This window comes from Lithobates pipiens, unplaced genomic scaffold (assembly GCF_037356315.1).
Source record: "Lithobates pipiens isolate NorthernLeopardFrog02 unplaced genomic scaffold, aLitPip1_a1.2 Scaffold_28, whole genome shotgun sequence".
Classification (NCBI taxonomy): domain Eukaryota; kingdom Metazoa; phylum Chordata; class Amphibia; order Anura; family Ranidae; genus Lithobates; species Lithobates pipiens.
This window is the reverse complement of record NW_027507789.1, coordinates 206,021,058-206,093,146: the sequence shown is the minus strand read 5'-3', so window position 1 is coordinate 206,093,146 and position 72,089 is coordinate 206,021,058. Positions and strand designations below refer to the sequence as shown.

The 72,089-nt window shown below is 45.0% G+C and overlaps 2 protein-coding genes across 2 annotated transcripts in view; both read left to right on the top strand.

Annotated features, from left to right (window-relative positions):
- LRRC47 (leucine rich repeat containing 47) overlaps window positions 1–24,067 on the top strand; it is a 31,230-nt gene extending 7,163 nt beyond the window's left edge. The window contains exons 3-7 of the mRNA XM_077460364.1: window positions 735–851; window positions 12,289–12,404; window positions 16,312–16,414; window positions 18,981–19,070; window positions 23,527–24,067. Coding sequence (XP_077316490.1) covers window positions 735–851; window positions 12,289–12,404; window positions 16,312–16,414; window positions 18,981–19,070; window positions 23,527–23,754 — 654 coding nt within the window. The 3' untranslated portion in view covers window positions 23,755–24,067. The remainder of the gene's footprint in view (window positions 1–734; window positions 852–12,288; window positions 12,405–16,311; window positions 16,415–18,980; window positions 19,071–23,526) is intronic.
- A 6,704-nt stretch (window positions 24,068–30,771) lies between these two features.
- PTK6 (protein tyrosine kinase 6) lies at window positions 30,772–62,455 on the top strand. Its single transcript, XM_077460363.1, has 8 exons — window positions 30,772–31,219; window positions 39,222–39,343; window positions 42,767–42,930; window positions 51,611–51,782; window positions 55,434–55,592; window positions 57,458–57,639; window positions 58,589–58,742; window positions 60,445–62,455. Exons 1-8 carry the CDS (start codon window positions 30,984–30,986, stop codon window positions 60,690–60,692), a joined length of 1,437 nt encoding a protein of 478 aa, XP_077316489.1. The 5' UTR covers window positions 30,772–30,983; the 3' UTR covers window positions 60,693–62,455.
- Window positions 62,456–72,089: the final 9,634 nt, after the last annotated feature.

Sequence of the window (72,089 nt, the reverse complement as noted above, 5' to 3'; positions counted from 1 at the left end):
TAAGACCTCTACAAAAAACCCCAGCATGCTTAGGGAGATGCTCCATCCTGGAACCAGTTTTGTGTGTATAGACTGGGGAGTGTGACACCTGTTCTGTGCGGTGAGTTAACGCCTGTGTGGCAAACCTCTACAACAGGGACAGGGACTGGGGCAGCACAAGGCTGCTCTCAGTTGTTAGACAGGGAATATAAGTGTGTAGTTAGAGGTCAAGCTGACCAGGATTTATTTTCATGTTTTATTTTTGTTTGGCTGTTATATGGATCACTGCATGTAGCATAAATAAACCGCATCTTTTGTTTTTTGCACCTACAACGCTGTCTGCTGTGCCTGATTTTGTGTTGTGAACCCATCCAGGGGGGTCACACACACCCGCTGCCGAGCTAACCCCTCACTATATATATATATATATATATCACAGATCGCTGTATAAGTGTGAATGGTCCCAAAAATGTGTCAAAAGTGTCCAATATATCCCCTGCAATATCACAGTCGCAATAAAAAATGCAGATCGCCGCCATTACTAGTAAAAAAAAAAAAAAATAATAATATTAAAAAATGCCATAAATCTATCCCCTATTTTGTAGACGCTATAACTTTTGTGCAAACCAATCAATATACGCAGAGGAAAACATTTGTTTAAAGAAAAATTTGGATATTTATTATAGCAAAAACTAAACTTCTCATGTTTTCGGTTATTTTTGGTTACATTGTTACAATGATGATTTCCTTTTCAGACCAAACTTCATGACGAGATGTGTGATAAGAGGACGCTGGCAACGATTGCCACCCATGACCTGCAGCTGGTGAAGGGGCCCCTTCTGTACGATGCCAGATCCCCCAAGGAGTTCAAGGTGAGCCGTGACTGTATTACACTCTTTCACAGGTATGCTGTCTCTACTTCTGGGAGCCTCAGCCGCCAGTATTTGTGCCATCGCCCGGGCTCCCTCCTCCTTCCCCCGCCGCTGAGCCAGTACGAGAGAGGAGCGGAGCCTCGCGCATGCGCAGTAGGGTTCCTGGTGTGAAGCCATAAGGCTACACTGCCGGGTTCCCTTACCTGCAATGGTGTCGGCAGCACCCGACAGCTGATGGAAACATCACCTGCGGTGCCGACATCGCTGGCCCCTCCCAGGACAGGTAAGTGTCCTATTGTTAAGTCAGCAGCTGCAGTATGTGCACAGTATGTACAGCTGCTGGCTTCTAATTTTTGCAGTGGTGGGCGGATCTCCGCTTTAAAGGAGAAGTACATGGAAAGCTCTTTTGGTTGTACTTCTTCTGTGGATCACAGGGGTGAAGTTCATTCTGCACTCCTGTGACCCGTTTTCAGAGCTGGTCAGCGCGGGTAAGGTCGTGACAATGAAGACGGGATCCGCCCACATGCCTTGACCATTACCCCGCCTCTCAACAAGCCAAACCCACTTACTCCGCCACCTCCAACTCTCCGCTCACCCCCCTCACTTGTAAACATTGAAGTCTTCTGTATGTACATAGACTGCTTTCCTCCCCGCGACACACAGATCCCTGCCTGGCACTCATGGCGGGTACAAGGGAGATGCAGTGTGATGCCTGGGTGCACAGATGCCAACCAATGATCTCCCTGCAAGTGAGAGGGAGATGTATACAGAAGTGGGGGGCTGGGGATGTATGCTTAGGTTGGGCAGGGTGGGGATGAGGTGTGTGTGTGTGTGTGTGTGTGTGTGTGTGTGTGTGTGTGTGTGTGCACGCGCGGGGGGGGGGGTGGCAGGGGAATCTGTACAGAAGCAGGAGGATGAGAGCTGGGGGGGAAATGTGGTGGTGGGGTGTTGGAGGAGAGCGGTGTACGAAGAGCGCTGGGCACTGCACCAAGATGTTTAGTCCTCGCTGGAAATCCTTGTATTGAGATTCTGGTCCACATGATCCTCAGGCTGGTGCTGCTAATACTGAACAGGGATCAGCCAGAGCTTGGGCCCCAGCACTCTGAGCCCTCTAGTTGCCTTGGACCCAGGAGGGACAGGTGCCGTGTTCAGCCTCTGCTGCAGGCAGCAGCCAAAGTCTATGGTAGGCTGCAGCTGGACAGAGCTAGATGATAGGTGTCGTGTTTAGGGAAGACCTACCTTACATGCATTCATCCCTGAACAGGACCACTCGGTAGTATAGCGTTCAGGCTGGGTCGGGATGTTGCACCACTCCCTCTTGGATGCACTAGAATGCCTGGGGGGGGGGGGGGGGACACCCTGAACCTAGACGGCCCGGTGTGCCAGGGGCCTAAAGTCTCCATTGTCTGCTGGTTGGACATTTTTATTGGCAAGTACCAATACTGATACTTTGCCATTTGCATCCATGCAAAATGAATGGGTGCAAATTGCACTGCAAAGAATTGCATACTATTTGAACAGTAATGCGTTGTGATTCCCCACACGGCTCCTGTGTGAATCCAGGGCTTGTCATAGTGAGTTCAGCCTGAGTTCACACAGGAGCTGTGCGGGAAACTGCATGCGATTCTTTGCAGTGCATTTTGTGCCTGTTCATTTTTATATGGATGAAAAACGCCCCGCAAAGTATCAGTTTTTGGGTATTGGGAGCATTTTTCACAAATATCGGTGCATCCCTAGTTTTCTACCATATTCAATAAACTGGACTGTGGTATTTTACCGGGTGTAAAAAAAAAAAAAAAAAAGGATGTTTCCAACCCACAAGATGACCGACCGACCTCAGTGCACAGCGACGTTGCATGATTATAGCGCCACCCAATGCATATTGTCATAAAGACTTCATCAGGGGTGCGGTCTCAAACGTGTACGAAGTCTTACATTTTAGTAGGGGGCGGAAATGTGTCAATCAATGGGTATGTGTTCCAATAACGCTCCTGTGGTCAGAACCGGAAGCAACGCCAGACGGTTCTGACCGAGCTGCAATATATGTATGACGTTTTTAGGTTTACATCCACGTTGCATATACAGTATCTGACAAAAGTAAGTACACCCCTCACATTTTTGTAAATATTTTATCTTTTTATGTGACAACACTGAAGAAATGACACATTTTGCTACAATGTAAAGTAGTGAGTGTACAGCTTGTATAACAGTGAGTACACCCCTAAGTGAAAATGTCCAAATTGGGGCCCAAAAGACCAGTCTCTGAAGGGAGGGGATCATGCTCTGCTTCAGTATGTCACAGTACATGTTGGCATTCATGGTTCCCTCAATGATCTGTAGCTCCCCAGTGCCACCAGCACTCATACAGCCCCAGACCATGACACTCCCACCACCATGCTTGACTGTAGGCAAGACACACTTGTCTTTGTACTCCTCACCTGGTTGCCGCTTGACATCTGAATCAAGTAAGTTTTTTTTTTATCTTGGTCTCATCAGACCAAAGGACATGATTCCAGTAATCCATGTCCTTAGTCTGCTTTTCCTTAGGAAACTGCGGGCTTTCTTGTGCATCATCTTAAGAGGATTGCAGACCAATTTGTTTTTTGTTTTTTTTGTTGTTTTTTATATATTCTTTAAACTTCAAGGAGGTCACAGAGTCAAATTACACACATCTTCATAGTTACATACAAACATTCATCGGTTCTCAGCCCATCTTATTCTCTACCAAAAATACTGTTTCCCTAGTTTAAATAACTGAGAACCCTTTCTTATTTATCTCTGCTGTTAATAAATATTCCACTTTCCCTCCTTTTATTTTTTTTCCCCCCTACCCTCCCCCCCTCCAAAAAAAAAAAAAGAGAGAAAAAAAAACACCCATCCTGCCTCCCACGAATACAATTTACTTAATCCCACTACATGGTGGTTTCCTTATCTTTCCCTGTTCCCCAGCAGTTTCTTTCCCTCTTCTGAAGAGAGAAAAGCATTCCATACCGCCCATATCCTGGCATACTGCTCACTTCTGTCCTGGGCCGAGTATATTAAATCTTCCACAGCCCCCACCTTCCTCACTTTATTTAACCACATTGCTATTGTTGGTGGTTTAGAATCTTTCCAAGAACGGGCAATACATCCCTTGGCCTCATTAACCATGTGACACAGTACTGAGCTCTTATATTTTCTTATTGGGATATGTGAGAGGTGCAACAGAAAAAAAGCCGGGTCATCCAGTATTCGATATTCTGTAAATTTTTGCATAATTTTTTGCACGTCTCTCCAATACTGTTTGATCCTGGGACAGGTCCAGAAAATATGTAATAAAGTCCCCCGTCCCCCGTTGCACCTCCAACATTGATCTGAAGCTCCAGGGGAGAACCTCTGGAGCTTCGATGGGGTATAGTACCACCTCGTCAACAACTTGTAATTTAATTCCTGAATTCCAGTGCAGATTGATGTGTTTAACGAGAGGTAAATCATCCTCTGACGTTGATCTGATAAGAATGTCCTGTCCAAGTCCCTTTCCCACTTTACAAAGCATGGCATCTCATAATTATCTGGGGGGGCTATAAGCATTGTATATATCTTTGATATCGTTCGAGACAGAGGTTCCTTCTCTTCACAGTATATTTCAAATCTAGTTAGATCTCGTTTATAGTTTATTGCTGGACCTAGTGACTCAAAAAAGTGCCGAAGCTGCATTGCCTACCACACCTTCACTTCGAATTGGCCCCCCTGTTGAGTCAATATGGTCACTGTTGGCCAAGAGTTAGATTGCAGAAAATGTGATACCTGCATATACCCCTTTTCCCGCAAGCTCTCAAAGTCCCTCCTCTCCATTCCTGGTTTAAAACTGGGGTTACCTAGCACCGGAACTAATGGGGAATGTGCTGACGAGAATTTAGGGTTCTGACTAATTCTAAACCCTATTTGCAATGTTGGGCCTATAAGAGGATGTTTTTTCATGGATTCCGGTAGTTTTGTATAGCACCAAATCGCTCTTCGGAGAGGTACTATACACATTTCTTGCTCTAATTCTATCCATATCTTAAATTCTGTATGCCGGCACCAGTCGATAATCCTCCCAATATGAACTGCCTTATAATATTTAAGTAAATCTGGTACTGCTAAGCCTCCGTCTCTTTTTAGCATGGTCATCCGGCTTCTACTGATCCTCGGTCGCTTACCTGCCCAGATAAATTTCGTAAACACTGTGTCTATTTTACGGAAGAAAGCAGGTGGGATTTCTATCGGTAGGGCCTGTAATATATACAGAAATTTTGGCAAAATACTCATTTTAATGGAGTTGCAACGACCAAACCATGAATGCCGTCCCTGTTGCCATTTCTCTAACAATGTTCTAACTGCCTTAAGGAGCGGGGGAAAGTTCATCTTAAAAGTCTCCTCTATCTTTACTGGGATCTGTGTGCCCAGGTATTTTAAGGCCGTCCCTACCCATTTAAATTTAAAATTGGGTTGTAACACTTGTTGTTTTTCCCGGGGAAGAGCTACCCCCATTGCCTCTGACTTTGAATAATTGATTTTAAAATTTGCTAATGCTCCATACTCTTCTATTTCCTTCATTAAATTTGGCAGTGAGATATGTGGACTGACCAGTGAAAACAGCAGATCATCTGCATAAGCAGAGATTTTATAGATCCGATCTCCAACTTGTAGACCTCTAATATCTGGATTTAGCCTAATTTTATTCAGTAACGGTTCTATCGAAAGGGCAAACAGCATAGGAGAAAGTGGGCACCCTTGCCGTGTTCCATTTGAGATTTTAATCGGCTCTGAGAGTACCCCATTGACTTTAACCAGAGCTTGCGGGGAGGAGTATATTCCAGATATCCACCTTATCATATGCTCACCTAGTCCCATATGCCTCAGTACTTCAAACATAAACCCCCAGTTCACCCTATCAAATGCTTTTTCTGCATCTGTACTTAAAAAAATAGAGGGTGTTCTAGTTTGATTGGCATAGTGGACCAGGTTGAGTACCTTAACCGTGTTGTCTCTCGCCTCCCTAGTAGGGATAAACCCTACTTGATCTCGATGTACCAGTTGGTTTAATAATGGTTGGAGGCGAGAGGACAACAGTTTGGTAAAAAGCTTCAAATCACAGTTTAGCAATGAGATAGGCCGGTAACTCCCACAATCCGCGGGATCCTTCCCTTCCTTTGGAATTACCGAGATGTGCGCTCTAAGTGCATCCTGGGGGAGGGCCGCGGCTTGGCCGATCGCATTAAAGGCCTTTAACATATGCGTACCTAAGATTGGGAGGAAACTCTTATAATACTGGATTGAAAATCCATCCGGCCCCGGTGCTTTCCCCTGTTTAACTGTTTTCATTACTACATTTAATTCCTCTATCGTTATAGGGGCTTCCAGTCTACTACGTTCCGTGGAAGAGAGCCTACATAGGCCTGCTGCTGATAAATACTCCTCCATTTTAGCCTGGGGTACTCGGGGTAGTGACAAATTGTATAACGAAGAGTACTATTCTCCAAATCTCTTAGCTATCTCACTGGGTCGGGAAATCAGACGTCCATTTTCCCCTTTAATATGAGGGACATAAACCATCTTCCCCTTTTCTTTAAGTTTCCCTGCTAATGCTTTGCTACACTTATCCCCTAGTTCATACGTTATTTTCCTGCCAAACTGGATTGCCGCCTTCGCTTTACATCGGAGATCGGTCAGCTGTCTCCTCAGATGTGCCAACTCATTTCCTATAGATATAGTTTGTATATTCTTGTGGAGAGTCTCCAACTTCTGAATTTCGTCTGCTAGTTTTACCATCTGTTCTTCTCGTATTTTTTTTTTTAATCGAGAGCCATGTTTAATCAGCACTCCTCTCATTACTGCCTTATGCGCCTCCCAAATCATGCCCGGGTCGCTCCCCGGGGTGTCGTATATCTGGAAGTACACTTCCATTTCTTTCCCTACATCTTCCCGTATTTCGGGAATCTGCAACAAACTTTCATTTAGCCGCCATTGACGCCCCTTGGATAGAGCCGGGCCCGACATGGATATCTGTAGTGTCACTGGTGCGTGGTCTGACCAAGTTATATTTCCTATCTCTACTTTCTGTACTGATGGCAATAAGTAATGGGGTATCAGAAAGAGATCAATGCGGGAGTAAAGTTGATGCGGGTTTGAGAAGAATGTATAATCTCTCTCTCCTTCATGTAACAACCTCCATACATGCACCAAATGCATCTCTTGCAGCTTCCGCACTATCTTCCCCCTGACTCCCTTAGGGACTGATGAGACTCCCGATGATGTATCTTCCTTAGGGTTTAGTGGTATATTAAAATCTCCACCTAAAATCACTTTCCCTTCTGCAAATTCCATTAATTTAGTCAGAGTTTTACTTATAAAGTTATCTTGATGTACATTTGGTGCATATACAGTGGCTAATGTAACGTTTGCCCCCCCTATTTGTCCCTTTATAAAAAGGAAGCGTCCATCTACATCTTTCCGCATATCCAGAAGAGCCCAGGGTACCCGGTTCGAAATTAAGATGGACACTCCCTTAGACTTCGATACTTGATTATGTACATGGTATGCACAGGGGAAGAATCTATTCTGGAGATACGGAAGGTCGCTCTTTTTAAAGTGTGTTTCTTGTATGAACGCCACGTCCGTACTGGATCGTTTTAATTCATTAAGGAGTATTTTCCGTTTCTCCGGTATATTCAATCCTTTTGCATTTATGGAAGTTACCCTTATCCCCTCCATCTTTCAGAGGGATATAGAAAGGCAGTAGTGGGCAGAAGGAAAAAAAAAAAAAAAACCCCAATCTTTTCTAATCTAAGTCTAACCCCCCTCCTATCAACCCCTAAGGGAGGCACCCCGCTCTGAACCTCCAATTATACGGTTCGCGTGGGTGCAGACCTATTTAGGGGGTTGGCTTGAATCGGCCAGAGTGCTCTACTCCTATACCCTCCCTCCAGTCTCCCCCTTTCTCAACCTTTACTTTCTTCAACTGCACAACACATTTTATTTCCATATTGGGAGTGATTCTCCTCTTTTACTATCGTAGTCTCCCTCTCTCTTCTCCATCTTTCCTCCTCCTCTCTCTTCTATTCCTCTAATCTTTCCCCCCCCCCCCCCCTTCCCCCCCCTTCCCCTCCCTTCCCCTCCCTTCCCCTCCCTTCCCCTCCCTTCCCCTCCCTTCCCCTCCCTTCCCCTCCCTTCCCCTCCCTTCCCCTCCCTTCCCCTCCCTTCCCCTCCCTTCCCCTCCCTTCCCCTCCCTTCCCCTCCCTTCCCCTCCCTTCCCCTCCCTTCCCCCTCCTTCTCGTTCCTGGGCCTCCCTCTATCCTCTCATACTCTTTTTTTTTTATCTTTTCCCCTGTCCCTTCTATATTTTCTCTTCCCTTGGCTTCTATTTCCTCTCTCTCCACCGCCCCTCCTCTCCCCCCCCCCCCCCCCCCCCCCAAAACCCCCCTCCATCCTTTCCTTCCTTTCCTTCTCCTTTCCCTTTTTTTTCCCCTTTTCTTTTTTCCCCTAGAATTTTACTTCTTTCTTACTGCTTCCCTTTCTTTAACTTCACTCCTCTTATTACCTCTAACTCCTATTCCTTCTATTCAATTACTCCGCAGGTCCTCCCGTCCTATGAACCTACCAAACTCACCCTTACAGTGACAACGTGAATTGGAGTGCCCTTACCCCTCACCCCCTCCCCCCCTTCGCTATCTTCTACTTTACTTCTCCCCCCCCCCCCTCCTCTTTACCCCACCTCCCGCTATTTCTCTTACTCACCGCTATCCTCCTACTTTACTAAGTGCCCGTGTGGGTTTCCTTTTTTTTTTTTTCCCCCCCCCCCCTCTTTCCCCTTCCTTCTTCCCTTCCCCCTCCCTTCTTCCCTTTCCCCTCCCTCTTCCTCCTATCCTATTTGTGTTGTTACCTTATCCTTTCTTGTGTTTCATTTTCACTTTCATATTTTCATAGACAGTATAATGACTAAATACCCAAACCCCCAAAAAAAATAAAAAATAAAAAAAAAGAGGGAGTTTTTAGATCCCTCTGCGGTATGATGGAATTGAGTGGTGAAGTTTTCTGAAGGGGTTTATCTCATTCATCGATCAACTTATTGCCTATTTCCAGTTTTTGAAGTTTATTGAAGAAGAGCTTTTTTTTTTTTTTTGGGGGGGGGGGCAACTGGGGAGGGGAAGGACCATCATTCCCTACTTCACTCATTTACCGAGGGATTTAAACCTTTTTTTCCTTGTTTTTTTCTTGCCTTATACATATTAATATTATATTTCCTTCCCCCCTTTTTCCCCTTTTCCCCTTTTCTTCCCTTTCCCTCCCCCCCCTTATAGACTTTTATACATTTATACCCCCCTCAATCTAGGTCCCCCCCTGCCTAGAAAAAAGAGGGGGACCAACCCCCGTTAGTGCCAATATTCCCATTATTACTCCCAATGCTACCCAGATGTATTCTCGTGCATTCTCATAAAAAAGCTGTGACCAAAAAAAAAAAAAGTAAATAATTAAATGAAATTATATATTTCCCCCCCCCTATTAACTCCCTTAGAGAGGAGTGGGCGGATAGCACCCCATTTTTTTTTTTTCTTTGGGTGTTCCCGCCGAACTTCTCTTTCTTCTCTAAACACCAAAAAAAAAAAAAAAAAAAGAGAAAAAAGATTAATCAAATAGAAAAACATTTTCCCTTTCTTTACCCCTTCAAACTAAAATCAAAACCAAATGTGCAACTACATCACTCTCTCAATAACCGCACAGTAGTCTCCGTGTTTCTAAAAAAAAAAAATTAATTCTCAACCACTATCTTCCCATCCTCCCCCAACCCTCCCCCCCCCCACCCTCTCCCTCTCCTCCTGAAAAAAAAAGGACCCTCTACTAGTTTTCATTCAAGGGACAAGGAGGAGACCCCAAAAAAAAAAGGAAAAGGGGGGAGGGAAATCAAAACATTTCTTCTAATAATAATAATAAAAAAAAAAATTAAAAAAAAGGGGGCCAAACAGGGGTAGATATTTTTCAAGAGAGTCCAGAAAAGATGGTCCCTAGCAGAGTCTCACCCCACCTCCCCCCCATTGATCCGCTGAAAAATTTCTCCTTCTCTGGGGGTTTAAGTCCATCCCCCCTCGAAAGGTCTTTACTTTTCAGGGGTCCTGTTATTGATTGGAGCCAGTTCGGTACCTCTAAGGCTTCTGTTCCTAGAAAGGAAAACAAATCCGGGAGTTCTGCCGGGTGTCGCAGATTAAAAGTCGTCGCATCTTTTCTTACAGTCAACGCTATAGGGTATCCCCACTTATAGGCCCCTCCTATATGTTTAATTCTGTCCAAGAGTGGGCGCATCATTGCCCTTCGCTGCAGAGTAGCCCGGGATAAGTCAGGCAGTACTTTCACCTTTACTCCATCATATTCTATATCACCTGCCTCCCATGCTTTGCGACTTATTAACTCTTTCTGGGAAAAACGATAGAATCTGCATATAACATCTCTGGGTCTATTTACATTTATTGACGGGGGTCCTAGGGCTCTGTGCACTCTCTCAAACTCCCAATCCTGGGGGAGAGCAAGAGCTTGCAATTGTTGGCAGATAGCTTGTACCGTAAGCTGCAATGCATCCCGTCCTACTGTCTCAGGGATCCCCCTGAATCTCAGATTCTGACGGCGGCTGCGGTCTTCCATTTCCTCTATTTGCAACTGCATATTAGAAACATATAAAACTTGTAAAGTCTGTACCTGTTCCAGCTGATGAACACGCTTCTCCAGGGATACCCTGTGGTCTTCCTCCCTTAGGAGCCTTTCTGATAGATGCTGCACTTCGGTTTGAACCAACTTCATCTCCCGTCTAAGTGTATCCTCAAACCTAGTCACCATTGTTTCAATATCTGCACGTGTGGGGAGCGCTTGAAACAGCGCTCTAAATTCTGGATTTCCCATAGATAGCTGTACATTTCCCTGGTATTCCTGGGGGTTTTCACTCTCCTCCATTACCTCCTCTCTCTGTAGTCCCCGCATCTTACCCATCTGAAGCTGGGGCATAGATCTTCTTCGTTCCTGCATCTCGCTTGTCTCTCTTCCGGCGGGCTCCGATGCACGCTCACTCGGCTTGTCTCCACCTCCCGTTGGGTCACGTGGTCCCGCCGGTTGTTTCCTGGATACCGCCGCTCTCGTATGGGGGAAGAAGCGTTCTATCTCCGGCTGTTCCCCCGGTTTTTGTGCCCCCTTCTCCTTCTTCCTCATCCCCAGGTAGGCGCTTACTCTATATCACGCTGCTTGGAGAGGGGGGATCAGTAGCCTGTGTCCGTAGCATCACACTGCACACTCTGTACCGTACTGCTTAGAGAGAGAGTAGAGAGGACTAAGCACGCTGTGTCCGTAGCATCGCTGAGAGACCGGGTGGAGGGCAGGAGCTTGTACGAGCGTGTGTCTCCTACTCCGCCATCATCAAGCCACACCCCCCCTGCAGACCAATTTGATGCAGCGTGCGGCGTATGGTCTGAGCACTCATCTATCATCTATTTCCCAAAGACAACCTCTGGATATGACGCTTGGCACGTGACCTCAACTTCTTTGGTCAACCATGGCATCTTTATGTAGAGCAACAATTCTTTTTTTCAGATCCTCAGAGAGTTCTTTGCCATGAGGTGCCATGTTGAACTTCCAGTGACCAGTATGAGAGTGAGAGTGATAACACCGAATTTAACACACCTGCTCCCCATTCACACCTGAGACCTTGTAACACGAATGAGTCACATGACACCAGGGAGGGAAAATGGCTAATTGGGCCCAATTCGGCATTTTCACCTAGGGGTGTACTCACTTTTGTTGCTGGCGGTTTAGACATTAATGGCTGTGTGTTGAGTTATTTTGAGGGGACAGCAAATTTACTGTTTTACAAGCTGTGCACTTACTACTTTGTAGCAAAGTGTAATGTAATGAAGTGTCTTCTGTGTTCCCCGGTGGGATTCCTCCTCTCTCCCTGCTTTTGTCGAGTGTCCTCGGAGCGCTGGGTTTGGCATCGGCCTTCAGCACACAAGTCATGCGGAACCGGCAGTAGCCGATGTTTTTTTATCTGCTAAGGTGTCAGGATAATCCTCCATTTTTCCACTGCTAACCCTCCACACCGCAGGTTAGTATCTAACAAGCCGAGCGAAAACGCAACACATCCCTCCGGCTGCTCCCCATCCCCCGCACACACGTACTCGGCTCTACCGCCAGCAGTAACGGAGAAAGGAATCCTAATATGGCGGCCGGAGGGGATGGTACACATGCCACTATAAATAAGTACAAATGTATAATGTGAAAATAAAATCGCTAGGTGTAAGGATTCTAGGTCAGGATCAAGGCTAGACTCAATGGTCATGCTCAGTGTATGTATGTTGTCGTCCCCCCCCCCCCCCCCCCCCCCAAATTGGGATCAGAGATTTTCATATACACTGATGCCGGGTTTCTTCTTGTTTTGTAGATCGTTCCGCTGAATCGGAAGGAAATAAACGCCAAGGAGTTGGTGCGTCAGCTGCAATTCGAGGCAGAAGAACAGAGGAAGCAGAAGAAACGCCAAAACGTCTCCGGACTGCACAAGTCAGTATTCCAAAATGAGTCCTTCTGTAAAGTGCACCTGTCATATTGCATGCTGGGGAAGGGCTGTAAAGTGCACCTGTCATATTGCATGCTGGGGAGGGCTGTAAAGTGCACCTGTCGTATTGCAACTGACCATGTACAGTAAATGGAGTGTGGAGGCTGGGCGTCAACTTCCATGGTGGTTGAGAGTTCTATGCTAAGAGCGCAGTTGTTGCATGCTCCCAGGTAGGGCTTGGGGAAAAAAATCTATTTAAATCTTGAATCAAGTTGAGAGGTAAAATCGATTTAAAAATTTCAGAAAATCTTATTTTATTTTTTTTCTCTCACCAGGACCGTCACGGTGTCAGTGACTGACACCGTGCCGCTCCTGAGGAGCTGCGGGCAGGAGCTTTTAGGTGAGGCCACATCTTGGGTCTAGTCTGCGAGGCCGAAGCCGCGCCCTTGCCTGAACTCCTGCCCGCAGCTCCTCAGGACCGGCACGGTGGCTATAAAAAAAAAAAAAAAAATCGCTTTTTTTTATTTTTAGAAAATCGCCCAGCTCTACTCCCAGCACAGTTACAGTATGATGATCATACAATGGGGAGGCGATGCAGGGTATGCCGTATGAATGGATGAGGTGTGTACAGAGCAGGTTACATAATCCTCTTGTCTTCTGATGGAAGGTTATAGGAGAACGGGGGACTCTGTATTGTGTGCCACCAACTCTTCTCACATGTATTGTACATCCCGGATTACATAACATTTCTTATACCTGTGCTGAGAGCATACAGATCATATACCTGACACTGGATTACCCCTTCCCCGCCATACATTGTTACCAGCAAAACACATGCTGATCCCTTATTCGTGTGCAGCCCGGACTCTGCTGGCCGCTCTGGGTTGGATGGACTCCATAGTCTCAGCACCCAACCCAGTTATCAATCATAACTGAGAAACTTTCACAGGGTCAGTCCATTGTTTGATGTGTATTCACTGAAGCCTGCAGAGCATTGCACCCTCCATCAATGCGTCCTGGGTGTAATGTACAGGTTCTAGCAATGTGTCGTCATCCCCCCCCCCAACCAATCCTCAGGTCTGTATGGAGACACGGTCCTGCTGTTATGGGGCGGGAGGGGATGTTGGGGGAGAAGGGATCCCCAGAGCACTCTGCATGGAAGGCTGGACATGTTGTATTTTCTATTTGAGTAATACCGTACACTGTAGACGGTGAGTGGAGCTACACATAGCCGTGCTAAGTTTAAAATGATAGAAATTTTGATAAAGATGCCCCTCCAATGATTTACAGTATCTCACAAAAGTGAGTACACCCCTCACATTTTTGTAAATATTTTATTCCATCTTTTCATGTGACAACACTGAAGAAATGACACTTGTCTACAATGTAAAGTAGTGAGTGTACAGCTTGTATAACAGTGTAAATTTGCCGTCCCCTCAAAATAACTCAACACACAGCTATTAATGTCTAAACCGCTGGCAACAAAAGTGAGTACACCCCTAAGTGAAAACGTCCAAACTGGGCCCAAAGTGTTAATATTTTGTGTGGCCCCCATTATTTTCCAGCACTGCCTTAACTTTCTTGGGCATGGAGATCACCAGAGCTTCACAGGTCACCACTGGAGTCCTCTTCCCCTCCTCCATGATGACATCACAGAGCTGGTGGATGTAAGAGACCTTGTGCTCCTCCATCTTATGTTTGAGGATGTCCCACAGATGATCAATAAGGTTTAGGTCTGGAGACATGCTTGGCCAGTCCATCACCTTTACCCTCAGCTTCTTTAGCAAGGCAGTGGTCATCTTGGAGCCAGGCTCTGAAGGGAGGGGATCATGCTCTGCTTCAGTATGTCACAGTACATGTTGGCATTCATGGTCCCCTCAATGATCTGTAGCTCCCCAGTGCCGGCGGCACTCATGCAGCCCCAGACCATGACACTCCCACCACCATGCTTGACTGTAGGCAAGACACACTTGTCTTTGTATTCCTCACCTGGTTGCCACCACACATGCCTGACACCATCTGAACCATTAAGTTTATCTTGGTCTCATCAGACCACAGGACATGAATCCAGTAATCCATGTCCTTAGTCTGCTTGTCTTCAGCAAACTGTTTGTGGGCTTTCTTGTGCATCATCTTCAGAAGAGGCTTCATTCTGGGATGACAGCCATGCAGACCAATTTGATGTAGTGTGCCGCGTATGGTCTGGGCACTGACAGGCTGACCCTCCACCCCCTACAACCTTTGCAGCAATGCTGGCAGGACTCGTACGTCTATTTTCCAAAGACAACCTCTAGATATGACGGTGAGCACGTGCACTCAACTTCTTTGGTTGACCATGGCGAGGCCTGTTCTGAGTGGACCCTGTCCTGTTAAACAGCTGTATGATCTTGGCCACCGTGCTGCAGCTCAGTTTCAGGGTCTTGACAGTCTTCTTATAGTCTAGGTCGTCTTTATGTAGAGCAACAATACTTTTTTCAGATCCTCAGTTCTTTGCCATGAGGTGTCATGTTGAACTTCCAGTGAGACCAGTATGAGAGAGAGTGATAACGCCCAATTTTTTTTCACACCAAATTTAACACACTTGAGACCTTGTAACACAAGTCACATGACACCGGGGAGGGAAAATGGCTAATTGAGCCCAATTTAGACATTGTCACTTAGAGGTGTACTCACTTTTGTTTCCAGCGGTTTAGACATTAATGGCTGTGTGTTGAGTTATTTTGAGGGGACGGCAAATTTACACTGTTATACAAGCTGTACACTCACTACTTTACATTGTAGACAAAGTGTAATTTCTTCAGTGTTGTCACATGAAAAAAGATAGAATAAAATACTTACAAAAATGTGAGGGGTGTACTCACTCTTGTGAGATACTGTATATAATGGTCTTTTTTTTTTTTTCTTTTTTTTTATGGTGTATGAGACCATGCTTCACGTGATGCCCTAAATATGGATGTAACATGAAAAAACTATGGTCAAAAAAGTTGGACTTTTTACAGGGTCAGTTCATCCAGAAGTGATACTTAAAGCAGACCTTTGCCCCATTTTCCTAGGGTCCCCTCTCCTGCTTGTTCTTAGATAAGGGGGGGGGGTTATTGGGTTTTGGGGATGCTGTATGCAAGGAAATGTCACTAGGGTGTCTGCCAAAACTGCACATGTCTGTACATTAGGGGTGCAATGGATCGTCAGCGATCTGTGATCCAAGCGGGTCAGTCTGTTCGGATCGCGTGGCTTTGGAAAGACCGCGGCTTCGGCCTAGCTCCGGAGCGGCGGCAATCTTGGTATACCCGGCGGCCACTGTCTCGTCAGGAAGTGACGTTTCGTCGCCGCTGTCTTGCTACACATCACACTCCTGCACAGTAATGATGGTGAGAAGGGGGCAAGCGGACATCTTGTTACACCCACCGGAGTTTTAGATTTCACAGTTATTTTCAACACAAAAACTTAGCTTATATGCTTAAATACAGTATTTGTAAATCCGACTGACTGTTTAGATGTTAAATTTTAAAAGCAGCAGCAAACCCGATCCGTGTGTTTTTTGATCCGTTACACCCCTACTGTACATGTGTGGGGGGGGGGGGGGGGATCCAGCACACTGTGGGGCTCTACCGGGTCCCATATTCCTATTACACCTGGAAAAGACACCCCCCCCCCCGTGTGCCTGTACATGTGCCAGATAGTGCTGCCAGAGAAGAGCAGAATAACGCTGGACTCAGTGTCATCATTGTCAGGGTGGAGTTAAGTTCTAGGTGGAGCATTGTAGGATAAATCTGTTCAGTGAGATGGAGGAAGTGATTTAGTTTAGTGATATTGCTCCCCTCTTCATTACTGATTTATGTATCCATAACTGCCTTTTTTTTTTTTTTTTTTCTGTGATAGTATTTAATAATTCACAAAAATTCAATTTCACAGATATCTTCATTTGTTAGACGGCAAAGAAAACTATCCCTGTTTGGTGGATGCAGAAAATGCGGTTATATCTTTCCCACCAATCACCAATAGCGACAAGACTAAGGTGAGTTACCTGAACCTATAGGAGGAAATGGGAGGAGGAAAGAGGAGATGGGGTGTAGAAAGGTGTTTTTATAGAGACTTTGTTACTCCATCCCAAACATGATCAGTAGGGATGAGGTCAGGGCTCTGTGCTGGACACTGGTGTTCCTCCACACCAAACTGGTCACACCATGTCTTTGTACACGGTGGGGGGGGCAGTCATGTATTTATGGAGGGGGGGGTCGTGGTGTCTGTGGTGGTGTGTTTGTTTTTTTTTGTTTTTGTTTTTTTGAGAAAATACGTGATCAGAGCCCACCCAGTTGTGTGACAATAGTGAATGAATATTCACTTTTTTCACACTGAATCATCTTCTGGCCAATTGGGAAGCAGGTCGTGAGACCTGTTTCCCGATTGCCCAAAATGACAAGCGATCCTATTAGACCACGGCAAGGAGGAGGGAGGAAACGCGGAGGCTGCTGGAGGAGATGAGGGGGGGGGTGGTTGCGCTGCCTGGGGGTAAGTGTGGGTTTCATCGACCATGGGGGCGGGTGGGCTGTTGACCCGACCTGAACGGCCTGAAATATACCACCAGCTGCCACTGGTCTTCTCCAGACTGTTGCTACAAGGTTGGAAGAGCACAATTGTCTCCAGTGTCTTTGTATGTTGGAGGATTACCAGGACCCTTCACTAGAGATACCTAGACTCTCTAATCTGGAGGGGTGTCAACATCCTTTGGCCCATATAGTGTATTAGTGTGAAATGACCGCATTACTAATATTGTTTGAGTTTTTAATCATAAGCCTCCAAGGACAGCACTGATGAATGAGAAGACCCGAATCACATTGCCATTCCAATTCATCCCAAAGGTGTTCAGTAGAGTTGATGTTGGGGCTCCCGAGTTCCTCCTCTCTTCTGGGAAGACTTTCTGAAAAATGTTGGCGGGTATCTGTGGGAATTTGTGAGGTCAGGCACTGATGTTGGCAGAGAAGACCTGGCTCACTGAGTTCCAATTTTTATCCCAAAAGTGATCAGTAAAGATGAAGTCAGGGCTCTGTGCAGGACACTTGAGTTCCTCCACAGCAGGGGTGCACAACCAGTGGCCCAGGGGCCACATGTGGCCCGCGACCTCCTGCTCTGGGATGGTGGGTTGAAAAACTTAGATTGCAGGTTGTCTACCCACCATGCCAGAGCATCAGTGTTGTGAATGAAGCCAGCGGTAGAGGAAGCAAGCAGCTGTGGAGCAGAGCTGCATAAGCCAATGCTTCCTGTATAGCACTGGCTCCTGTCATAGGTGGAGTGATACCAAATGCACTCTGCCTGGGACAGCAAAATCCCTTATTACTAAAAATCATAGCGTATATATGGACATATCTGTTCTGGGATGCTTTTAAACTGATTCGCAGGTGTAGCGCAGTGTACCTGTGGCTTACCTGCACTGAGCCATAGACTTCTCATCTTACCTGTGGGTTTGGTGTACTTTCAGAAAGAAATTCTATGGCAAAGTACAGCTAACCTGCACGCCTGAAAGCCACAGGTGCGGGTAGACCACAGACCATCAGTGTAAAAGTAGCCTTGGGCCCCTTTAACATGATCTGTCTGACCCAATCGGACCCTCCATTCACCTCTATGGAGCGGCAGATGTAAACAGACTTGTGTCCATTTACACTTGCCTCCTTCCAATACGATCTGCTAAAAAAAACGGAAAGTGGATCTGTCTCCTTCCATTTGATCAGATGAGAGGGACCGTAGAGTAGAGTGGGCTGTGTCTGTGTCTGCTTTGCATACGCAGAGTGGACGCAGAGCTGTCATCTGCTCATTGTGGCCCGCAACTGGTTACTAAGTGGCCCTCGCTCTTCAAAAGGTTGGGCACCCCTGCTCCACACCAAACTGGTCACACCGTGTCTTTATGGATCTGGCTTTGTATCTTGTTACCACGAGGTTTGAAGAGCACAGTTGTCTAAACTAGGACTACTCAACTGTTTTGGGACCAGGACCCAGTAAATAATTCCAGAACCTTCCATGCCCCAACAGTAGAGGATAAAGTTTATACTCGTACAATAAAAATATGGGGGTAGAAAACATGTATTGAAATGCTGGAAGGCTCTGGATGGTTTGTTTTTGAAGGGGGCCGGGGGAACACTGAAAAGGTGAGGCTGAGGGCTCTCAGGGGGCCTTGGATGTCACTATAGCAGATTGAGGGACACTTTGCAAGCTGGGAGACCATGCAGGAGATTAAGGGATCTTCAGCTGCCTGGAAACCCCAGGAGAGGGAAGGCTGCAGCTCAGCGGTGGACCATCCCCTGGTGGTTGAGATTCATTGGTCTACAATGTATGATGGAGTATTACCAGGACCCTTCATTGGTGACACCTTCATTGTAGGAGGAAAGAGGGGGTGTTGGTTCACATACTTTTGTCCATATAGGGTATAATAAAAATAATAGCACTATAAGAATAGTATATATATAATGTATATATGTGTGTATGTATATAGGACCCTCCCCCACTCTATCTATGGATTTGGGTTTTAGGGACCCTGACCTCCTTTAGAACACATTTGGATTACAATGACAACCGTTCTTCTTCCACAGATCACCAAATCCACCCAGGCTCTCTTGTTGGAGGTGACCAGTGGCAGCAGTCTGCAGACCTGTAAAGATGTCATGGAGGCTCTGATTGAGGTAAGTGTCTGTCTCCATTGGTTTGCTTGGACGGTTGGGGCCATTTGGACCCCACTAGATAAAGTCGGCATTGTATATACATTCCTGGAGGATTCGGTGCATCGGACTCCATATCAGAACTTTCATACTGATGGGACGTTAAGGACTGTATACAATCGGTGCAGCTGCTGTCTCGGATCCTCATTAGATATATTGATAACAGCAGGAGCTATTGGCTCCTGCTTCTGTCAATCAAATTTAGTGACATGGGAGTGGAAGGGCCGAGTCCTGCTGTCTGTGCCCAAATAAAAATTGGCTTTCCATTGGGGCGCCCGATGGAGAGGAGTGCCGGCGGGGGACCCCAGAAGAGGAGGTGAACCTTTTTAGTCCCCTTTCACAACTGTACGATTTGGCCGGAGACTTGGGACTGCAAAGTCATTTAACCCTTTGGTGGTTCCTGATGTTTACCCCTTCCCAGTCAGTGTTATTTGTATAGTGACAGTGCATATTTATAGCACTGATCACTGTATTAGTGTCACTGGTTTCCACAAAGTATCAGTGTCTGATTTGCCCACCACAATATCACAGACATGTAGCAGAATACATATTGGCCTAAATTGAAGAAATTTAGATTTTTTTTTTTTTTTTTTTTTTAATAGCAGAAAGTAAAACTTCCGGTCAGGAGTTGAACCGATGACCAGTGCTGCAAGGAGTATGTGCTAACCACCAAGCCACTAGTTTATCTTGCCAATATATCACAGGATATCTCCACTGTATTTCAGGGGCTCATAACTCCCCACCTATCAGGGCTGAGGCACAAGATAAACCGGAAAATCTATAAAATTGTTATTGTTTTATGCAATCTCGTCCCTCAGCTCTGATGAAGAGGGAGCTGTGAGCCCCCCGAAACACGTTGACTATATCATGTGACCTGTTAAGATGAACGTTCACAGAAACCTGTGGAGCTCTCATCCCTTTTATACCAGTGGTTGTCAAACCAATGAGCTATAGGGGCCCTCAGATGTGGCCCCTGACATCACATAGGGGCTGTACATTATGTTCAATATACAGTTGTGCTCATAAGTTTACACACCCTGGCAGAATTTATGATTTCTTGGCCATTTTTCAGAGAATATGAATAATAACACAAAAACTTTTCTTCCACTCATGGTTGGTGTTTGGCTGAAGCCATTTATTATCAATCAACTATATTTACTCCTTTTTAAATCATCATAACGGCTAAAGAAACTACCCAAATGACCCTGATCAAAACTTAAAGCAGAACTCTGGGATTTTCAAAAAATCCTCCATTAGTACACCCCTAAACGGATATTGCATTTGTGATGTGGTGACTTATTAAATTTTCAGGAAGTCAGTTTTGTGATTCAAAAAATGCTTCATATTTTCTGGCAGTTAGGAGAGTGATTGCATCATATATCCTATTCTCTTACTGTAATCAGACTACATTTCCCATGAGTCCTTGGGGTGGGATGTGGAAGGTGCACTAGGCTTGTACATGTAAATGTGAACTCGTCCACTTCAACATAAATCGCACCCCTCATTCTGCAGCCAGCTATGGCATGGAGGGGTGGATTGCTGGCAGGGAGGAGGAGAGAGCACACCTTCTACATGGGCGGCACAGACCGGGGGCTGTGAGACCCCTTCCGCCCACATTTTTTTCAGTGTCCTGTATTTCATCTGAGGTTATTTGTGGGTTTTTCTTTGCATCCCGAACAATTTTCCTGGCAGTTGTGGCTGAAATTCTAGTTGGTCTACCTGACCTTGGTTTGTTTCAATAGAACCCCTCATTTTCCACTTCTTGATTAGAGTTTGAACACTGCTGATTGACATTCTTAATTCCCTGGATATCTTTTTATATCCCTTTCCTGTTTTATACAGTTCAACTACCCTTTCCCACAGATCCTTTGACAATTCTTTTGCTTTCCCCATGACTCAGAATCCAGAAACTTCAGTGCAGCACTGGATGAAAGATGCAAGGGTCTGTCAGGAGTCCTGAAACTCATTGACCTTTTATACACACACACACACTAATTACACTAAGCAAACAGATCACAGGTGAGGATGGATACCTTTTTAATAGCCATTCAAACCCCTTTGTGTCAACTTGTGTGCATGTTATCAGGCCAAAATCACCAGGGTATGTAAACTTTTGACCAGGGTATTTTGGGTAGTTTCTGTTGCCATTATGATATAAAAAGAGTAAACAAAGTTGATTTATAATAATAAATGGCTTCAGCCAAACGCTAATCATGAGAGAAAGAAGTTTGTGCCATGATTCATATCCTCTGAAAAATGGCCAAGAAATCAAATTCTGCCAGGGTATGTAAACTTATGAGCACAACTGTATGTAATGCTGGAGAGGTGTGTTGGAGACTGCAGAGCTAATGGAGGAGATGAGGGTCACAGAGTGAGGACAGGATATGTTGTTGGCGGTCCATTTTTTATTTTCTCTCCTTTTTTTTCTTTATCATTTGCTTTTAAAGGTAAATAAGAGATTTGGGATCTTATTGACCCCCAGATCTCCTCATAAAGAGGACCTGTCATTCCTAATTTCTATTACATGGCATGTAATGGGAATAAAACTGATTAAAAAAAGATAAAAATAAAGGGGCAGCGTAAAAAATTTAAAAGGTGAAATAGATGATAAAAAAAAAAAGTGAAGTGCCCCATCTCCATGCTTGGATGCAGAAGCAAGCGCATATGCCGCAAACATCAGAGCGAGAGCAACAATTTTATCACTAGACCTCCTTTGTAAGGCCCCTTTCACACGGGTCGGGAGCGGCGTCGGTGGTAAAGCGCCGCTATTTTTAGCGGCGCTTTACCGTCGTTTTAGTGGCGGTATGCGGCCGCTAGCGGGCGGCTTTAACCCCCGCTAGCGGACGAAAAGGTTAAAACCGCCGGCAAAGCGCCGCTACAGCAGCGCTTTGCCAGCGGTATAGCCGCGCTGCTCCATTGATTTCGACTTCACCACTCCAAAGATGCGGCTAGCAGGACTTATTTCACCGTCCTGCTAGCGCACCGCTCCAGTGTGAAAGCCCTCCGGCCATACAGGAGCTATTTTTAGCGCTGTAGTGCCTGAAAAACTCCCCAGTGTGAAAGGGGCCTTACTCTAAACTGGTAACTTGTAAAGGCGCTTTAAGTGTCCCCTATGGAGATTTTTTAAGTACTGTATTTTGTCGCCATTCCACAAGTGTGTGCAATTTTAAAGTGTGATATGTTGGGTATCGATTTTACTCGGCGTAACCTCATCTTTTAGAATTTTTATTGTATAATATAACTTTTTTTTTTTTTTTTTCAAAAACTGCATTTGAAAAGCCGCTGGGCATATACTGTGTGTCCAAAAAAAATTGCAACAATTGCCATTTTTATTTCCATAGGGTCTGTGCTAAAAAAACATAAATGTAGAATGTTTGGGGTTTCTAAGTAATTTTCTAGCAAAAAATACAGATTTAAACTTGTAAACAAAAAATGCCAGAAAAACCGGGTCAGCAAGTGGTTAGCCTCTCCACTTTGTATAGAGAGGATAAGTCTGGAATTTGTCTTTTAAAGATTTTTTTCTTTTGGTAAAAGTTCTTTAGTTCCAGTGTTACTAAAATGTATTTTATTCTAGTATTAAAGTGGTTGTATAGCCTTTTTTGGGACTTTTACCTACAGGAAAGCCTATAATAAGGCTTACCTGTAGGTAAAAAAAAATATCTCCTAAACCTGTACGGTTTAGGAGATATTCCCCTCGCAATGTGCCGCTGACTGCAGCGGCGCATGCGCACAGGGGATTCCCGGCTGAAAGCCCGGCCCGACTACGGATGCTGCCGGGAAGAAATCTCCCGTGACGATATCGCGGCTCCGGCGCTGTGAGTGGCCCGCAGCTCCCTCGGCGTGGATCGGACCAGATGTCGGGGCCTCGTTCTAAGGTAAGTATTTCATAATGAGCTAGTATGCAGTGCATACTAGCTCATTATGCCTTTTCCTTTGCAGGTAGAAAAAATAAATAAAAAATCTGCGGGTTTACTCCTGCTTTAGGCTAGGTTCACACTATAGCGATGCGGGAACGCCGCTAATCCGCGGCGTTTTCCCGCATCGCATACCTCCCGCCGGCAGTTCACACTGCCCTATGCGGACGGCTGGGAGTGTCAATGAAATATTAATGACACCCCCAGATCCGTCCGCATATCGCAGTGCGATCTGCACACTCGCACAGGAATCGGATCGCATGGTGTGAACACCCATGCGATCCGATTCTGCTGCGGACCAAAAAAAGGGTCCCGTGCGAGTTTGCTGCGGGAGCGATGCGAATTCAGCCATACTATCTGTATGGCTGAACTCGCATCGCTACGGAGATCGGATGTGATTTGCACTGCAGTGCGGTGCGAATCACATCCGGATCTCCCCCCGCAGCAGTGTGAACCCAGCCTGAAGGATGATCATTATTTTTGTTTCTTTTTTTTCTTATACACAGAAAATGGCAGAACTCAATAAATTCACGATGGAGAACAAAGAGGAGGAAGTCGGATCGGATACAGAACATCCGGAGGACTCGGCGTCTCAGAACACGGAACCCTCGGAGCGCCCCCAGCTGGTTGTGGAACAAGTGCGCGTCATCGACATGGAGGGCAACCTGAAGGTCCTGTACCCTTCCAAGACCGACCTGAACCTCAGCGCTTCCTCCTTTGTGGTCATTCGTTAGTATAAAATGTCTTCTCGTTTCCTCCAGCAACCAATCACGTCCTTCATTTGTCAGATAAGAATGACGATTGGACACGGAGGGGTCGCTGTGAGTGAAATGAACGTGTACAGGAAACTCCGACTTTATCCGCCATTTCCATCATTTTAGCATTTCTAGAGATACACGAACACAAGGAAACCTTATTTATTTTTTATTGTCCTTTCTTTTTTTATATGTTGGATGTTTTGTTCGCCTTTTTCTTCGTGTACAGATATATGAAATATTGCCGCCATGTTAATGTGATATCAGCCAAAATAAACTGGCAGTTCAGAAATGGTGTCTGTTTTATTTTTTTTATATATTAAACAAAGGTTTTATTGAATAGAAAAACATATTACACTGCATACATGGTTTCATACATAGACATAAAATGACCATTGCATTGCGGAACTCAAAAACGATAGACAAGCAGCAGGTACACATTGCCCTAAGGGCCAGCTCTATGACTGCATATATTGCAAATGAAAGGACCTCATATTAAGAGGTACTCATCCTAATAAATATTGTAAGTTTCCATGTTTATACCACACTATCCACAGGTATCGGATTCCTGTAGTCATCGATCCCATATCTTGTTGTATTTATCGGGACAGCCTCTATTAATATATAGAATTTTTTTATACGGTAGAGTATTATTCACTTCGAGCTTCCAGTCCACCATCTTAGGGGGTGATTGTCTCATGCATTTTTTTGGCTATGATTTTCCTAGCTGAGAATAGCATCTCATGTACGAATATTTTGGTGTACTTGTCCATGGTATCCTGTAGGACACCAAGGAGGCACTGTTTTGGGTCCAACGCCAGAGGTGACCCCATGGTATCATGTAAGAATGCCACAATTTGTTTCTAGAACCCCTGTATTCTAGGACAGGCCCAAATTAAATGAAAAAAGGTGCCTGTTTCCACTCCACATAGTAAACATAGTGTGGACTGAGAACGTTTGTTCCTTGCCACTCTGAGAGGTGTAAGATATGCCCTGTGTAAAATATAGAGCTGTGAAAGGCGGTCTGACAATTTAGGGGATACTGCCTTGCATGTCTCCAACGCCTCCTCCCATTCTTCATCTGCCTCGGTCAAAGTAAACGGCGTAGCCTCCAACCCCTTTAGGATTAGTAATGGCATGAGGCAGGGGTGCCAGCTCTCCCCGCTCCTCTTTATAATTACCCTAGAGCCCCTCTTGGAGCACGTTAGGCGCAACCCGGATATCAGAGGACTAGAAACCTCGTATCATCACAAAGTGGCCGCATACGTGGATGATTTGCTATTTTATATCTCAGAGCCCCACACCTCACTGCCAATCCTTCTGTCAGAAATGCGCCAGTACGGCGGACTATCGAACTTCAAAGTGAATCTGCGAAAATCGGAAGCGCTCAATGTTTCTCTCGCTCCCAGTTTACAAAGACGTCTAGGGAGTAATTTTCCTTTTAGGTGGGCACCCCAGGCCATCCAATACCTAGGTACTAAGATGCCGGCAAACCTACATCTCATCTACCAACTTAACTTTCGGCCCCTCTTGAAAAGCTTCTCCACAGACTTGGAGAAATGGGGGAAACTGGCGGTTTCGTGGTTTGGCAGATGCAACGTGCTAAAGATGAATGTAATGCCGAGGTTGCTTTACCTTTTTCAAGCCCTACCTGTTAAGATCCCACAAATTTTCTTTAGAGCACTACGCACAACCTTCACTAAATACATATGGCAGGGCAAGCCTCCGCGACTCAGCAGATTTCTACTACAGCGACCGAAAAATAGGGGATTGGTTGGTCTCCCTGATCCAGCCCTCTACTTTACGGCAGTTCACATGAACAGAGTGGTGGATTGGTGCAAACACCAGCCCTATAAATTATGGGTCAGACTGGAGCGAGAATTGGCTCCGTTCCCCATAGAGGGGCTGCCCTGGAGTGTAGTCAACTTCTCCAGACTTTCCTTACTACACCCACTAATCGAGCCCACTTTACAGGAATTAAAAAGATATTTTAAACTGACGGATACTCCCAGCTTTACCTCGCCGCTAACTCCTATAATCGGCCACCCAAACTTCCCACCAGGTATCTCCGACAAAGTTTTTAGGCTCCAGCCGGACCAAAACCTAATCAGAGCCTCCTCCTTTTTGGATACCTCGGGGTGGACTGACCCCTCACGCATGTACCCGGAACTGGGGTCCTCCGCCCTGGGTAGATGGAGGCTGCAGCAACTCACACATTTCCTCAGATCACTTCCGGACGTGGGCAGTTTTCGGAGACAGCGCCTAGAGGCGATTCAGTTCGCATTGTGCGCTATACAAGTATTTCATTCATTCATTCACAACCGACACTGTTTTGCTTGGGAGAGGAACCCCTGTGGAAATCCTTGTCCTATTCATACAGTATCCTACTTACCCACACATCCTGCCACGACCCCCCGTATCTGAGGAAGTGGGAGGTAGATCTTAACATTACGCTTACTGAGAAGCAGAAGAATCGCGTTCTTATTTTCGCTCACAAGTCCTCTCTATGTAGTAAGTATCAGGAGATCACTTATAAAATTTTGACACGCTGGTACAGGACACCCACAGTATTGGCTGCCATATTTCCGGGTCATAGCCCACTTTGTTGGAGATGTGGCACGCAAACTGGCACCCTGCTGCATATCTTTTGGGAGTGTCCTGTCCTGACCCCTTTTTGGAGACAAGTTCTCCAGATTATCTACCAGCTCACTGATGTGGCTCTGCAGGACAATCCTGCAGCAGTGCTCTTAAATTTGACTCCCTTGTCAGGAAGGCGGTTTCACAGGTCATTGTTGAAACACCTTCTTAGTGCGGCCAGGGCTTGTGTCCCCAGTGCATGGAAACAGCAGTCTCCACCGGCAGTGTCTCAATGGTTTGCAAAGGTTGGCGATATACAGCGAATGGAACAACTCACAGCTGCTTTGCGGTACAGGGAGGAGGAGCACAACACCCGATGGACACAGTGGAACCTCTTCCGATACTCCGACGAGTACAAGACTTACTTTTGAAATTCCCTGTTTTGGGGTAAACTGGGGAATGGAGGCGCCAGCCCCGCTGGAGCACCACAACCCCCCACCCCCCCTCCTTCCCGTCCCCATGCTTTCCACAATCTTCCTCCCTTTCCCTCTCTCTCTCTTCTACCTCCTTCTCTCTATTCAACTCCTTTTTTTATCTCCCCAGTAATTTCACAAAGATGGAAAACCTCCAATTGGCTGTAGGAAGTTTGTTGTCCTTGTTCCCACTCTTCCCTCCTTGGAATCTAAGACCCATCCTAAGTGCGTTGAATAAGGTTAGCCCTAGGGAGTGGGGAATCCCCCCTCCCGGATCTACCAGCTAGCTATTTCTTGAATGGTGTTGTTGATAAATGCATATTCTACTACAATGTACTAATGTACATTACTACACTGTCTCTTTTGTTCACAAAAACTATATTATGAATACAGGTCTTTGTCTGAAGATGGGAGCAGTTGGTTGATATGTTGGTTGATATGTTGGTTATTTACTTTTTGTATATCCTGCAACCCTTAAATAATAAAAAAAAAAAAAAAAAAAAAATAAAAAAAAAAAAAGGACAGACCATATTGGCCCCATAAAGAATGAGGAAAGACATCTGGTTACAAAGGATAGGGAGACGGCGAAGGTATTGAATTTATTCTTCTCCTCAGTCTTCACGAGGGAATTGGGGGGCTTCAGTAACCAAAACTGCAGTGTTTATCCTCATGACACATCACAGGAAGCACAACCATGGTTAACAGGACAAAATTAGACTTGGGAACTTTAGCATTAATAAATCACCGGGACCAGATGGCTTGCACCCGAGGGTACTTAGGGAACTCAGTCAAGTAATTGCCAGACCATTGTTCCTAATTTTTACTGACAGTCTACTGACTGGAATGGTACCAGCTGATTGGAGAAAAGCCAATGTAGCACCAATATTTAGGCCCCTTTCACACTGGGGACGTGCTGGCATCAGTGGTAAAGCGGCGCTATTTTTAGCGCCGCTTTACCGTCGTTTTAGTGCCAGTATTCAGCCGCTATCGGGGCAGTTTTAATCTAGCGGCTGAAAAAGTGTTGAAACCGCCCGCAGAGCACCGAAAAGCAACGCTTTGCCGGCGGTATAGCCGCGCTGCCCCATTGATTTCCCATTGATTTCCCATTGATGCAGCTAGCAGGACTTTTTTCACCGTTCTGCCAGCGCACCTCTCCAGTGTGAAAGCCCTCCGGCTTTCACACTGGAGTGAAAGGGGCCGTTTTTTTTCAGGCGCTACACAGGCACTATTTTTAGCGCTGTGGCGCCCGAAAACCGCCTCAGTGTGAAAGGGCCTTAAAAAGGGCCCAAAATACATCCCTGGGAATTACAGACCAGTTAGCCTAACATCAATAGTGTGTAAACTCTTGGAGGGGATGATAAGGGACTATATACAAGATTTTAGTAATGAGAACGGTATCATTAGCAGTAATCAGCATGGATTAATGAAGAATCGTTCTTGCCAAACAAATCTATTAACCTTCTATGAGGAGTTGAGCTGCCATCTAGATAAAGGAAGGCCCGTAGACGTGGTGTATCTGTATTTTGCAAAAGCATTTGATACAGTTCCCCATAAATGTTTACTGTAAAAATGAGGTCCGTTGGCATGGACCATAGGGCGAGTACATGGATTGAAAACTGGCTACAAGGGCGAGTTTATATGGTGGTGATAAATGGGGAGTATTAGGAATGGTCAGGGGTGGGTAGTGGGGTCCCCCAGGGTTCTGTGCTGGGACCAATCCTATTTAATTTGTTTATAAACGACCTGAAGGATGGGGTAAACAGTTCAATCTCTGTATTTGCGGATGCTACTAAGATAAGCAGGGAAATAACTTCTCCACAGGATGTGGAAACCTTGCAAATAGATCTGAACAAATTAATGGGGTGGACAACTACATGGCAAATGAGGTTTAATGTAGAAAAATGTAAAATAATGCATTTGGGTGGCAAAAATATGAATGCAATCTATACACTGGGGAGAGAACCTCTGGGGGAATCTAGGATGGAAAAGGACCTGGGAGTCCTAGCAGATGATGAGCTCAGCAATGGCATGCAATGCCAAGCTGCTGCTAACAAAGCAAACAGAATATTGGCATTAAAAAGGGGATTAATTCCAGAGACAAAACGATAATTCTCCCGCTATACAAGACTCTGGTCCGGCTGCACCTGGAGTATACTGTACAGTTCTGAGCACCAGTCCTCAGGAAGGATGTACTGGAAATGGAGCGAGTGCAAACATCCAAAGTGAAGCAGTTCTGTAAGGGGGGGGGGGAGATGTAAAGGGAGGGGCCAATTTTTGTAGTGGGAAAATGTAGAAGGGGCAGAGGGAGATCTGAAGGGGGGTAGTGCTGGGGGGGGGGGAGATGTAAAGGAAGGGACAAGTGATGTAGAGGGGGCAGTGCTGTGGAGGGGGATCGGGAGGGAGGCAGTGGGAGATGTGATGTATTGGGGGGGGCAATGCTGCCGGAGGGGTGAGTGATCTGAAGCGGCAGAGCTGTGTGTGGTGGTGGGGAAGGGTGATCTAAAGTTAAGCAGATGTAAAGGGAGGGGCAAGTGCTGTGATGGGAAAATATAGAAGGGGCAGAGGGAGATCTGAAAGGGGTTAGTGCTGTTGGGGGGGGGGGTTGGGAGACATGATGTAAAGGGGCAGATGTAAGGTGGGCAGGGGCGGACTGACAACTCATGGGGCCCCTGGGCAATAGGAGATTATGGGGACCCCGGGCAATAGGAGAAGATTATGGGGCCCCCAGGCAATAGATTATGGGGACACACAGTATACACACACACACATAGACACAATATACACACACAGAATACACATACACAAACTGAAAAGGTACTGGAGAGGCAGGGCAGCTGTAATCTTGGGATTTAAAAAAAACAAACAGATTTTTACATACTGTCCCTGCTTTTATTGAGGCTGGCAACCCTGTTGGGGCCCCTTAGTGGCATGGGGCCCTCGGGCAGTGCCCGAATGCCCGAATTGTCAGTTTGCCCCTGAAGGGGGGGGCAGTCCTGGGGGTAGGGGATGAAAATTGAAGCAGTGTTGTGGGGTGTTGTGTGAAGGAGGCAGAGCTTTGGGAGGGGGAGATGTGATGTAAAGGGGGGGCAATGCTTATGGGGGGGGGCTAATTTGCAGCGAACAGTGCTGTGGCTTGGCAGATGTAAAGGGGCAGTGCTGTGAGGGAGGGAAGTGAAGGGGGAGATGTAAAGGAGGCAGCGCTGGGGGGGGGTAAATTGGGGCAGTGCTGCAGGGGGGGGGGGGGGGGGGGTTTGATTTGAAGTGGGCCAGTGTGCTGTGGACAGGGAGATGTGATGTAAAGCAGGGCAAGTGCTGTGGTGGGGGTAGGGGGATTTGAAGTGGGCCAGTGCTGTGGAGGGAGGTCTGAAGGGGGGCAGTGCTGGGGGGAAGGGGGTGATGTGATGTAAAGGGGGAGATGTAAAGGGAGGGAGATCTGGGGGGTGATTTGAAGTGGGCCAGTGCTGTGGGTGGAAGGATGCCATGTAAAGGTGTGGGGGGGGGGGGGGGGCAGTGGACACTAATGTCAAGGGGAAACTAATGTGAAGTGTGTGACTGGTGTGCGAGGGACTGAGGACACTGAGAACAAGATTGTGATATAAAATGAGGGGGGCTGTGATAGGAAGGATCTGAGACATCTGACAAACATGCGATTCGGACCTCTGCTGGAAGAAAAGTTTACTGATCGGACCTCCATGAATTTTATTTCAATACCCCTGATTTAGGGAATGACGGACCCTCACGCACAACTCCCAGGAATCTGTCATTTAGGGGATTACAGATCCCCATTCATCATAGAAGAGATCACCAAAACTCCCAATTTCCTGAAAACAAAAAAAATGTGGCATTGGATACAGTTTATTACAGAAGACGCGGATTGTATGCAGTTTGTCCTGAAGCAAGTGAGGTGAGCCGGTGACTTTCTTGCTCTCCTCCCTCCTCTCTGGAAAGGTGTAACGCTGACAAACGAGGAAGTAGAATTGCGCCGGTGGTGACCCAGATAATTACTTAAGACTGACCCAGCCGGTAAGATTTACATATTCCTGTGGCCTTCGGTCCTCCACACCCAACTTCTTCCAGGAGTCATTCCGCCGCGGGGAATTCCCGTCGGAACTTTCCCATGCAGCTGCCAGGACTCCCATTGTGACCCGAGCTTCTCATATGGACGGTTATGTGATTATGACAATGGAGGTACACAGGTATGTCAGCCTGTGGGACTTCGATAGCTCTGAAACAGAGGAACTCAGCTTCAAGGCCGGCGACCGCTTCCAAGCCGTGAAAAAGACAGGGGACTGGTGGCTGGTGGACAGGATCAACGCCATCGGTGGTAAAACCGGCGAACGGGGATATGTGCCTTTCAATTACCTAGCGGAGGAAGGGACGGTGGAGGAGAAGCAGTAAGTGCCAAGATTGGGGGTTTTAAAATAAAGGTCTGGTAGGCGAGGAGTTTTAAGGAGGGGAAAGGTAGGTGCCTGTGGAGGTCACAGTATTATAGCATTGGTTGAAACTGCATTTACTTTTGATGTATTAGCTGTGTTTGCCGAGTAATCTGCAGTATAAAAAGCAAATGTTTTCATGTTCCCTGTAGCCAGTGCTGACCTCTCCTTTACCTGGCTGTCATGGTGATCCAGCGGCTTCACGCAAGTACCCAGTTCACTCTCCTGTAGGGTTGCCACCTCATCCCTTTAAAACCGAACACATATTAATTGCACAGTTTCTGTGGCTGATTAAGGTGATAATTAAACTCACTTGGTGCCTTATCTGCATGAAATTAGCCCCAGAACCTGTGTAATTCATATGTGTTCGGGTTTAAAGGGATGAGGTGGCAACTCTACTCTCGTGCATGCTTGAAGCCAGAGACAGCCAGGCAACAAACATTGTCAGCTCAGCAATCCACGCTTCCTTATTTCTCTCTCTGTGCAGAGAGGGAGTCATTAAGCTAAATACCTGTGTGAGAAGCTTCAGGTGAGGGATCACTGCAGTGTTTTATTTTGACTGATTCCCTTTAGGCTGGGTTCACATTGCAGCGGTGACGAGAATCAAATGTGATTCGCACCGCACTGCAGTGCAAATCACATCCGATCTCTGTGTGATGCGAGTTCAGCCATACAGATAGTATGGCTGAATTTGCATCGCACCCGCCCCAAACTCGCACAGGACCCTTTTTTTGGTCCGCAGCAGAATCGGATCGCATGGGTGTCCGAGTTTGCAGATTGCACTGCGATATGCAAACTGATCTGGGGGTGTCATTAACGTTTCACTGACACTCCCAGCAGTTCGCATAGGGCAGTGTGAACTGCTGCCGGGAGGTATGCGATGCGGGAACCCGCAGCGGATTTGCGGCATTCCCACATCTCTGCAATGTGAACCCAGCCTTAAAGTGAACCTGCCACAGGGGAAGCCAGATTGCTACAGTGTAAAGCAGACTTAAACAAGTTAGGGTGGCACAGTGGTGTAGTGGTTAGCACTCTCACCTAGCAGTAAAAAGTGTTGCTGGTTCGAATCCCAACCATAACCATAACACTACCTGCCTGGAGTTTGCATGTTCTCCCTGTGCCTACGTGGGTTTCCTCCCACACTCCAACAACATGCAGGTAGGTTAATTGGCTTCAGTCCAAAATTGGCCCTAGTATAACAATGGGGACCTTGGATTGTGGGCTCCTTGAGGGTAGGGACCAATGTGAATGTACAGGAATAGAGACAATTGTAGACACTCACTCAGGTTGAACTGGATGGACTGGTGTCTTTATTCAACCTTACTAACTATGTAGCTATGTAACATAGCCATCAAGTTTCCTTAAGGCCCCTTTCACACTGGGCGGTTGCTGGCGCTAAAAATAGCGTCTGAAAAAATGGCCCCTTTCGCTCCAGTGGAGTGGTGTGCTTGCAGGACGGTGAAAAAAGTCCTGCTAGCCGCATATTAGAAGCGGTGTATTTATCGCTCCTACCCATTGCTCGGCCGCTAGCAGGGGTTAACACCGCAGCTAAAACGATGGAAAATAGCTGCGCTTTACCGCCGATGCCCACACCGCCCCAGTGTAAAAGGGGCGTTCCATGCATTCTATTTTTGCTGAGTAGGCAGCAGTGGAAATCTACTAGTTTGGATCTGTGATTCTATAACGGAGTTGGGGGCTCAGCACACCACCAATTAGGGTTCAACATTAAACCAAGTTTACATTACACTGCACTGTTAGGATAATCATGAGGGGTTCCCACCATCCCTGTGCTGAGTTCCCAGGTCTGTACACCTACTGTGCCCATTGAGGGGTTCCACCATCCCTGTGCTGAGTTCCCAGGTCTGTACACCTGCTGTGCCCATTATGAGGGGTTCCCACCATCCCTGTGCTGAGTTCCCGCGTCTATACACCTGCTGTGCCCATTATGAGGGGTTCCAGCCATCCCTGTGCTGAGTTCCCGGGTCTGTACACCTGCTGTACCCATTATGAAGGGTTCCCACCATCCCTGTGCTGAGTTCCTGGGTCTGCACACCTGCTGTGACCATTATGAGGGGTTCTCACCATCCTTGGGCTGAGTTCCTGGGTCTGCACACCTGCTGTGACCATTATGAGGGGTTCCCACCATCCCTGTGCTGAGTTCCTGGGTCTGTACACCTGCTGTGCCCATTATGAGGGGTTCCCACCATCCCTGTGCTGAGATCCCGGGTCTGTACACCTGCTGTGCCCATTGAGGGGTTCCACCATCCCTGTGCTGAGTTCCTGGGTCTGCACACCTGCTGTGCCCATTATAAGGGGTTCCCACCATCCCTGTGCTGAGTTTCAAGCAGGAGCAAGAGTAGAGTCAGGAATGATGTCAGGGAGATCTCACTGTTACATCCAAGGCATATGAGAATTAGGCTGACTCAGCAAACCCAGCTCCACCTACAACTAACATATTACATTAAGGTGGGGTGATCCTTTAAATTGTGGGCGTGCAGTCCCCATCAGTTCTGGTAAGAAGGTGTAGCAGGAAAAAAAAATCTGTGTGGTTTCTCATGGTGAATAAAGCCTGGAGGACAATTGTTGTGACTCAATAAGAAGTAATCCGACAGGTACGGGGGGGCGGAGCTGGAGAACTTAAATGACCGTGACACGCAAAGGTGACAAATAAGTCAGATAACGTCACAGAGAAAGTTCCCAGATACATACAAGAAAACAAGGAGGCACCCATTATACGGGAAAAAAAGGAAGGTCACTTGCATTGATATGTGTGCACCTGTAGGGGGAGACACCAAAGAATGTTTCCTATTACAGAGAGAGGTTTAGATAATATTTATTATTGTCATATTGTATTCTTATTGCAAATAAGATTAATAAAGAAGATGTATTAATATTAGTATCAGTAGTAGAATTATATTATATATTCTATTATTATTATTATTATTATTATTATTAATATTATTATATCTTTTTAATAATAATATACAATGTTATAGTTATTATTCGTAGTAAATAATAATGATAATAATAAAATTATTTTGATTATTAATATTATTATTATATTTATGAATAATATGATAGAAAAAAAATAATGATGATAAAAAATCATAACAATAATTATGCTATTTATTATATTAGAAATAATAAAAATTAAATATAATCATAAAATAATAATATCAAATATAATAATAAATAGTATCATTATTAGTAGTAGTAGTAAGATTGTTATCATGCAGAAGACAGCAGGGATCAGTGGGATCGCGCAGAGCGACTCACATATGCGCAGTAGGGAACCAGCCTGTGAAGCCGCAAGGATTCACTTCCTGATTCCTTTAACGAGGATGGCGGCGCCTCCACCCAAGAGCCGAGGGACAGATCGGCTTCCGGTGCCGATATCACGGGCGCCCTGGACAGGTAAGTGTCCATATTTTAAAAGTAAGGACCTCTGCTTTAATATTTCTTCTCTTATTATTCTTATAATATAATAATAAAATATAATAATATAATAATTATATATTATAAAATAATAATAATAAATCTTTTATTATCATTTTTATTATTATTACTACTAATAATAATATACTGTATATTATTTGTGTTGTTATTATTAGTAATAATAGCCATAATAATAAAACAAAATAATAAGAATAACATAAAATATTACCACGAATAATAATAATACAAATAATGCAATAAATAATATATCATTACTACTACTAATATTAATAACACATTTAATACTATAAAATAATAATACAAAATAATATCAGCAAATAATTATATAATCTATAATAGTACTACTGTACATCATTTTATCATTGTTACTACTAGTAATAATAGTATAAGATATAATGACACTGGGGTTAGGTCATGTAATCACTTGGATACAAACGCACCTCCTTGTATCTCTTGAGGACCGTGTTGGTAATGCAGCGCCGGCTCCTGAAGAGCAAGCTCTATGTGTTTTTTTTTTTCTATTTACTATTCCTAAAGTCACAGTTGGGTTTTAGGGTTAATTATGCCAAATTATGATTTCAGTACCAGTCTAGCTGGATTGCACTGGGTTCTCCTTGGCCACAGGTGTCGCTGTCACCACTGGCAAGTGTGAGAAAGCAGTCTTGCTAGGCGTATTGAGTGTCATTCTTTCTCTGAACCAACCCAGTGGGTGTGTCATCCTGCTGTGCATTCTGGGAAAGGGTATTTAAGGTACTGACATCACATGCTTCTGGGTTACGGTCCAGAAGATCTGTCTGTTTGGTCCTGGTCCTCCTGACCAGCCCCCATGGCCCGCATGAGCTGGGTTGCGGATCCACCCAATTCCGAGTCTCGGAGCTGGCTAGCCCGAGGCAAAGTAGCTGAGAGAAGGATTCAAAGGTGGTCTGATGCCGTCTCATCTGTGGAGAGGCCCAGCAACTGGAGAAGCACCCAGGCGAGGACTCCTAGGCAGAAGGCCATGCATAAGGCTGGCTTCTCAGAAGGAGCCTGGAGGCTCAGTTGAAGGACACTAAATGGATCTACGCTCATACGGTATCGCTGGAAAGGATGCAAGATACTGGTACCGTATGAGAGCTCTCTAAATTTACCCACGTCCCTCAGTTACATTCAAGTCTGTGGCAGAGACTTTGCTTTACCTAAACACTCTATCGGCTGCTAGGCCTGGTGAGAGGAGGTCTATCCGGTAGCTGTGAGATTCCAGTTATGATACGGTAATTCTCTGAATTTCTAAAGTGAGAGACTGAAAAGTACCTGAACTTCCTACCTAACCCTCTACTCTTCATTGAGAGATTGTTTTTCTCTACCTTTTCAAATAAATATTCAAACAAGTGGATCCAGTGTCAGTTTCTACAATTATTTGGGCCATCTACCTCGGGAAACCCCTAGACGTACACGAGGTCTAGAAGGTAACGGTAAGCCCAACAAAACCAGCCGCTCCTTCGGGGGTCAGTGCTACAGTAAGATCTCTGCCCCCCCCCCCCAGTTCCCGACTCTGCCCACCTCCCAGCAGTGCATTCGATCTGCTGGACAAACAGTATAGTCTATTGCAGTGTTTCTCAACTCCAGTCCTCAAGGCGCCCCAACAGGTCATGTTTTCAGGATTTCCCTCAGATGAAACGGCTGTGGTAATTACTAAGGCCCCTTTCACACTTGTGCGACCTGAACGGTATATGAATGGTACTCATTGAAAATCATGGAGTATGACTTATCATAGTTACATAGTAGGTGAGGTTGAAAAAAGACTCAAGTCCAACCTATGGTCAGTATTACATTGTATATCCCTGCATGTTGCGGTCGTTCAGGTGCTTATCTAATAGTTCCTTGAAATCGATATCAATGCTCCCCGCTGAGACCACCGCCTGTGGAAGGGAATTCCACATCCTTGCCGCTCTTACAGTAAAGAACCCTCTATGTAGTTTAAGGTTAAACCTCTTTTCTTCTAATTTTAATGAGTGGCCACAAGTCTTGTTAAACTCCCTTCCGCAAAAAAGGTTTTATCCCTATTGTGGGGTCACCAGTACGGTATTTGTATATTGAAATCATATCCCCTCTCAAGCGTCTCTTCTCCAGAGAGAATAAGTTCAGTGCTCCCAACCTTTCCTCATAACTAATATCCTCCAGACCCTTTATTAGTTTTGTTGCCCTTCTTTGTACTCCATTTCCAGTACATCCTTCCTGAGGACTGGTGCCCAGAACTGGACAGTATACTCCAGGTGAGGCCAGACCAGAGTCTTGTAGAGCGGGAGAATTATCGTTTTATCTCTGAAGTTGATCCCCTTTTTAATGCCAATATTCTGTTTACTTTGTTAGCAGCAGCTTGGCATTGCTGAGCCTATCATCCACAAGGACCCCCAGGTCCTTTTCCATCCTAGATTCCCCCAGAGGTTCTCTCCCCAGTGTATAGATTGCATTCATATTTTTGCCACCCAAATGCATTATTTTACATTTTTCTACATTGAACCTCATTTGCCATGTAGTTGCCCATCCCATTAATTTGTTCAGATCTATTTGCAAGGTTTCCACATCCTGCGGAGAAGTTATTGCCCTGCTTAGTATCATCCGCAAATACAGAGATTGAACTGTTTTTATAGGATTGGTCCCAGCACAGAACCCTGGGGGACCCCACTACACACCCCTGATCATTCCGAGTACTCCCCATTTATCACCACCCTCTGAACTCGCCCTTGTAGCCAGTTTTCAATCCATGTACTCACCCTATGGTCCATGCCAACGGACCTTACTTTATACAGTAAACTTTTATGGGGAATTGTGTCAAATGCTTTTGCAAAATCCAGATACACCACATCTATGGGCCTTCCTTTATCTAGATGGCAACTCACCTCCTCATGGAAGGTTAGTAGATTGGTTTGGCAAGAACGATTCTTCATGAATCCATGCTGATTACTGCTAATGATACTGTTCTCATTACTAAAATCTTGTATATAGTCCCTTATCATCCCTTCCAAGAGATTACATACTATTGATGTTAGGCTAACTGGTCTGTAATTCCCAGGGATGTATTTTGGGCCCTTTTTAAATATTGGTGCTACATTGGCTTTTCTCCAATCCGCTGGTACCATTCTAGTCAGTAGACTGTCAGTAACAATTAGGAACAATGGTCTGGCAATTACTTGACTAAGTTCCCTAAGTACCCTCGGGTGCAAGCCATCTGGTCCGCCGGTGATTTATTAAGTCTATTTCTAATTTTGTCCTCTGTTAACCATGGAGGTGCTTCCTGTGATGTGTCGTGAGGATAAACATTTGCAGTCCCAAGTCGCAGGACAAGTCACACAAGTGTGAAAAGGGCCCTAAGGCAGTGAAGCTGATCAAATCACTTGTACGAAATAATGGAGAGCCTGAAAACATGACCTGTTGGGGTGCCTTGAGGACTGGAATTGAGAAACACTGATTTATTTGATAGAACAGAGAAGTAATAGGATGACTGGAAGTGATATTTCTGCCGAGAGGGGCAGGAGGATGGAATTAAGGGATGGGGGACACGGAACTCCACGTTGGGTGGGCTGGTCTTTTAAATTGGATATCCTCAAAGATTATCACCCTGAAAGGCAAGGGCAAAATACAAAACAAAAACTCCCAGACACCTTTGTCCTGCGGGTGATTAAAAGGGGTCCTCTGAGCAAATGTTTACCCAGTAAAAAGAGTGGGAAAATGCATGTATGTACAGAACACGGATTACACGTGTGACACTGTATGATATGTGATTATCGGTTACTCCTTCATATCAACATCCGCTCCAGCGCAGCAGATACAACGTGGGCGAATAGTTTGAAGAAGGCCTGTGCTTTCCTTCCAGCTCCGACAGTCTCATATTTCAGCTCGCCCCTTTATAAAGGCAGATTACAGGCCTTACAAAGAGCTCTTCATACACACAGGCCTGTACTGTACACTGGGCTCAGAGGCAGCGATTATCGGGAAGGTGTTTGCCCAGCGGAGGAGACTTTGTCCTCCTGTCTCAGATTACACTCCTTCCTCCATCACCTTAAATCCACCCGCAGGAGAAGAGGGCAAAGTCTGCGTTCAAGAGCCTGCCCGCCATAGGGGTGCACACCCCTCCCCCCCCACCTCTAATACTGGACACACCCAGCACAATCTACTGAGAGCTGGTAAACCGGCCATCCACATTACAAAGTCATTGTTCAATCTTTATATATTTTTTTTTTTATATTTAAATTTTAAAAACCAATATAAAGGAATAGTAGTGGTAAAAAAAAAGCACTTGTGGATTTAATTAACCTTTTTTTGGGGGTTAATTCTCCTTTTAAGGGGGTGTGACAGGGGGCGTGTCCTATGCCTGCATACATTTGCTAGTAGGTGTCCCTCATCCCCATTTCGAAATGTTGGGAGGTCTGGTGTCACAGGAGGAAGGAGATGATCTGATTGGTTGCTCTGTGTAGTACAGACAGTCCCCATCACACTGCTGTATAATAAGTGTACCTGTCTCCCCCAGATGGTTCTTCGGAGAACTCTCGCGGACGGAGGCCATCGAGCTGCTGATGAAAGGCGGAAACACCACCGGATCCTTCCTGGTCCGCCAAAGCGACAAGCAGGACTTCGTCTACGCCCTCTCAGGTAATTCATTGGTGGAGGGGGGGTCATAGGAAGGACCCTGAGGCTTCCTCTTCCTGCAGGATTAAACAGAAAAAAAAGACGGATATGATTAACGTGGAACTGTCATTTATTCTACAAATCTATGACATGTCCCATCATACAGCAACACCATCGTTTTTATCACTAACGCTTTGTTTTTCTGCTGCAGTGACTCTGTCCTGACCTCAGAGAAATGGCATCTTTACTGGTCGATAAAATCCAAATGCAGTCACATATCAAATATGGAAAAACAGGATAGAAATCCTAACGTGTTTCACACCTTGTTCTGGTGCTTATGTGGCTATGAATAAGCACCAGAACAAGGCGTGAAACGCGTTCGTTTTTCTATCCTGTTTTTCCATATATTTGATATGTGGCTGCATTTGGATTTTATTGACTAGTAAAGATTTCTCTGACGTGCGGCCACCCAGGAACTTCTTTCATTCTCTACAGATCAGTTCCCGGCTGCCTTGTCTCATTGTCTCAACCTGTGACTTGCTACAAAGTCACAATGTACAGTCTGAGTAATCACGGGGAAATGCACCTCCTGCCTGCATGAGACCGAAATCTGACCAATCGCTTTTCAGACACAACAAGCGTGCATCATGGGCGCTGCAGTGCAGGTGTGTTGTATGAGTGCCTTGGGGTGCTGTTCAAAAGAGATGGCCCTGGAATCCATCACACTGCTCTTCAAGGATCATGAGAACAGTGAGGAATCAGCCCAGAATCTTGTCAATGATCTCAAGGCAGCTGGGACCATAGTCCTTAAAGCGGGAGTCCGCCGTTTTTTTTTTTTTTAAAGCCAGCAGCTACATATACAGCAGCTGCTGACTTTTAAAATAAGGACACTTACCCGCCCAGCGCGCCCGCGATGTCGGCACCCGAAGCCGATCTCTCGATCGTCACTCGGGTGCTGCCGCCACCATCTTGGGTATGGGAATCAGGAAGTGGAGCCTTTCGGCTTCATTTCCCGATTCCCTACTGCGCATGCGCGAATCACGTTGCGCAATAAGGATGGACCCGCTGCCTCTGGGATCTGTGTATTTCCCAGCAGGCAGCGGGGGACTTTTGGAAAGGGGCGTAGATCTACGCCCCTTTCCGCAGAGAGCTATTCCGGAAGTGGGTGCAGTTACCTGGATTATCCAGGTAACTGCACCCCCCTCCCCCCTGAAAGGTGCCGATCGTGGCGCCGGAGGGGGGGAGGATTCCAATGAGTGGAAGGTCCACTTTAGGGTGGACCTCCGCTTTAAGAAAACAATTGGTAACACACTACGCCGTGAAGGACTGAGATCCTGCAGTGCCCAGAAGGTCCCCCTGCTCAACAAAACACATGTACAGGTCCGTCTGATGTTTGCTAATGGACATCTGAATGATTGTGATTCTGACTGAGTGTTGTGGTCAGATGAGACCAAAATTGAGCTCATTGGCATCAACTCAACTCACCATGTTTGGAGGAAGAGGAATGCTGCCTATGACCCCAAGAACACCATCCCCACCGTCACACATGGAGGTGGAAACATTATGCTTTGGGATTGTTTTTCTGCTAAGGGTACAGGACAACTTCACCGCATCAAAGGGACAATGGACGGGGACTATGTACCGTCACATATTGGGTGAGAACCTCCTTCCCTCAGCCAGGGCATTGAAAATGGGTCGTGGATGGGTCTTCCAGCATGACAATGACCCAAAACACATGGCCAAGGCAACAAAGGAGTGGCTCAAGAAGAGGCACATTAAGGTCCTGGAGTGGCCTAGCCAGTCTCCAGACCTTAATCCCATAGAAAATATGTGGAGGGAGCTAAAGGTTTGAGTTACCAAACGTCAGCCTCAAAACCTTAATGACTTGGAGAGGATCTACAAAGAGGAGCGGGACAAAATCCCTCCTGAGATGTGAGCAAACCTGGTGGCCAACTACAAGAAACGTCTGACCTCTGTGACTGCCAACAAGGGGTTTGCCACAAAGTAAATTTCACTCATTAAAATGCAAATCAATTCATAACTTCTTTTGAATGGATATTTTTGTTGTTATTCTGTCTCTCTCACTGTTAAAATAAGGGCAAAATGGAACGATCATAGGCTATTTCCTCTCCAGGTTGAATGTGTGATTCAGGAAAATATATTATTGCCAGTAGATGGAGCCTGATGACCATGTATTTATTTACAATGATCACCAGCGCTATCTACTGGTCACAATGTGGTATTTTCCTGATTTACACATTTAGCCAGGAGATCGAAGCATGTCTGGCCACGTTCACATCTGTGCGTGCAAAGAACATGTGGAAGACGGCACGCTTTCCTGACACACACAAACATGCCTTATGTTATGCAGAAAGCCTAAAGCCCCATACACACTCCTCCGGGACTGTGACATCCTAAGGGGCGGGGTCACCATGTGACATCACCAGGTGATCCCGCCCCTTGTCCCTATATAAGTCGCCACACAACGCGTCCCTGACATTGCGGCCAGAGAGAGCGTTGTGTCAACATTGCAAGGAAGGAGAAGAAGAGAAGAAGGCGGCGGAGACAGAAGACCGGGCCAATGCTAGTAAAAGAGCTATAAGAAGATAGTGGAGGCCCGACAAGAAGAACCGAAGAGGGGGACAAGACCCCGAAGTCGGAAGAAGACCCCCGGACGGCGGCGGTGACGACAAAGAAGAAAGCCGGGCTGCTCCGCTAGTAAAAGAGCTAGCAAAAGAGCAGAAGATAGTGGAGGAGTCTGGCGAGAAGACCCCCCAAGACGGAAGATACGGATTATCGGAAATAACGAATGCCACATAAAAAAAAAAATGGAATGGAACAAATTAATAATAATAAAAAGTTTTTATTATTATTAGTGTTATTTATTTTTATTATATCGTTACATTCCATTCGTTTAGATATGGCATTCGTTATTTCAGATAATTTGTAACTTCAGATAAATTTGTACTCGTTACATTTACCAAAAGCCAAATTTGAAAGGAAATTCCAATACCTAGAATTTAATAATTAGTAATAATAGTTAAGTTATTTCAGATTTTCGGGTTTTCGAATTTTAGGATTTTCATTCTTTTGAATTTTCCGATTTTCATTCTTATGTTCAGATTTCCAAATTTCCGAATTCCAATTTACGAATTTCCAAAATTTCCAATTTCCAAATTTAGAATTTACGAAATTTCCAAATTTAGAATTTACGAAATTTCCAATTTTCTAATTTTCGGAAATTTGAAATTTCGGAAATTGAAAAATTCAGAGATTTCGGAATTAAATAATTTGGCAAAGTTTGTTAAAAAAACAAATGTGGAACTAAACGAATTGTACATGTCTAATTACCATAACACGCAGAACCACAAGGAAATGTCTTAAGAGAACAATAGCGATGACTTTGCTCTTTTCTTGTTAACAAAGTTGCGCATTTCATTATCGCAGTGCGAAACAACGACACGGTGAAACACTTCAAGATCCTGCGGGACTCAGTGGGAGATTACCACCTGAACACCAGCTCGTTCTTCCCGGATCTGAACAAGCTCATCGATTATTACCATGAGAAGCCGGTCATGAAGGGGCTGATGCTGACCAAACCTTGCCTGAAGGTGAGACGGCATTAAGGATCAGATAGATAGAAACTTGAATGGGGAAAAATGGAATGATCGACTTATTTTCTCTCCACATTGAGGGCCGGTTCACACTACTGCGATGCGAGAACCCTGCGAATCAACTGCGGGTTCCCGAATCGCACCCGGGACGCACGGCAGTTCACACTGCCATATGCGAACTGCTGGGGAGTGTCATTATATGTTAACGACACCCCCATTTCAGCTCACATTCCGCACTGCTAATTGACAGTTCGGACATGAATAGGATCGCATATGTGTGAACACACATGTGATCCGATTCTGGTCCGAATAGAAAAAAATGAGTCCTGTGAGTGTTTGCACTGAAAGCGGTGCGATATCAGCCATACTATCTGTATGGATGACACTGCACCGCACAGACATCGCATGTAATGTGAACAGCAGTGCGCTGCAAATTACATGCGGTGTCTGCCATCGCAATAGTGTGAACCGGGCCTGAATGTGTGATTCAGAAAAATATTGCATTATTGCCACTAGGTGGAGCTGATGAACAAGTATTTATTAACAATAATCATCACCGCCATCTAGTGGCATGAGAAAAAATAGCCTGAGAACATTCAGTTTCACCTCCCATTCACACAGACTAAATTTAGACGCAGTTTCATAAGACAAAGAGCTTTGTGCATTTTTTTTTTTTATAAATGCACCCTATATGTGAATTGCTTTTGCCTGCTGTTCCCCCTCCTCCAATTTAATGACATACCTCCTTAGACCCAGTTTGTCCGGACAGTATGGTCACCTGCTGACTCTGTACCATCCACAGGCAGCTTAACTCTTTAGCTGAAACAGAAACACAAGGGGGCACCAGCTAAGTGCGGCATCAAACACTGATACTGCACTTAGCTGGCGCCCCCCCTTGTGTTCTTTTTTTTTGTAATTTCAGAGATTTTTCCTGTCTCAGGTGGAGCTGCCTACTGAAGTACACCACCCTTCCTTATGGGATTTTTATGAACTCCTCATGAACTTTTTATGAGCTACCTATGTGCTACACAGGCGTATCTTCACATATATCTAGGGGAGTAGAGGGCAGCGCATGTGGATGGTGCGTTAGCATTTGTTTGTGCCACAATTTCAATTGTTGTTTGTAACTCTTCAGTTGAATCGAATGCAGTTTTTTCTTTAGCTAATTTCAGTGGAAGAGGATGTTTTTCAAGTCTTTTGAAGCATAAGAAGTCAATGACTTCCCCACACTCTGTCTCTGGGGATAACTAACATTGACTGAGGGAACATAGAAGAAATGGGGAGGGTCTACATAGGACTGAACTACCTAACACTAAACAGGAGAGGAGGACATAAGCTGCAATGGCTTAAAACCACCACTAGATGGCAGCATACTACAGAAAAATTATAACCTCAATAAAATACCTAAAAAATACATGGAAGTGGGGCAGAACAGTTCTGCATCCTGAGCCTCAGACATCTAGAGTGTGAAGGTTTCAGACACAAGATCACCTTGACCCATCTGTTTTAGGATCTTTATGAACATTGACTCAAAAAAAAAACATGCAAAGTAAATCACACAAGAAACACACCTAACCCCTGACCGTGTCCTCTTCCTATAAAGGGGTGGAGGAAGGTTGCAAACGAAGGAGGAAGTTAAAGGAAAATTTCATTCCCAAGGACACCATGCACCAATCAGTGCCAAGACACAGTTCCCCCGACAAACAAAAGTCAAGGACTTGCGGCTTTCATTCATGCTGGTGAGGATAAATAAAACGCCTGCCAACAATATAACAATACTATCAAGGTGTGATAAAACAGCTAATACAGAAAGTATAGCGAAGACAGGGCTGCAGAGCAGCAGGCCTCTTCCAGAAGGAGACCCTGCAAAGTCACGGGTCACATGACACACCTAAAGTATATATAAGGCCCGCCCATTAGGGGAACCAAGTGTCACCCCCCCCCCTGACCAATCACATGCCCCCAACACATACTATGCTACCCTGTAGCATAAATAGTTATGTTGACATAGTCGTAGTCTTTAGAGTGGCTGCAGCAAGAAGACGCCGCGTACACACGACTGGACTTTCCATCAGAATAAACTCTGACAGTCTTCCCGACTGAGTTCCAACCGAACGGACTTGGCCACATGCGATCACACCAAAAGTCTGTTCGTTCCGAACACGGTGACGTACAGCGAATACTCTGCATTAGTCAGTAGTAAATGTGGTATACACTATATACAATCACCCGACATTAGTTAGTTTCCACAATCCATGACTTAACTTCACAGTTCACACAAATACGTTTTAAATTCAAACTGTAGTATTGACGTAAGTAGTTTTTTTTTTTTTACACAGTAGCACGACAATCCCTCCACCTCCAGTCTAACTAATCACTCTCACCTTATGGCATGGACCCCTGTGCAAACAGGAAGTCATGCAAGCAGGTATCAAAAGAGTTAACACGGACCATAAACTTCTCTCACGTCTCCTTAGATCTCAGCAAGGACGCCAGGTCATGGGTAGAAAGAAAAGATCTAAGTGCTCACTGCTTAAGTATAAGATGTAATTTTTGTGTTCAAACACAAACTACTCACATAAAGATGAAAAAAACACAGCATGTAAAGCCGACAATCGTGTTAGTTCCGTAGGGCAGCAGCGGGTGACGTCATGCCTAGCTCCTTCCCCGTACGCGTTACGTTCAATCAGAATTTTGATGTCACCAGACTCCTCCCACCTTCCCTTTGTTAGCAGATGGAGGTACTTGGGGGAAGGGGGGGAGGAGTCCGGAGACGTCGATGTCTGTGACGTCACCGGATCTCCAACGGAACTCCCTGAAGACCCGGAAGCCGGTGGACAGGTGAGTACTGATCAAAAGAATTTTGATCAATAAAAAAAATAATCGAGGAATTAATCTTTAATTTCCAAAGCCCTAATATATTTATTTATATATATATATATATATATATATATATATATATATATATATACACAGTGCCTTGCGAAAGTATTCGGCCCCCTTGAACTTTTCAACCTTTTGCCGCATTTCAGGCTTCAAACATAAAGATATAAAATTTTTATTTTTTGTGAAGAATCACCAACAAGTGGGACACAATTGTGAAGTGGAACGAAATCTATTGGATTTTTGAAACTTTTTTAACTAATAAAAAAATGAAAAGTGGGGCGTGCAAAATTATTCGGCCCCTTTGCGTTAATACTTTGTAGAGCCACCTTTTGCTGCGATTACAGCTGCAAGTCGCTTGGGGTATGTCTCTATCAGTTTTGCACATCGAGAGACTGAAATTCTTGCCCATTCTTCCTTGCAAAACAGCTCGAGCTCAGTGAGGTTGGATGGAGAGCGTTTGTGAACAGCAGTTTTCAGCTCTTTCCACAGATTCTCGATTGGATTCAGGTCTGGACTTTGACTTGGCCATTCTAACACCTGGATACGTTTATTTGTGAACCATTCCTTTGTAGATTTTGCTGTATGTTTGGGTTCATTGTCTTGTTGGAAGATAAATCTTCGTCCCAGTTTCAGGTCTTTTGCAGACTCCAACAGGTTTTCATCCAGAATGGTCCTGTATTTGGCTGCATCCATCTTCCCCTCAATTTTAACCATCTTCCCTGTCCCTGCTGAAGAAAAGCAGGCCCAAACCATGATGCTGCTACCACCATGTTTGACAGTGGGGATGGTGTGTTGAGGGTGATGAGGTGTGTTGCTTTTACGCCAAACATATATTTTTGCATTGTGGGCAAAAAGTTCGATTTTGGTTTCATCTGACCAGAGCACCTTCTTCCACATGTTTGGTGTGTCTCCCAGGTGGCTTGTGGCAAACTTTAGACGAGACTTTTTATGGATATCTTTGAGAAATGGCTTTCTTCTTGCCACTCTTCCATAAAGGCCAGATTTGTGCAGTGTACGACTGATTGTTGTCCTATGGACAGACTCTCCCACCTCAGCTGTAGTTCTCTGCAGTTCATCCAGAGTGATCATGGGCCTCTTGGCTGCATCTCTGATCAGTCTTCTCCTTGTCTGAGCTGAAAGTTTAGAGGGACGGCCAGGTCTTGGTAGATTTGCAGTGGTCTGATACTCCTTCCATTTCAAAATGATCGCTTGCACAGTGCTCCTTGGGATGTTTAAAGCTTGGGAAATCTTTTTGTATCCAAATCCAGCTTTAAACTTCTCCACAACAGTATTACAGACCTGCCTGGTGTGTTCCTTGGTCTTCATGATGCTCTCTGCGCTTTCAACAGAACCCTGAGACTATCACAGAGCAGGTGCATTTATACAGAGACTTGATTACACACAGGTGGATTCTATTTATCACCATCAGTCATTTAGGACAACATTGGATCATTCAGAGATCCTCGCTGAACTTCTGGAGTGAGTTTGCTGCACTGAAAGTAAAGGGGCCGAATAATTTTGCACGCACCACTTTTCAGTTTTTTATTTGCTAAAAAAGTTTAAATTATCCAATAGATTTCGTTCCACTTCACAATTGTGTCCCACTTGTTGGTGATTCTTCACAAAAAATTAAAATTTGATATCTTTATGTTTGAAGCCTGAAATGTGGCAAAAGGTTGAAAAGTTCAAGGGGGCCGAATACTTTCGCAAGGCACTGTAGTACACTGATATTTGAGTGCAGAAATAGGAATATGAAACATTGATTTGAATTGGTGTACAATTGTCTGTTTGGGAAGAGATCCAAGTTGAAGACATGATGGAAATTCCCTTTTTACCAACCTGGATGCGTAAACAGCTCCTTACATTCCACGGAATCAAGTTTGCAATTCATTTTAGTTTCAAACACATCTAGACAAAAATATACTAAACTTCTTTTGATAGGACAAATTAGCATGACCAAAATGCAGGTATCACCCTGTACCAGCTAAATACATCGTATTTATTGGCAAAAGAATGATGTTTCCCGCGAACGATGTTTCCTACGAACACTGTTTTCTACGAATGATTACTGTGCCCACGTATCTGAAAGTAGCCATTTCAAACTGTACAACAGTAAAGAAAAGCACATGGAGCAGCATGCAAGTTAATGATCGTAAAAGGAACACACGACAAGTACTTACTTCTTTGAAGCTCCTTCTTTATTTTGCGATACTGATCTGACTCCCCGAGTTTGACGTCGGACCATCGCTTCCTTAAAGCGGGAGTCCACCGGGACTCCGCGTTTTTTTTTTTTTTTAAAAGCCAGCAGCTACAAATACTGCAGCTGCTGACTTTTAAAATAGTGACACTTACCTGTCCAGCGCGCCCGCGATGTCGGCACCCGAAGCCGATCTCTAGGTCACCTGTCGGGTCCTGCCGCCGCCATCTTGGGTATGGGAATCAGGAAATGGAGCCTTTCGGCTTCATTTCCGGGTTCCCTACTGCGCATGCGCGAATCGCGCTGCGCAATAAGGACGCTCCCCGCTGCCTCTGGGATCTGTGTGTTTCCCAGCAGGCAGCGGGGCACTTGCGGGAAGGGGCGGGCACTTGCGGAAAGGGGCGTAAGTTACACCCCTTTCCGCAGAGAGCTATCCCGGAAGTGGGTGCAGTTACCTGGATTATCCAGGTAACTGCACCCCCCCTCCCCCCTGAAAGGTGCCGATTGTGGCACTGGAGGGGGGGAGGGTTCCGATGAGCGGAAGGTCCACTTTAGGGTGGACCTCCGCTTTAACTGCTCTTTTGACTGGCGTATCCCAAACTTCTGCTCCAGGGTGTTGACAACAGTTGTCAATATGTCATCCTTTCTTCTATTGGGATGGGTGTATGGATGCCACGTACCTTGCAGCGGAGTCCGAAATGATGAGGGCAGTCTCTTGCACTGTCCCGCTCCTAGCACCCCTGGAGGTTGAGACAGGAACTGCTAGGGCAACGGAAGGGTGCAGGTGCCTGTAGACAGGTGGCTGAAGATCAGGAACACTGGAGTCTTCCTGGAATAGGTGAGATACTGATCTCCGGATTAGTCTGGGAGAGGTCTGACAGGGTCACTTGCAGAGTCAGGAGCAGGCAGGAGTCGGCAACAGGCTGGCAGTGAAGTACACAATTGGAAGGCAGGCTTGTAGTCGGGACAGGCAGAGGTTGGCCTTGTGTGCCTTGATTCGTTGGCGTGTGCGCACGCAAACCTGTTCTTGTGGGTGCGCGTGCTTGGTCCGGGACTCATTTGTTCTTGCCTACGACGTGACGTATGCACGTTCGTATTGGAGGAACGAAGATTGACAGCTGGCATGCGGGAACAAACGTTAGTTATGATGGTTCTCTGACAATGGACCATGTTTCCCATCATAATCCTCCCTGTGCAAGATCTCCACCATCTCCACCATGAAAAAGAACGTCAGGGGCGGGCGACACGGGGGCGGAGTTTGACACATGCGCAGTGTATATAAAGCATCTGTTGTGCGTACGAACGGAAGTTGCGAGGTAAAATTTGAATTTGCCCTATACTGCTTCAAGAGTGAGGACTATATTGGGATAAAGATTATGAGAGTTTAGACTGACATTAGTGTTTTTGTCTTGTGTATTGTCTTACAGAAAATCAGTATTCAAATATCACTAGACAGTAGTAGCCAAAAATGTCAGTGACCAGCTTGAAAAAAAAAATGCTGGGGTTAGAATGATAGCCTTTTCTATTTATTAACATTCAATTTGCAAGTCATGAGCTGAAAATTGTGTGCTATTGAGCAAAAACTACAACTATGTCCCTTTTTTATACGCTGGATGAGCTCAGCCAGGAGGAGGGTCTGGAAAGCGCCAGCCAGGAGGAGGCTGTGCCAAGTGTCATCCAGGAAAAGGCCGTGCCCAGTGGCAGCCAGGAGATGATTGGGCCCAGTAGGAGCCTCCCCCAATCCCAGGTGCCTCCCCTCTGCCTTACCACCCAAAGGTCCAGGAAGGACGCAGTACTGGGCCTCATTAGGGAAGCCAGCCATTTCCTGAGGAGCCTCCCCAGTGCTGAAGATGCCTATGGCTGCTATCTAGCCCCACCAGGTTGCTGAAATTGGAGAAGGGCCAACGCCTTCTCTGTGAGGGAATTTTTTCTGAGGCCCTTCAGAAGGGGTTGAGGGGCCAGCTCACCGAGAACAGCCACATATATGACGAGCAAGCCCATCCTCTTCCTCCTCCTCCTCCTCCTCCTCCTCCTCCTACCACAAGTCCACCACCAGAGCCACAGCCTACAAGGAAGTGTGCAGGGAAGTCTGCAAGGAAGAGAAGAAAGTGATGATCTGGGTTCAGTCTGGTCTGACAGAAGACGCAGGCTTTTGTAGTACCACAGCCTGGGGACAGATATGTCATCTGCTGCTGGTCCTGATCTCTGGGATTCCTGGACCAGATTTTGCTCCCTATTATATGGACTCCTCAAGATCGAAATTTTCTTTTCAACAGACTTGATGGCGGCACAGTGGTGTAGTGGTTAGCACTCTCACCTAGCAGTAAAAAGGGTCGCTGGTTTGAATCCCAACCACGACACTACCTGCCGGAGTTTGCATGTTCTCCCTGTGCCTGCGTGGGTTTCCTCCGGGTACTCCAGTTGCCTCCCACACTCCAAAGACATGCAAGTAGGTTAATTGGCTTCTGTCCAAAATTGGCCCTAGTATATGAATGGGGACCTTGGATTGTGGGCTCCTTGAGGGTAGGGACTGATGTGAGTGTGCAATGTACAGGGATAGGGACATTTGTAGACACCTCACTCAGGATGGACTGGTGTCTTTATTCAACCTTACTAACTATGTAACTATGATGCGTGCCTTGGGGGCCAAAAGGCTTCACAAATTCCAAAAGTTTGTCCAGCGTTGCCTTCCTCTTCATTTTGTTACCCAGAATAAATTAAATTTTATTTTCAGAAAATACTTTCCTATGTGTTTTTATTCAAAAAGGACAGTTTGTTTGTGAGTAGGCAGGTGCATTTCAAAAAGACAATGTCAAATTAACAAGGGACACCAACCTCCTTAAGGATAAGAAAAAATACAAGATAATAATGTTATTGTGGTAACTTGAAACTCAAAAAAATTAAATTTTATATGGAGATCACTAAAAAATAATTTTTAAGTAATTGTAAAATAAAGCTTGATGAAATAAAAAAATTATAAAAGTTGAGTATAAAAAATAATTGTAAACATTATTATGGAGATCGGGCTTTTAAAAAATGGAATATTAGTCATGAGATGAGGATAAATAATGAAGGAACAAGTTTGTGAGAACTCTGTGTGAATATGAGCAGCAAAACAACTTCATTCTTCTAGCATTATAAAGAAGAAAAGAATGCGGTGTATTAAAAGATCACAGAATTAGCAGAGTGAGGAATGTGCTAGCTTCAATATGAAAGCTAGTTTTACCACACCGATCGCTTTCGTCTCATACTTGCTTCAGAGCATGAGTCGTTTTTGGTCCGTCGGACCAGCATACAGATGAACTGTTTTCCCAATAGAAATTGATTCCGTCGGAAAGATTTAAAGCATGTTCTATTTCTAGGTCCCTCTGAATTTTTGAAGAAAAAAGTCAGAGGAAGCCCCACACACGATGGGAACATGATTCCGTCAGACCTTTTCTGCCGGAAAGTCCGGTCGTGTGTACGCGGCATGAGACTTTTTGGAATTCTTCTAAGAGGAATCTTGCCACTGGAATCCACTAGAGACAGTTTTGAATGGAGTGTCTTTTTTATACTTTGTATGTAACTCTATATATCTTTATCTCCTGAACATAGGATGAGCCAACGGCCACCGACCTGAATCGTCTACCTCTAGACGAGTGGGAGAGGCCGAAAGAAGAGTTCGTTCTTGGAAACAAGCTGGGTTCGGGAAATTTTGCGCAGGTCTATGAAGGCTACTGGAAGGGGCGATTGAAGTTTAAAGTGGCCATTAAAACCATAAAGCAAGGTAAGCCGAACAAGCCTTTCACTCTAAGTTGGCCAACCAAAGGGGCATATTGGAGGTTGTGTGGGGAATATTCAGCTTCGGTCTCTCCCAAGCAATGGGCTCCTCAGGCTCACTCAGCCTATGCTTGACGCCACTCACTACACAGTCCCCACTCCTGGTCTCTGGATAGGGCTCTCTCACCTCCTCAGAAACACAGGACTGCCTTCAGCCCCCTTTATGGACTCATTAGCCACCTCAGCTTTATCGGTCACTCTGGAAACCCACCCCGCACCCGTCCCATGGCCACAGGCAGTGGTTCTTAGGCCTATGTGCCTGTGTGCATGCAAACATCTTTACTAATAGCCCCAATCCAGGCTTACAAAACCCACAGAAAACGTAAAGCTTTCTCTGCTTACATACTAGAGCTTCTCAAACTGGACTTTTGAGAATCCTGTGTCATCTCTAGACCAAATGACTAAACTCGTACGGTGGTAGGACCTCCCACAGTCACAGAAGTGAGAAAAAATTGTCCAAGTTTCCACCAATGTCCAACTGGAGACCAGCTTCCATTCCTTTTTTAGTGCAAGGTCAAATTTTTTTTCAAGAAATACCTTTTATTGACCTCCAGTTTTGATACATCATCTCCATCATGGGAAGGGGGCAAAGGGATGTTAAGTTGAGATATTCTTCAAGGCTGGGAAAACTTCAAGTGGTTGCATAAAAATTCAACATTGGTAGGTCTTACCAGAAGGTGGAGTTACTCTACTGAATGCTCATTTGCTTTTTGCTGTCAATTGCTTGGAGATGAGGAGATCCAACATCTAAACCCATTTCTGCATTGGCCATTTCCACCAAGTTATCGTTCTAAAAAATGATTTCTATCCAAATGGACAGGGACATGGACCCCTCCAAAACACAACACATTTATCTGGTGGGGAAAGGAAGTCCTAAAAGTTGGAGGACATCACAGCAAAACCCTGTGAGGAGGTTTATGAGAGCCTCAGCCTGAGCTCCAACCAGGCCATGCCCCCCAACATGTTTCACTATGCCCCTGGAGCTTAATAATGAGGATTCATCCAGGGATAGAGTTCATTATGTTGGGGGGCATGGCCTGGTTGGAGCCCTGGCTGAGGCTCTCATATCTCCTTACAGGGTTTCGTTGTGATGAGTGACTTTTAGGACTTTCTTTTTCCTGCTAGATGTTTTGAGCTGGGATGAGCTCTGTTCTTCTCGACACTCCTAGCAGTTTGTCATGCAAAAGGACCTGGTGGAGCCTTGAGTGGCGCCTGACATTTTTGTTGTGGGTCACATTTATCTGGTGACTACAGATAACTGATAAGGTCTCCCTTCCTTTTTTATTATTACTTTTTAAGGGGCAACTATAGATGGGTTAAGACCCTGTAAGATCACATTGGCAAGGCGATGGAAAATTAGGAGACAAGGTATAAAAGAGTACTACATAGGAAAACAAGCAGGACCCAAGCAAAGAAAGAGGGGGTACGTAGGGGAAAAAAAGGAGTTGGAGGGGTTCTGGAGAAACTAAAGATCATGTTTCCCTTAGTTCCTTACTGCGTGGGTAACAGAACCTTTGTAATACTTTTACTGCTGTCTGGAAGATTTGCCCTCACTTCCTGTTATGTCACAAGGACAGGAAGTTACGGGAAATCTCTTCAATGGGGACACGGAGCAAGAAAACGAATTATTTTTTAGCAACTTGACAAGCTTAGTCTGGTTTCTATTGCTGTGGGTGATTCCCCATCACTGCCTGGGTGGGTGGTTGCTGCTACAAGAAGTGAAGACCAATCTGTGCATATGTATTGAGCTTTACTACAGCATGTATTGAAGGAGATCCACTAATGGAGAAGAATGTGACAGTCTCAGCCTGGGCTCAAGCCAGGCCATGCACCCAATGCGTTTCACGAGAAAGCGAAGGCCAATCTGTGCATATGAATTGGGTTTTACTACAGTTTTACTACAGACCACATAGAGCAGTGGTTCTCAACCTGGGCGTCGGGACCCCCTCGGGGGTCGAATGATGATTTGCCAGGGGTCACTGAATCCTGGGCTGTTTCTGAAGCCCGGTGTTCTGCCTAATAGAGTCCGCCTATCAAATGCTGTCCGCTCCGTACTGCGCATGCACAGTACGGAGCAGACGAAGCTTCGGAAAAACTCCGAAGCTGAACGGCGCCTGCGCCGTGAGTGGAGGTGGTGGCCCCACTATCCAAGCGGACATAGGGTTAAGAATTTTAGAGGGCCCCTCGCGGGCGAGCTTCGCTCGCCACGCTTCGGGCTCGGCCTCGCTCCGCTCGGCTCTTTTTTATTCTAACTCTATGTCCACTTGGATAGTGGGGATAGAACCTGGACTCACGGCGCAGGCGCCGTTCATCCTCGGCAATTTTCGGAATCTCTGTTCCTGTGTACTGCGCATGCGCAGTACGCAGGGGACAGCATCTGATGGAGGACACTATTTTACAAGACACCGGCCTTTTTGAGGCCACCTAGCGGGGCTGTCCCTGGAGTCTTTTCCTGCCCAGCTGGGCTGTTCCTGGAGCCCACAGCCGCCCACTCAGCCTCTACGCAGCCGCCAATTCATTCGGCATGGCTGGGGGGGGCAAAGACTAGAGGTCGGCTGACTGGCGAGGAATGTGAAGTGGGAGGGGCTGAAGGAGACTCCATCTCCTGATTTCGGCATAGGTGTCACTGCTACAGGACACCACAAAGTCGGAGACACAGTGAGTACTACTACACCCACTACAGTTCTCAGATCAGCAGATGACCCTGATCAAGAGCACCTAAGTTGGCTGATCAGAACTCCCCCCCCCCCCCCCCCCAGCATTGCTACTGATCCCACCCCCCACCAGCACTGCCACTCAACCCATTCCCCCCACCCCCCACCAAGGAGTAAGAGAAGGAATAAAATAGAGAATACAAATTGGGAAATTTTATCAAGGGGTCACGGCACTAGCAAGGCTGAGAACCACTGACATAGAGGGACTTGGTATGATGGCACTCCTTTTTTGAAGGATGTCATTTTATACCTAAGGTTTAGGTCTGGAGACATGCTTGGCTAGTCCATCACCTTTACCCTCAGCTTCTTTAGTAAGGCCGTAGTCATCTTGGAGGTGTGTTTGGGGTCGTTGACTACTAGATGGCAGTGCAACCAAAAGTAACTGCTTACTTGTTCCTAACTGCGGCATCTTCTGTCCACAAGATGGTAGGCAGTGCATAGTAGAGAAGACCTTCTCCTTCTTCCTTGGTTAAAGTTTTCTAACATGAACATGAAAAAATCGTGAGAAGCTGATATTCTTGTGAATGTTGGTGGAACGCGTTTAGGGGTCCCAAGCCTAAGCTGTCAACAGTACAAGTGCCCCCATTAGAAGATGTCCCATGTATTCCTCTTCTGATGACACCTGTAAAATGTTGGCATTGCCTTAACTTCCCATCACAGTGACAGTAGCCACCTGGAAAACTATAGTTGTAATTGTCTCCGCTTGGACCCGTGTCCCCAGTGGCGAGGGTTCCAACCTCTTCCCACTCCATCCCACACAGGAAAAAAGAAAAGTATTGGTTTGCATTTGTTGTTCAGTGTGTGTCCTGCAATGCTCAGTGTGCAATCATGTTCCTTGGCCTTCGTGAAATATTCTAACACAGCCTTCTTCCACCGCACCTTAGATATGACCAACCGTGAAATCTTCCAGAAGGAAACCGCGTTTCTGAAGACACTACGCCACCGCAACCTGCTGTCCCTGTATGCCGTGTGCTCCATAGGGGATCCGTTTTATATCGTGACGGAGCTCCTCACTAAAGGGGACCTCCTGCATTTCCTGAGAGGTGAGTGGGAACTTCACTTTCTGGTGTGTGCAACAATGAAAACGTATCGCGGAAACTTGAGGTGAACCAGGCTTGGGAATGGCAGAAAACCGCCGTGTGTATGGGCAGATTTTGTGCTGTCAGTTGTGAGCAATGTCTAAGGCAGCCCATACCCAGTGGGTTGAATGTGCCTTGAGTCCCTCATCCACACATGTGATGAAGATGGGGGCATCCCTCCCGCTGTGGCATTGTGTTCTGATAGCGAGTCTTGCCTGCTGTCAGAATACAATGATTGGCGGTACTGGCAACAGCCAGCGGCACTAATTTGGGAAAAACCAGACAGGCTGGTTGTACAGAAGTCAACTGGTCCCTGCTGAACCGACAGCATTTCAATCCATGTATGGCCAGCTTAAACCTGTCAAGAAAAGCCTGCCCTTCCCATTGCATGTAGTTGATTTTAGCAGGACATACATCATATTACCAAAAGTATTGGGACACCTGCCTTTACACGCACATGAACTTTAATGGCATCCCAGGCTTAGTCCGTAGGGTTCAATATTGAGTTGGCCCACCATTTGCAGCTATAACAGCTTCAACTCTTCTGGGAAGGCCGTCCACAAGGTTTAGGAGTGTGTCTATGGGAATGTTTGACCATTCTTCCAGAAGAGCATTTGTGAGATCAGGCACTGATGTTGGATGAGAAGGCCTGGCCTGGCTAGCAGAAAATCTGATAGTGTGTATGGGGTGCATAGCGTGTATGCCATTAAATTTCATTTGAGTGCAAAGGCAGGTGTCCCAATACTTTTGGTAATATAGTGTATTTCTACACTGAGCTGACAAGATAAACTAGATTTTCTGCTGTGCTGATCATGTGTTGTGAGGTCATCACTTTCCATCAGCGAGAGATTTTGACTAAATTAATTTCAATGCCTTCATCGAGAGTTCCTTAAAATAACCTCAAATTTGCTTTATTGTGGTGTTTTTTTTTTTTTTTTTCAGGGGTTCTATTGTTTTTGTATGTTTTCATTTTTAATGTTTTTATTTTTAGTTGTTGGGGATTTTGTTTTGTATTTTTTTTTGTAGTGTTTTTTTTTCTCTATATTACTGATTTGATTTTTTTTTATTGTTTTTTTTTATATATTGTTGGATTTTATTGTTTTATGCTTTTTTGGATATTTATTATTTTGTATTTTTAGTTTTTCTGTGTGTGTGTGTGTGTGGGGGGGGGGGGGGGGGTGTTAATATTTTGTGTCCTTAATTTTTTTGTATCTTATTTTGTTTTCTTTAGGGTTGTGTTTTTTTTTTGTTTTTGTTTTTTTATTGTTCTAGGTGTTTTTTGTGGGACATTTTATTGTTTTATATTGTTGGGGGAATTTTATTGCTATGATTGTTTGGGGTGTTTTTTGATTTATTTTTGTTTGTGTTTTTTTTTTTTTTTTTTTTTTAAAGCAGAACTACACTGTATCTGAGCACTAGAATCCTAAAATGCTATTTAATTTGTTTTTAATATTCAAAGCAAACTTCCCCATCAATCCATGTCTCCATGCTTTATTTTGCTGAGAAATCACTGCGAAAATCACCCTCTAGCATTTCTGGCTGTGGCCATCTTGAGTAAGGGCAGATGATTCATGTAGCATTTACTTCCTGGAATCCGCCTGCTCTTAGCTTAGGCATGCAGGCACAAGTTTTTGATTTTATTGTTTTGTGCTTTTTCTTTTTTTTTAGATGCTATCACTTTGCATTATTATGTTTTCTATTTTATTGTTTGTTTGCTTTTTTTGGGGGGGGGGGGGGATTTAAATATATATATATTTTTTTTGTAATTTATTGTTTTTTGGGTCTCCGGTCTTTCCTGCCAATCGCTCACCTTCTTTGTTCTTCCTCAGATGGTGAAGGGAATAAGCTGAACTTGGATGGCCTCATGGATATCGCAGGACAAGTCGCAGATGGTATGCATTACCTAGAATCCAAGAATTGTATCCACCGCGACTTGGCCGCCCGAAACGTGCTGATTGGCCAGAACAACATCTGCAAAATCGCCGACTTTGGCTTAGCCAGGATTATCCCGGTGAGGAATACGGTTACATTCTATTCTATTGCTTTTTTCTATTCTATTCTTTTCTTTTCGAATTTTGTAAAATGGCTATATTCTATTTTATTCTATTGTTGTTTTTTTTTTTTATATATATTCTTTTCAAATGTCAGGAGATGGTTATATTCTATTTCATGTTGTTCTATTCTATTGTTTTCCATTATATTCTCTTCCTTTTTTTCTCTTCTATTCTGTTCTTTTCTATTTTATTATGATCTATTCTTTTCTATTTTGTTCCATTCTTGTATTTTCTATTCTATTCCCTTAGTTTCTGATCTATTTTAGTCTATTCTTTTATTTTCTCTTCTATTTTAGTCTATTTATTTTCTATGCTATTATTTTATTTTCTATTGTATTCTATTCTGATCTTTTCTATTTTACTATTTTTTCTTTTCTATTTGATTATATTCTTTTCTATTTTTTTTTTCTATTCTATTCTTGTTTTCAAATGTGATTCGAATTCGAATTTCGTTTCATTATTTCAGATTCATTTAAATTCCTTACTATTGTAATTCGAAAAATTGGATGTATGTGTTTTAGTCTATTCTTTTCTATTGTATTTTGATCTGTTCTACGCTATTCTACCCTGATCTTTTCTATTCTATTCTTTTTTCTTTTCTATTGTGCTATTCGATTCTATTCTATTCTATTCTATTCTAGTTTTCAAATTTGATTCGAATTTCGGCCGAATTTAGTTTCGTTATTTCAGATTCATTTAAATTTGTTGCTTTTGTAATTCGGAAGTTTGGATATATCTGAATAACGAAAATTTTCTTAGAATTTTCGAATGGTGACGAAACAAACCGCTCATGTCTAACTGACCCTACGATGGTGTCACGTTTGGTTAAAATAAGAAAAATTCTAACATCCTCATCCTGCTTGAAGTCCACCTCTATAAATTTCTGTTTTTTTTTTGTCTTTTAAGGATGACTTCTATATGTCCCATTCTAAGGCGCTCCCGTACAAGTGGACCGCCCCTGAGGCCCTGGAGTTTGGACGCTTCACCCTAAAGTCTGATGTGTGGTCCTTTGGCGTTCTTTTACATGAGATCATGTCCCGGGGAATGAACCCCTATCCAGGTAATTATCCGCCTATACCTGCCTCTTCCCATCATCACAGATCACATGACTAAATTCCCCAGCATTCTGTCACATGACCAGTCTTCATGTGTATAAGGTCTGGTTTCTCTGAAACGTGTAAGGAATTTGGGGGTCCTGTAATAATAGTCAAATTTAGCAATGAACATTTGAACGAATGAATGAACACATTAGTATTTCCCATATTTTCATTCCTATATATAAAAAAAAAAGATCCTTGACGATCACTTTAAAGTGGAGGGCCACCCTGAAAAAAAAAAAATATTGAAAATTACAAAAAAATCTTAAAAAAAAAAATGAACATTTTTTTTTTTTACTTACCAGAAGTGCCTGTTGCTAGGCACATAATCCTAATCTGCCTCTTCCTCCTCCGCGGAGATCTTCTGTCTTCTCTCCTCCGTGCGTTGTCTTCTGGGTAATGGGTCGCGCTGTGTTCTGGGAACTGTGTGTCCCAGAACACAGCGCGTCCCATTCACAAAGCGCTGCGTGACTCGCGCATGCGCAGTAGGAAACGGGCAGTGAAGCCGTAAGGCCATATATTCTGGTAATGTAAAAGTAGTTCTTAAGGGTCCAGCCAGGTGTGCCTAGATTAGGTGCAGTCTGGGATAATGATGTCATCAGCAGGGGCAGGCTGGGCCAGGGTGCAGGGTGGCAATTTCCCCTCAGGCCGCCCTAACTTATGTTGAAGGCGGCTGCTGCCCACTGCCATTTTTTTCTTTCTCTAGGAAGCCGGGCCAGGGGCACGGCCGACACGGTCAGCCGCTGTTGCATTCTGGGAGTTGTAGTCTGCGCTGAAACACAGAGGATACTACAACTATAGTCTTGGAGGCAGGGATCACCAGGGAGTTGAGACGTGTCACTGGCTCAGCGCTAGCAGCAACTTTGCCCCAGGATCAGGAGCATCACCCCCCCCCCCCCATACGCCCCGTTGGCCCTGCTCCAGTGATCAGGCTGCATTGGATGGGCCCTGATCAGGCAGTATTGATGGGCACTGATGAGGCTTCACTTATGGGCACTGATGAGGCTTCACTTATGGGCACTGATGAGGCTTCGCTAATGGGCACTGATGAGGCTGAGCTAATGGGCACTGATGAGGCTGAGCTAATGGGCACTGATGAGGCTTTGCTAAGGGGCACTGATGAGGCTGAGCTAATGGGCACTGATGAACTGATGAGGCTGCATTGAAAAACCAGGTGGACATGGATGGTGAGCTGATTCAGTGGTTCAATGGGCCACTTGACTGGACTTGCCCCCCCCCCCCCCCCCCAGGCCTAAGGCTGCCAGCCCTCCCCTGGTCAGCAGTTTGCTGCAGGAAGAAGCAATCTGGAAGCTGGAGTTTAAAGAATAAGAGATAGTTATCAGAATTGACATAAGGGGAAGGATTGTAGTCCGGGAAATAGATGGTGACCCTGGAGGAAGCCTGAATAAAAGCTATTGCCCCCAGGACAGGACCACCTGGAGAGGAAGATATTGTCTTCTTCTCCAGAAGCAATGTGATCCATGTGAGAAAACTGGAAAACGAGTTCAGGTTTCCTACATCGTCATTATTCACGTATCTGCTGATGGCAAGGATATTGACCGCCTATTGGCTGGCTCCGTCTGAGCACCTTCCTCCCAAGCCTCGTAAAATGCTTTCGCCGAGGCTCCACCCCATAACCAACCTCCCTTTTTGTCTTTCCCACAGGTGTCCCCAACTCCGAACTTCTTCAGTACCTCAAGAAAGGCAAAAGGCTGAGCATTCCAGAGAACTGCTCGGAAAGGATCCACAAAGTCATGCTGGAATGCTGGAACGCCAATCCGCAGAAGAGGCCGACGTTCGGAGAACTGAAGATCACCATAGACAACCTGGCCAACTACGAGCCGTCAGAGGAGTCCCCCAAACCCATCAAGCCCAAAGGCCTCTTGGCCAAGCTGAAGAAGAATGCCCACTGACCAATGGCGGGACAGGAAAATGAAAATCTCAGGACTCTGTGTGGAGGGGCAACTTTGCTCAAAAGAGAAAACCGCTTCCCTTCAAGCATCTAGAACACCTATTACCTGAATATGAATTTTCCTTCAGCTTCCAGACCAGAGCGTGATGACATTTCCCGGGCCTGTGATTCTGTGTCCGGATCCCGCCCCTTTAGGGCCATTCACACCTATGTGTCTCGGTGTCTCGCCACAATGCACAAGTGTGAATGGGCCCTAAAGTGAGCATCATAGCTGGTGTGTGAGACATGCACGGAGCCCTGGCATTGCTGGCTGGACCCTTGGCTTCATCCTTACATGGAAGCTGAGGCTTTGGCTCGGCTGTCTGTACTGCAATTCGTTTCAGCCAGCTGTCAGGCTGATGTGAAGTTTCAAATGGTGTGGAGTATGTTTTGAATGCAGCAGGATTACAGGCGTCAACAGAGCAGTTTACAATCGTTTATGTTATATAAACTGTATATATATATATATAGAGATACATAGATTGATAGATAGATAGATGCACGCACGCGCACACACAAACTGTATATCTATAGAGCTTCTGATGGAATGACTGAGCCAATTTATTGTGTAGCCAACATTTCCTTCCGTTGATTTTTTTATTGCTGTCTGTGTCCCCACTCTCTATTAGTCCTGGTGTCACTGGGACAGGAAGCGATTGAAAACTAATTTTACCAGTGTCACCAGAACGTCAGGTGAGGGGAAAACTACCTGTTGTGTCAAAAGTTAGAAGAGGATTTCCCCTCCCTTTTGAAAGCATTTTTCTCTCACTTCCTGTTATGTCACCAGGACAGGAAGTGAAAGGGAAATCTCCCCGGCAGAGACGCAAAGAGCACTGGAAGAAATAAACAAAGCACACTGAGATTTAAAGAAGAACACACATGGCTTTTGTATGTTGTGCTGACAATTAATAGGGGATTCCACCTGACTTGAAAGGATTTTCTCTTACTTCCTGTTGTGTCACCAGGACAGGAGGTTAAGGGAAATCTCCTCGGCAGAGTCACAAAGAGCACTGGAAGAAATACACAAAGCACACTGAGATTTAATGAAGAACACACATGGCTTTTGTATGCTGTGGTGACAATAAGGGATTCCACCCGCCTTGAAAGGATTTTCTCTCACTTCCTGTCATGTCACCAGGACAGGAAGTGAAGGGAAATCTCCCCAGCAGGGACACAAAGAGCCCTGGACAAAGTACACAAAGCACCCCGAGATTCAATGAACAACACACGTGCCTCTTGTATGCAGAGAATATTTATTAAGCATGGAGTTAATCTTTACATATATTATCAAAAAGCCAAACACTTTTGTTGCACAGGGAAGGGTTAAGCCTCTGTCAGGTTTGTTTTGTCATCTCATTGAGGGGGATTTCCATTCACTTCCTGTCTCAGAAACACAACAGGAAGTGAGAGGAAAAGAATCAAATGTGAGAGGAAATCCACCCCTAGCGAGGTGTCCCCATTGGGAGGTTACCCCTTTGCTCCTGTTTTGGTGACAACTTAAAATTGTGCATTTCTCATCAGTTTTTGCCCCTAGAGATAATGGTCACCAGGATTAATAGATAGGGTGAATCTTTCCAGTGGGGACACAGACAGCAATAATAACATGACAGACGATCTAACCCTTCCACACGCCATCCAAACCTGAAACACTTCCTACTGATAAGCACTGTATCAGGAACAAGTATTAATATTTCAGTATTGGTGTCTATAAAATGTGTGATACGAGGAGCTGTGTGTGTGATTATTACTCCCACTCTGGAAAATAGGCTTCTGTTACCTTACTGGAGAAAAGGCGATGACAGCGTGCGGCGAGCGGTGCTGCAGACTGATTCCATTATCTTCTGGGACCTTTTTATGTGTTTCAGAAAACTTCAGCCGGGGCGGGGGGAGATATTCTGCTTCCAATCGCCTAAAGCAATTGAAGCAGAAGTGGGAATGGGTACCTGTCAAAATCAAGTACCCACTCCCCCTCCCCAAAGGCTCCTGTAGTGCTACCCACCACAGGAGCCGCAGAGGGTAAAATAGACCTACATTATCCCCAAAGACCCAATGGCCAAAAAAAAAGCACCTTTGAAAAAAGACCTCCACCATGCTAAAAGACCCATAAAGGGCACCACCCCTCCCTTCAATAAAAAGGCCTACATTATCTCCAAAGACCCAGTGGCCAAAAAGGGCACCACCCCCTTCAAAAAAAAGACCTACACTATCCCAAAAGAACCATTAAGGGCACCTCCCCTCCCTTCATAAACAAAGGCCTACATTACCCAAAAGACCCATAAAGGGCACCTTCCCTCCCTTCATAAACAAAGGCCTACATTACCCAAAAGACCCATAATGGGCAACTCCCCTCCCTTCATAAACAAATGCCTACATTACCCAAAAGACCCATAATGGGCAACTCCCCTCCCTTCATAAACAAATGCCTACATTACCCAAAAGAACCATAAAGGGCACCTTCCCTCCCTTCATAAACAAAGGCCTACATTACCCAAAAGACCCATAAAGGGCACCTCCCCTCCCTTCATAAACAAAGGCCTACATTACCCAAAAGACCCATAAAGGGCACCTCCCCTCCCTTCATAAACAAAGGCCTACATTACCCAAAAGGCCCATAAAGGGCACCTTACCTCCCTTCATAAACAAAGGCCTACATTACCCAAAAGGCCCATAAAGGGCACCTTCCCTACCTTCATAAACAAAGGCCTACATTACCCAAAAGAACCATTAATGGCACCTTCCCTACCTTTAAAAAAGAGGGCTAAAAATCTCAAAAGACCCAATGGCTAAAAAGGGCACCTCCCCCTCTTTCATTTTTGTATATATGCATGCATTTTTTTGTCCTCAAGTTTATAATTCTTGGTGAATGAAGTGAAGAGAAAGGTAAGTGGATTTCTGCAAGGTACCTGCTATATTTATAGTGGGGAAGAAGGGTTACCCCTTTTTGGAGGACAGACAAGCAGTACCTGACCCCCGGGTGCACGAAGGTGTGGGATTTAGGACTTCCGGAGTACGGGCTCCCCCTACCCCAGACAACAATGCCTACAGTACAGGCCTACTGTTTCCCAGAAGACCCATAAAGGGCACCTTTAAAGGCCTAAAGCATCCCAAAAGACACACAGGAGTTCATCAGCGTCTCATAGTAGCAAACATTCACTGCATGACATTTTTAATGGACCGAGCCTCTTTTTGAGATTTGTTGTTTACAAGTTAAAAACATTTTTTTTTGCTAGAAAATGAACCCCCAAACATTATACATTTTTTTTTACTAACACCCTAGAGAATAAAATGGCGGTCCTTGCAATACTTTCTCTCACACCGTATTTGCGCAGCGGTCTTACAAGCACACTTTTTTTTGGAAAAAATACACTTTTTTGAATGTAAAAATAAGACAACAGTAAAGTTAGCCCTATTTGTTATATTATGAAAGATAATGTTATGCCGAGTAAATTGATACCCAACATGTCACACTTCAAAATTGTGCCCGCTGGTGGAATGGCAACAAACTTTTACCCTTAAAAATGTCCATAGACGACGATTAAAAAAATTCTACAGGTTGCATGTTTTGAGTTACAGAAGCGGTCTGGGGCTAAAATTATTGCTCTCGCTCTACCGATCGCGGCGATACCTCACATGAACACCGTTTTCATATGCGGGTGCTAGTCACATATGCGTTCGCTTCTGCCCGCGAGCTCGGCAGGATGAGACACGCTTAAAATATTTTTTTTTCTTATTTATTTTACCTTTTATTTTTTTATTTTTACATTGTTTAATTAAAAAAAAATATGTCACTTTTATTCCTATTACAAAGAATGTAAACATCCCTTGTAATAGAAAAAAAAGCATGACAGGTCCTCTTAAATATGAGATCTGGGGTCAAAAAGACCTCACATCCCATATTTACACTAAAATGCAATAGAAACATAAAAATAAAAATATTGTCATTTAATTATTATTATTATTATTTTTTTTTTTTAAATGGCCCTTCAAGAGCTATGGGCGGAAGTGACGTTTTGACGTTGCTTCTGCCCTGTAAAGTTATGGAGACGCGTGGGGGCCATCTTCCCCTCACTTGTCTCCATACCCAGCATGGGGTAACATCCGATTGCCTCTGCCACTGCCGACGGCTCCGGTAAGCGGCGGAGGCCACCAGAGCACAGCGGGAGGGGCTCTCTCCTGCTGCCGATAAAAGTAATCTCGCAGCGAATCCGCCACAGAGACCACTCTTATTGTAAAAGCAGACCACGGGCTGAAGAAGAGGATACCAGGGTTATGGCAGCTAGCTGCTGTCATAACAACAATATTCCTCTTCAAAGTTAGGACATATATCGGCGTGTGGCGGTCCGTAAGTGGTTAAAAAACTGAAGTTGAAGGTCAGAAATCAAAGTAGGGGGTGCTATGCTAGGTTCCTACAAGGGATCAGGTATCTAGTTTTATTTTAGGTCTTTTAGAGCTCCAAGATAAAAATGAAACCTCAATTTAGAGACAAAAGAACTACTTCTTGCTGCAGTATTCAACTTCAGAGATTTGCCCTGCAGTACTTTTTTCTGCCACCGGGGGGGATTTACTAAAAATGGAGAACTCAGAATCTGGTGAAGCCATGGTATCCAATCAGCTTCGTCAAGTTCGGCTTGTTCCATTAATCTTCGACAATAAAACCTGAAAGCTGATTGGCTTCTTTGCACAGCTCCACCAGATTTTGTGTGCGCCAGTTTTAGTAAATAACCCCCATGATGTCCTCACTCTAATGACTAGTATCATTCAACCCACTTCCTCTGAGCCCAGGTTTTGATGGACCTGCCCCAGCCTGTGTCTGGACTAAGGATGAGCTCAGGTGTGATGCAGCCGCGCAACGGGCAATGTCTCACTGTCTGTGATTAGCGCAGCGCCGACTTCCTGGCGGGCTCTGCCCATGGAGTATGTGAACACGCCTAAGCTCATCCTTAGTCTGGACAGTGAATGGAGAAGCAGCACAGTGATTAACTGATATCCCTGTCACTCTGTTCTCTCATCCTATCCCCATGTTTCTTGTCAACACAGGGACAGATTGGCCCCTTATGCTGCTGCTTCCTCTCACCCCCCTACCTGCCACCCATTGGGTAGATTTCCCCTTCCTGTCCTATAGCCAAAAAAAAAGTTAGAGGAAATCTCTCCAAAATGAGGGAATCTGCACCTCCAGCAGCCATGATTTTCTATCTTCACCGGGACACCTATGCAGACTTTGACCAGATATGTATTTTTATGTGAGTGCTAACATTTTTAATAAACTGCCCACTAGATGGCGCATTTCCCTTTCGATACACACACAGGAGCTGTGAGGGAAATCGCACACAATTTTTTGCAGTACGATTTGCGCCCATTTATTTTGTATTGACAAAAATCACACGGCAAAGTATCGGTACTCGTAGTTGCGGATAAAATTAAAAAACGGGATTAGTGGAACCCTAGTTGTGACCAGAGCTAGTGTCCCCATTGGAAGATGTGCTGTCTAATATTCGTCTGGTGACAACTCAGAATTTTGGATTTTCTTACACTCTTGGGGAGAACAGTCATCAGGATGATGAACACTTTATGCATCTTTAACCCAAATTTTTTTTTTTAGGATATACTAAAGAATGGTTCAGGCCTTTCCCAGGTATTTCTTCTTGTCTGTGTCCCGTTGAGGAGATTTTCATTTCACTTCCTGTCCTGTAGACCCAAAAGAAGGGTGAGGAACTCCAAAGTGAGAGTTCATCACCTCTAATGCCATGTACACACGACCGGACTTTTCGACAGCAAAGGTCCGATAGAGCGAATCCATCAGACAATTCGATCGTGTGTGGACTCCATCTGACCTTTGCTGTCCAAAAATCTGACGGACTTTAGAAATAGAACACGTGTCACATTTTTCCGCCAGAACTCCGCCAAACCCAGTTCCTATGGAGAAATCCACTCGTGTGTATGCTAGTCCAACGGAGGAAAACCGACGCTAGGGCAGCTATTGGGTACTGGCTATGAACTTCCTTACTCTAGTCCGGTCGTACGTCATCATGTTCGAATCTGTCGGACTTTGGTGTGATTGTGTGTGGCCAAGTCTGTTCATTTGGAAAGCCCGTCGGACCTAGTCCATCGAAAAGTCCACTCGTGTGTACGCAGCATTAGTTGTCAGTGGAACAGGTGACCCCATTTCCTCTCCTCTCCTGTTCCAATGACAGTATTTTGAATTCCGCCATCACATTCTGCCACCAGGATGAATATAGAGTAAGAATTGCCCCAGTGGGGACCCAGACAGCAATAAAAAACTGACAGAGGGTCTGACCCTTCCACATTCCATCTAAAGCCAAATTTAAAATAAGGTTTTGGCTATATACACATTTTAAATAACAAGCCGTATCTGCTTTTCCATGGTCCTCCCCTCTGATGGTGACACAGTCTTTATTACCTGCACATTTTAGCTTATTGACCAATTGGGGCAATGGAGAACAAGTACATAAGTTGTATAACCTGCCTCTTATCATAGAGTATTGAACCCTGCAGACTGTCAGATGAGGGTCGATGGGAAGCTACAGTATACAGAACTCAGTGACACAACCCCCTACAGAAGACGTGACCTGTAGGGGGCAGTGGGGCTCATCACCTGACTCTTTTTTGAGAGTATTGAACACTGCAGATTATCAGACCAACGTTTATGGAATCATAGACATAACTCTGGGACACACCTCCTCTATGGAGGCCATGACCTGGATGGGGTGGTGGGACTCATCATCTGACTCTTATCATAAGAATAGTAAACACTGCAGATTATCAGACCAATGTTTATGGAATCATAGACATAAGTCAGTGACACACCTCCTCTATGGAGGCTGTGACCTGGATCGAGTGGTAGGACTCATCATCTGACACTGATCATAAGAATAGTAAACACTGTAGACTATCAGACCAATGTCCATGCAAACACATACACGACTCAGTGACAACCTCCTCTATGGAGGACGTGACCTGTATGGGGTGGTGGGACTCACTTTGGTTGTGAGGATTGACCTCTCCAAAATAGTCCACGCTGCTACAGGAGCTGTTACTGGAAGTGGACCTCAGGCATCCTGTAAGAAGACAAAAACATGTTATTATTTCTTCATGACCTAGAACTAAGGGGTGGGACAAGAGCCAAAACAAATGGACCTGCCAATGAGTTACACAGGCCAGGCTAATCAGTGACAGAATTCAGAGGACCATAGTAAGGGATGACCTAAACACACATTGTGAAATCTCAGTAGTAAAAATTCAATTCAGTTCTTTCACTACACTGGCCTAGGGACATAGAGCTGAGGAGGCGCCATCTTTAAATTGCAATTCCAGACAGGTTTGATTTTTGTCATTTTGGACAGGGCAGGGAAGGAAATCAGGTCCTCATTAACATTTTGTGCTTTGTCCCAGTACTCTACTGGGGACACAGACAATGATAAAGACCTTACATTTGGTAAAACTCCTCAGCACTGTATACACAAGTGGAAAAAAAATATTTTGTCTAGGGTTCCACTTTAAATACTTATTTCTATCATAGTGTTCTTTTTGAGTTTTACTAACCACCAACCACCATCTTTGGTTGGCTGAAGGCCTCTTTGGATGACTAAATGCCTCCCTGGTTGGCTGAAGGCCTCCCTGGTTGGCTAAAGGCCTCTTTGGATGCCTGAAGGCCTCACTGATGGCTGAAGGCCTCTATGTTTAGTTGAAGGCCTCTTTGGATGGCAGATCTTGTAAGGGTGGTAAAAATTGGTTTGGTTGCCCTTCTATAAAGCCACTCCATTAATGACCAAAGGGAGGTGATGAGACTCAGAATACACAGTGAGATTATCTCCTATACCCTGCGCTCCCTTGGTGGAAGATACTCACGGCAGTAGTAGTCGTAGGTTGCGGTGAATTAACCACTAGATTGAATGGAAGCCATGATGGTTAAAGCCTCTCTGTGGCTTCTCCCCATACAAGTCAATGGAAAACAAAAGCAGCTCAGGAGAACGTCGGCTCCAAAGAGGCTCCAATCCAGTGATCTGTAATCAGTGTGGTGCTGGGGGGACATTTACTGAGGTAACTCCTCACCGGGGTCACAGAGCACATTTACTGACAGAAAAGCATCCTTGGCGGGGGGGCACAGACCACATTTATGGCCTACAATGTCTCCTCAGCAGGGTCACAGAGCACATTTACTGACAGAAAAGTATCCTCAGCAAGGTCACAGAGCACATTTACTGACAGAAAAGTCTCCTCAGAGGGATCACAGAGCACATTTACTGACAGAAAAGTCCCCTCAGCGGGGTCACAGAGTACATTTTCTGACAGAAAAGTCTTCTCAGCGGGGTCACAGGGCACATTTATGACAGAAAAATCTCCTCAGTGGGGTCACAAATCACATTCATGGCCCTATACAGTGTCCTCAATGGGGTCACAGAGCACATTTACTGACAGAAAAATCCCCTCAGCTGAGTCACAGACCACATTTATGACCTATAAAGTCTCCTTAGTGGGGGTCACAGAGCACATTTACTGACAGAAAAGTCTTCTCAACGGGGTCACAGAGCAAATTTTCTGACTAAAGAGTTTCCTCAATGGGGTCACAGAGTAAATTTACTGACTGAAAAGTCTCCTCAACAGAGTCAAAGACAACATTTATGGCCTATAGTGGGGTCACAGAGTGCATTTACTGAAAGAAATGTCTCTTCATTGGGGGTCACAATGCACTTTTACTGACTAGTGTCTCTTTAGAGGGGTCACAGAGCACATTTATGGCAGAAAAATCTCCTCACTGTACAGGGAACCCCCAAAGCCTGTGTCAGCCCCCCTTCTGCACCCCCTTCCGCACTGTATATAGAGCTGTGTCTACAGAATGTTGGGCTGTGACCTGTGCGGAGAAGGACAGGGATGACTCTCAGTCCCTGGTGAGAAGAATGGGAAGCGCCAGGCTACCCGCTTTCCCCGCTTTGCCACCAACCATCGCTGCAAACACGTGTCCCCATCCCCAAGACAACGCCGCTCCTGCTAGTACAGGCAATCGTGCAGCAATCATGACCCTATACACCCTGCAGAGGGCACCCTCCTGTCACTATCTACTAATGAGGATTTCAGGTGGACTGAAATCGAGACACATGATTCAAAACCCAGACTGTCCGGGTGTATCCCAGATGGGTGGCAACCCTAATATTCCTGACACACGTAGCAAAGTGCAGCCGCTGTGCAGAACCAGAAGGAAGCAGAGCCTGCCCATGTAATGGCTGCCTCAGTATATAGTTAGAATTATATGGAGGAAGTCATTTTTTAGGAGCCTTTCCAGGCCAACAAATGGAACCATTCAATGAACTATTAATATCATCCATGTATTTAAATTAACCAAGTCCGGCCCTGCAGACAAATGATGGCTTGGCGAGACATCTGTCTTTCTGGGTGGACGTCATATAACGTCCTCCCGGAACGCGCTTTGTGCGCGGCCCGTGGCGCGATCTGTCACCATCTGTGTCTGACAGATGGCAGATCTCTGCACTGGGCCGCTGCCGATACCATGTGATCGCTGTGACCAATCACAGCAGTATCACATGACAATTGTAAACGATGAATGGCCTTGATTCATGCCATTCATTGTTTACAATTTTGATGCTAGCTGTGATTGGTCACAGTGATCACATGGTACCAACAGGGCCAATCACAGCCCATCTGTACCATGTGATTAACTGTGGTCAATCAATCCATTTCATCCAGTAAACATGGTTGCTTATAACAGTGAAAAATTTGTAAAAAAAAAAAAAATCTTACTGATCACTTCCCCAGAGAAAAAATGGAATAAAAAAGAAAACAAAAATTAAAACAAATTATTAAAATGTATTTATTTAGTTATTTTGTACCTACTGTCACCAGTCAGTGTCCCTGATCCCCACTATACCAGTTATATGAAGACGCTGTACTGCACTGGTGACAGTATGTGGAAAAAAAATTGAAATTTTTTTTTTTCATTTCTTCATTTTCCAAAAAATGTGTGACAAAAAAATTTAAATTTTAAAAAATTGAATTGTCATGCCTCTTACTAAATACCTTGGACTGTCTACCAAAAAGGGGTCATTTGGGTGCTATTTGTACTGTCATGCTATTTAGGGCCTCAAGAAATGAGATGGGTCGCCAGTACATCAGGATTGGTCGTTTTTCAGATAAATACCATAGTTTGTGGATTCTTCAATTTTCCTACAGACTAAATAATATACACTGATTTGGCTTATTTTCACCAAAAAAATGCAGCAGAATACATTTTAGTTAAATGTATGAGAAAATTGAGTACTGTCCGTGATACTTTTTTTATTTGCACTAACATACAATTTTTCAGGACAAGCTTTCAGGGTATGTCCCCTTCTTCAACGTCCAAGCAGTACTGCTTGGACCTTGAAGAAGTGGACATACCCCAAAAGCTTGTCCTGAAAAATTGTATGTTAGTGCAAATAAAAAAAGTATCACGGACAGTACTCAATTTTCTCTGTCACAATTGCACTAATACGGCTACAATCACATTAAGTCTAAATGTATGAAGAACAATTATTTATTTGCAAAATGTGGGGGTTTTTTTTCAAAATTTTCGATCTTTTTTTGTTTAGCAAAAAAATAAAAAAAAACATTTGCTCATTAAATACCACCAAAAAAAATGAAATAAAAATGATTTTGTTTGTTTACAGTGTTGCATGACTGCGCAATTGTCATTGAAAGTGTGACAGCGCTGAAAGCTGAAAATTGGCCTGGGCAGTATAGGGGTGAAAGTACCCAGTAGGCAAGTGGTTAAAGGAGCACTCCACCCAAAACTGATTCCTCAGTGTTTAGTACAATGCAGAGTTACATCACTTGACAATCTCTTCTCTCACTCTAGGGGGCGCTATTGGTGAGACTTGGCCTGTACACCTGTACACCTGTTGTGCCCATTATGTAACTCGGTGTACCTGATTGGCTAAACAAAACCTGAGCACACCAGGGTTTATTTGCTTTAGAAAGTACAAATGGTGGAGCGGAGACAGAATAAATACTTCGCCTCCACCCAGCAAACATTTGTCTATAAAGAGAAGGTGACCGCAGAACGCCCCAATCCACCCAAAACCCCTATTTTAGTTTGTTATGAGTGGATTCTGGTGGGCTGAGCTGCCTCTTCCTCCAGCAGTCTCAAAATTCCCCCTCTGGACTTTCCCTTCTTCACCCCATTGCTGTGGAGTCTCTCTCCTCCTGCTGCAATATAGGCTGCTGAATTCTTTGCAAAATAAAACCATTACAGACAAATGAGGCCATTCACAGCAGAAAGAAGAGAACGCGAGAACCCATGCCAGTTTTTATTTCTGTCTATGCCCCAGTTGCAGATTTTCCCTCACTT

Excerpts from the sequence above, each read along its gene's own strand:
- PTK6 (XM_077460363.1), top strand. The coding sequence starts at position 30,984 with ATGGACGGTTATGTGATTATGACAATGGAGGTACACAGGTATGTCAGC. Across the intron at positions 55,593-57,457 it reads CCTCCTGCATTTCCTGAGAG|ATGGTGAAGGGAATAAGCTG; the intron begins GTGAGTGGGAAC and ends GTTCTTCCTCAG. Across the intron at positions 58,743-60,444 it reads GGGAATGAACCCCTATCCAG|GTGTCCCCAACTCCGAACTT; the intron begins GTAATTATCCGC and ends TCTTTCCCACAG.